The sequence below is a fragment of the Apteryx mantelli genome, chromosome 19 (genome assembly GCF_036417845.1).
Source record: "Apteryx mantelli isolate bAptMan1 chromosome 19, bAptMan1.hap1, whole genome shotgun sequence".
Classification (NCBI taxonomy): domain Eukaryota; kingdom Metazoa; phylum Chordata; class Aves; order Apterygiformes; family Apterygidae; genus Apteryx; species Apteryx mantelli.
Genome location: NC_089996.1, coordinates 9,547,796 through 9,617,160, shown reverse-complemented (window position 1 = coordinate 9,617,160; position 69,365 = coordinate 9,547,796). Strand labels below are relative to the sequence as shown.

Sequence of the window (69,365 nt, the reverse complement as noted above, 5' to 3'; positions counted from 1 at the left end):
GGAGGCAGCAGAAACATGAACCAGAGGGCAGGGGAAGCACAGGACATCCCCTTTTAGCCGATTTTAGTCAGCTTGTGGTCTTGCTAAAACTGTATTTTGAGTCCTACAAGCACTTCTTACAAAGAGAAATGGAGAAGACTCAGCAGGTCACTGGCAATCTCCAGCATCGAGATCCCAGTCACAGCTGAGAGTGTTTTACTCCCCCACTTTGGGTCCAGCTCCTGCTCTTTTAGAAAGAGTGATATATAGAGGCTCCCCACACACGCCTGTCCCCAGACAACACAAGGGAGGTTCTCTACAGCCCTTTCATCCTGTCCCATGACACCATTTCACCTGCAGAGCCAGTCACCGCCTCCTGCTGTCCAGGACCACCACACCTCCTGAGCGCTCACTGCACTGGATCTCCAATGGCCTCTACCATCCCTGCCAGGCCAAGTGTCCCACACAAGGGCTCTGTAGTTTATTCCAAGAGAAGCGTACGAACCCTTCGGAGTGCTCTGCAGCCTAGGGCACAAGCAGTGGCTGTGATTGCCACCATGAGAGTACCCAGCCAAACCAGCTGGGGATGTAAACAGCTCAGTGAGATGCTGCCTCGAGCTGGCACTGGGTGAAAAATGGCAAGTGAGAAAAGAGCTAGAGAAAGGGGAAGACCAAATAAAGCTGAGCAGGGTACATACGATAGCCCTTGCTCCAGCAACGGGCTTTCACAGGCAAGGAGCTTCCCAAGCACGGCATCACCTCCCCCCTTGCTCTCAAAGCTCCTGGAAAGAGTGAGATCATTGCTTTGGCTCCCCAGTGCTTGGAAAAGACGGGACATGAAAGCAGCATTAAAGCCATCGCTGTTTGTTTGGGCTGGGAGGAGGAAGCAACAGCCCTCTCTAGAGTTAGCAGTTACCCACTTCTCACTGCTATAATGCACAGCTTAATTTAAAAGCAAGTTTAATTTGCAGACTAATTATTACAGTATCCGACTGGATGAGCTGGCAGTACATCACCTGGGCGTGAAGTTGCACAGCAATTACAAGGCTGTACATCAAGCATGTTAGCAGAGAGGTGGCGCCTAACGGAGAGCAATGCTGGGGAGTGGTAGGCTAAGGCCAGCAGAAGTTCACAGTGAAAAGTGAGTTGGGGGGAACAGAAATGAGAATATAGAAAGAGATCAAAGTGCTTAGCACGATTCAAATCTGTCTCCAGGAATAACATGCAAAAGCAATGCAGGATTCTCAGAGACCACAAATTATGATGGAACCTCCTGCAATTAATTGCAGCCAGCCCTGGGAGAGCCTTCGAGAGAGCAGATCTGAGAGATTAGCCACCAGCCACGGACAGCCCCAGTCTTGCTAGCTTAGCAAGGAAGCAACGGGGACAGATTTCAAGGGGATTAACCTTCAATCCACAATAAGCCCGCAACAGATGACCACTTTTGGGGTGCCACAAGCCTGGGTTTCTGGAGCGTCAGATTTCAGACTTCAGCCATGGGCAGCCTGGTCCTGTGACAGCTATTCCCTTCTGATGTCCTTCAACATATGACCCTACTGAGCTGCTGATCTCTGGGCCTGCCACCGACCTGCCCACCCTGGGATCTCAGAGTACAAAAGCAAAAGATTCCCCAGTTTTATCATCCCTAGCCAGGATGGGCAGATGACAGCTGATTCTTCTTATGAACAGTAACACCCGATGCATCTTCCACCCTCGCCAGGGAAGTCTGAACGGGCCCCTTCCCTCCACGGCAGCTGCCCCAGGCAGTACCTTTCAGAGGGCAGAGCTAACAAAGTCAGCGATAAGGTAAGTATCTATCCTGAACATGACTCATACCATCCCCACCCCTCGCAGAAACTCATTTTTACTTGCCTGCTTTTAGAGGGTAGCAGCTTTGCTGCTCAGCAGTGCCAGGCACTGGCTCCAGTACTGTTTGGGACTCAGTTTTTGAGGAGCCAGATTTTTGGTTTAGTTTTTAAAGGCAGCGAAGTTGGAGCTTCAGATGCTCAGTGCAGGGCAGTGGGGCAGCCAAGACTAGACACTGCTTTAGAATAGTGGGCCCAGGTGTGTTTTCTTCTCCATCCCAGGATGGACTTCACAAGTTTAAAAGTCATTTTTCATCACAGCAAGGCTGAAGCCTATGTGGTACCTGCAAGTGATGTGCTCCAAGGTACTGGTGGAGCAGCTTCTATGCACAGAGCAGGGGAGTTGCCATCATGACCCACCTGAGATGTCTGATCAGCCAACTCTTGCCAAGTGCACTGCCCCAGCTGCCAGGCAGGAAAAGCAAGTGGCATTGCCAAGGCTGGCTGAGAAATGGTGGCAGCAGAAGCAGCAGGATCCCGCAGACTTGGAGCAAGCAGGGAGATAGCAAAACACCTCCAACACTACCAACACTTGTGGCCTTCCCTAGGCGAAATTCAATTTGCCAGAGGAGCTGGTGTTTATTACTCCAATCAAAGCCCTAGGAGCAGATGCAAAGACTGTTGGACAGAAGCTGTGAACGCCACAGATTATAACTTGAGCCCTGGATAAGTGTTTAAGAGAAGCAGTCAAACCAGGCTACGGTCCGCATCCAAGGGCCAAGACCTCGATTAGAGCAAGGTCCCATTCAGCAGATGTGGATCGTACTCTAATTTACAGCAGACTCCTTCTCCCCAGGCCGCCTACGGGTTGCTCAGCAACACAAGGGTCTGTTAGTGCCAGTTTATCTGGACTGAGCCCTGGGGTTTCCGAGAGATGATGCTTTTACCTTACAGCTTGTGCTAGGTGCATTTGCACCCAGCCGGCTCTCAGCTGAGACGGGCAGGGAGCTGCCCGCGGATAGCTGGGAGCGCTCAGCACCCACGCGCCCCTGGCACGGCAGGTTCGCAGGCACAGAAGCATGGCAGGACCCTTCCCCAGGACAAAACCAGGCCGAAGTCCTGCAGTGCCTGCAGCCCACACCTGCGGGATTTCCCTCTCACTCCTACCCTGTAATTCCCAAACCGAGCTTTTCGGCAGCAGCAGCGGGCCCACAGACACACAGGGCACCCGCCATAACGAGCACTTGCAGTGTGCGCAGCCCCTCTGCCGGAGCATGGGAATTTATTGAAAGCCACATGGCAGTGCCCAAAAGCGCTCAGGCTCCCAATTTCTCCTTAACCACTTCGATCCCTTTCCCAGCAAACCGGCAAGAGCCCCAGCAGCAGCAGAGCCTGGCACAGGTGACCAAGGAGGGATCGATTCCAAGGAAAAAATTAGAGTGCCCTTATCTACAACACTAAAAAAAGAATAGATTTAGAAAGCTGGATTAATATTTATGATCCTAATTATCTGCATTATCAGGAAATTAGAATGGGGCCAAAGTGGGCAGAAGGTAACTGTTTTGTCTTAGTTAATTAGTAAGTTCTTCATCGAAGGCCTCGTGTGAATAGTCACACAATCAAGGGCCAGGATTACTCCTACCAGCAGCAGCGGCTGTGGCCCCACCAGCACACGGCATACACCCTCGCAAGGTTTGGGAAGACTGAAGGCAGCAGGAGAAATGTTCATTCTTTACCACCTCTTCCCCCCCCCCCCCCACAAAACCCTATCAGTTTAATCAGGATGAAACAACAACAAAAGCTGTTCCAGAGGCCCTGGGGAAACAGGGCCAGTTATGAAACCTGCCCAGGATTTAGCAGACAGCTGCTGGGAAACCTGTCAATTTGAATGAAGGAAGAATCGGGTGGGAGAATTATCAGTGACACAAGCAAGAGCAGCTTTCCACACTCCACACCTGAAGTCAATAGCAGCACCTGTGGCACTTATTTCTTAGCAACATCTTGCTGTGTAGCTGGAGGTTTGGGCTGATCACCCGAGGGACCACGAGCGACCACCTGCAGTCAAGCCTTGCTCCCCGTCCCACACAGCCGCAGGGCTCTGCGGGTAGCGTCAGCCTCACCCTGCAACAGCAGGGCCTCTGCCAGCTTCCAGCCCTGACCCTGTCCAAGTTCCCTCGTTCTTTAACACCACGCACGTGGGCTAGGGGCGTTTCAGCTTGCAGCCATACATAGGATTTGATGCATAGGACTGGGATGATCACGCACACGTCACTTATTCTGTACAGCAGCACGAAGATGCAGGAAGGTCTGTCTGGAGTCTGGCAAAGACCCGAAGGTTTCCATGGGCTGCAAAAGGGACAGGTTTCCACTAAGAACAAGGCAAACCATTCCCCGAGCAAGAGAGCAGCTACCAAGGGAAACCTTCCAAATCCACCTCCCGTCACACACAGAGCTCAGTTAAACAAGGATTCTCCCTCAGAGGCACACACACATTTCTGGAGCCACTGGAGAGTCAAGAGGAAAAGAACAGGAGCCACTTGCAACCCCGTGGGGGCTGTGTCAGCAGGCTCACGTTTCCAATACCAGAGAAAGCCACTATTTTCTTGCAAGCGGGACTCATCAAGAGCAAGGCTTTCCTGAACATCTCCCATCCCCGAGTGGTGCCGTACTCCAATAGTACATCATCCCATTGCATCCGTAAGTACACACGCTCTGTGCTCGGACCTGGAATCCCTCCAACACTGCGGCGCAATAGCGGAAGTGGGATTATAAGTGGAAATCACATTGCTGTCCACATGCTCCCCTCCGAGACCCGCTGTGTCCTTGGAGCTCGCAAAGGAGATCTGCTTGATCACATGCCTTTCATCTCCATTTCGTAAAAGGGAATACAAGAACTTTATTTTATCTGGTCTTCTAGGGCTGGTTCTCTTGACTCCACTAGGCAAAGCCACCGGCAGTTTCTCCATCTGCAGATATGTCATTTAAATGGGATTATGGCAGCAGCAGGGGTCATGCTGTTCCCATTCTGTAGCTGTGCATTAGAAGTGGATGCAAACCAATTTAATTTCCAATTCTGACTTTCTTCAGATCTGTCAGTACAGATCCTTCGGCTTCAGTGAAACTGCTGGGTGCAACTGAAGGCAGAATCTAGCACAGAGCACTCTGGAGCTATCGTGAATAATCCGGATATAATGCCCTTTTAATGCCAACAGCAGTGGTAGAAGCATAAGAACAAAGCCAACAGAAGTAATTTTTCTGCTCACGTGTGAAACAGCACACCTTCCATTCGCCGCCTCCGGCTAGCTCGGCTCTAGGGAAGACCACACCTGCTGCTGGCTCAAGCACACTCCGGACACTGGTGTTGGTAGAGGCTGGGGCCAAAGCAGGACCACCAGGCCACCTAATCGCGCGGTTGGCATATCACAGCCCACAGGAACAGGCTGGCCAGATGTCCGAGGCTGACCAGGAGCCCAGAGCTCAGACCCTTTAGCCCAGCAGTTTGGTGTCCTTGTGCTGATACAGGAGCCCCTCTCCTGGGTTCCAGTGCAGGGAAAACCCTCCTCTCCCCATCCGAGTACTCTAATGAATATTGCCTTATATACCTTAGGTAAGGTATAAGGTGAGTTTGGCCATTCATGCCATCTCATCAAGAGACAAAATTTCCCCTTTGGGGTCGAAGTCATTAGCAGGCTGCATGGTATTTCTGTCTTGAATTGGTCTGATTTTATCCTTCAGACAGGCTCTCATTGTGCCTTTTTTTGCAAGATTAAAGAGCTCTCTGCTATCTCAGAAAGTACTTACAGTGTAATTAAGTCATCTAGTCCTTCATTTGATAAGGACTAAACAGATCAAGTTCTCGCATTCCCTCCCTCCGAGGCATTTCCCAAACCCTTCTACATGCCTTCCAAGTTTTCAATATCCTTTTAAAAACCTTGATACTAAAGCTGTATGAGTAATTTTAGTATATCTGGTCTCACCACTGCCCTAAACAGTAGAGATCACCTCCCTGCCCTCACTCCTATTTCCTGCATGTCCAAGGCTCACATTATCCCATGTTAATCTGCTCTCAGACCTGGACATTGCTCAGCTTTTTTGATGGAGCAGCCTCTGGGAGCCACCTTGCCACTCAAAACAACTGCGACAACCTCAAACCCTCCCCAGGAGCAGGAGCTTGTTTTATACCAGCAACACAGCACCGACCGTCACCCGCAGCAAGCTGAACCGGATGGGAGAGCACCAACTCCAGCCCTGCGACGCCGAGGCAGCCCCCGGCTCGCCCCCACCACGGCGCCCATCTCCAGCTGCAGGGTTGCAGCATGGCGATGCGGCCGGGCCAAGGCTCCCTGCGCCAGGTTGTGAGCGCTGGCTTCACCAGGGCCAGCTATTTGCAGGCTCAAGCCCATCACACGCACCCTTTGGTTGAGCCTGCAAGGGGGGTAAGGTCCATCCTACTGTCACCCAAATCCTGCAGATTCCCCCCCACCCTCTGTTACTTTCTCTCCTTCCCACAGAGCAGTCGGAGGCAGCGAGACGACCCTCCCCACTGACCGTACAGACACCTTATTTCATCCATTCGGCAGCAGCGCTGCACACTGCTACTACGAGCCCGCTGCAGGCATCCTGGTATAGCACTTCACGCTGTAACCGAAGGGTTTTATATCCAGGGTTACCTCTGGATGTGTAGGTACAACAAGAGGGCTTCAACCTCGACCGTTCCCCCTCAGAGCCGCTGCATGCGGCTAGGCTGGCTGGATTATCCCTGCCTGACCTTCCAGCTAGTTTCCAACAAAACTTGCTCCTTCCCCATGCTGTCTCCCATACGCAGGGGAGCTTGCTAGCAGGCATTTTGGAGTCAGCTCCGGAAGAGGCATAGACTCCATCTCATTTTAGGAGTGCACTGGGGAAAAAGTAGTCTCTCTAGATGCATTAGGATAAAGTTACACCTGGCTCAAGTAGATGCAGTGCAGCCAATTTTGCTGGAACAGCTTCTTGCTTAAATCTACCCATCCCCATAGCTATTGACAGCTCTCAGCAACAGCTGGAACTCCTGGAAGAAGGAAAATGAGGCTTTGAGTGGGAAGAAACACTTCCATTCCCTTCAGTGGCATTGCCTTCCATTATTTCCAAGACTTGTTCAGAGCACTCCTGCACAAGAATTACATCCCCTCCAAAGTTCACTCCAAGCACACCTCTTAGCTTTTAAAGCCACATAGGTGGACATGAAACGATTTGAGTGTCACTCCTCAGTGCTCCCAGCTAAGATAAATGGAATAAGTGGTGTTAATTCAGCTACACACTGATGTGAGCTACTCCAAAACCATATCCGAGGCAGAGCACAACACAGGTGTCCTGAGGTTCGCATCGAGGGGTGCAGTCCACACACCAAATCGTGCTTCCCGATGCACGTACATGAGGCAGTGGCTGGCATGGGAGCCAAACAAAACACTCAAAGGATCAAACAAGGCTGCAGAGGGTCCATTTCCATCATGTCATCTATTCCGCATTATAGATGATGCGCAGTGAAGTCTCTTCACTCTGATTAAAGACAAAAATATGGAGACCTTTTCCTTCTGCAAGACATCTTATGGCTATACCCTTCACACTGAAGTTTCAGTCCTCGTGCTCAAGGGCAGCTGAAGTACCCCTGCTTCTGCTTGTGTTTGCTGGGCTGCAATACTTGTTTGGGAACAAGTGCTGCTATCGCAGTTCCCCAAGATGGAGGCGTTGGTCAGCTGCTATTGTAAAGCTCAACACCACCACGATGACCAAGAGCAGCAGCAGGACGCAAACTGCCCTGCGCAGTAGCCAGGAACTCCCCTGGCAGCCTCCGCTCCTAGGCAAGCACCTGTGGCAGTTCCCAGTGCAGGAGCTGGCTGTGAATTTCTTCCAGTTTAAGCACAAGTCTATGGAGGGGAAAAAGAAAGAAAAAACTAACTGGTCATTTGTGTGGGATTACAGCCGGCAGCGCAGCCGCCAGCCCCACGAGCTTGGGACAGTCAGTGTGGGTGCAGCGGGACCCAGCACACCCAGTCCTCGCAGGCGGGTGATCTGGATGCCCCAGCATTACCGCACACAGTGCATCTCCAGCGGGTGCCGAGTCTGCTCCCAATATATTTTTAGGGGACTAAAAAAGGGGCAAAAAACCCACCCAAAACAAAAAGCAGCTTTGTTGGGTAGGGTGAAAATTACTCTATCCTCTAGCAGAAAACCTTGTTGAGGAATAAAAAGCAGATGGCTGGATTGACAGTCCAGCCCCAGACTCATAAGTGACTGGTAGAGGAATAACAGCCCTTTGCAGCTGAGCATTTTCTCCACCACTTACATAGCCCTTTTTGTGCAGAAACGTACCACTTCTACAAATCGGACTTTTTAGCCCAAATGGAATTCAATCACATAAAATACTATGGGCACATTAGAGAAAAATTGTCATTTTATAAGTTTGAAACAAAAGGGAGTTAGAGCCATGAAGTGGCCTTGATGTTGGCTCCATTCAACTTCAAATGCAAGAAGTACCACTCGGTCGGAAAGTGGCCTTCAGTCAAGGTCAGCCCCATACAAGGGTGGCAAGAAGTCAGGCAGAGACCTGGAAACCCCATTAAAGGTCCTCATGGGATGGCAGGGCTCGTCCTCTCTTGTGTGGGACCCCAGGAGAAGTGGGGCAGTCGGGGCCTCTAAAGTCAGATCAAGGACCCCTCCGATGCGAGGCTCAGGGTGTCCCAGCAGCCCTGGCACCACCGGGCTCCCAGCTCAGCTCCTGAAGCCCTGCAGCTGGGGATCCCCAAAAGGGATCTAAGGGGCTGCCAATGTCATATAGCCACAGAACCCCCCAGCGCTCACCAGTCGCTTGGGAGCGAGGGCTTGGTACATGACAGCAAGTAGCAGCATGAAAACACGGGGTTGTGTCAAGAGCAGAGGCATCAGACAAAGCTGCCAACAGCCAACGATACAAAGGAAGGGCGAGGAGGACACTGCCCGACCGATGACTTGTGAGAAGCCTCACAGCACCTGCCTCCTCAGGGCAGAGCACGTCAGGCTCTCGGACCCATGCCGCGGGCTCTCCAACAGCAGACGTGGGCCAGCTTGCAAAAGCAGCCCGGGTTTCAAATAGCCCAAGGCACAATCGCAGCCAACACTACGGCCTGCTCTTCTCCCGTGCCGCCTGCTTTGTGCCAGATGCTGGCTGGAGACTTATCCCTTCCCTTCCCCTACCCCATCTAGTAACCTTGTCTGCAGTTTGCTTCCCACAAGCAAAAAGGAAAGGAAGCAACACCTTTTTAGCTACGCTAACGGAGCAAACAAATCCACAGGCTGCCCTGCCATAATTAAGATTGTCTCCACCAGTCACCATCAACGTCCCGTAGACAGGGCCTATGTGTTCACGGGGCTGATTTGTTTGTTGGAGCTGTTACAGCATCTTCATTATTCTAACCCCTTTCCGTAGCACTTTAATAAAACATAAGGGCCCAGAAGAGCACACTTTGTTAGTGCTCCAGCTAATCCACGCACAGACTTGCTTCAAAATGCAGGCAGCAACACAGAGAGGAGAGTTTAGCAGTCTCAAGAGTTGCTGATTCAGACACCGAACAACTGTTTTTCACCCTTCTTTAGTGCCTTAATCAGCCACTGCTTCGACACTCAGAGTGGTTATGGACCCAGCCTCACAAGCAGCACTGCATGAATTGTTAATCCCGTTTGGTTTAACGCCTGGGGTGCCCAGAACAGGTAAGGAACAGCCTAGAGCAGCTTCACGAGCTAATGAGACACTGAAGAATAGACCCTTGATCTCCCAGTTCCTTGTCTTCAAGGATAATACTTCCTCCTTCCCAGGCCCCATTGCGAGCTGCTGAAAGGCACCCTCGAGTCCTGACTCACTTGCAGGTCTCTGACCAAAAGGCACGTCCCCATCAGAGAGCTTCTCTTGTGGAAAGCTCAGCAACAAGCAGCAGGTTTCTCCAGACCAATGCACAGTGAAGACAGTTCAAAGCACCCAATGAAGGCAAACAGACTGTGGAGAAGTTAAAGTTTGAGCAAGGTGCATAATCCACAGTCTTGAAGTCTGGAACCCAAAAACACCAAGGTGTCTTTACTCCAGGGCCAGCATCTCAGGGTAAACTTCAATCTGCTCAAACGAACCGCGAGCAGAATGCCAAGGTGAATGGTAGAAATGAGAAAAGCTCCAGCCGTTCTCTCCAGATGGAAATAATTCAGCATTTCTCCCAGCCCAGTGCAGCGCATCAAGGAGGTAAGAAAGATGCCTGGCTGTTTTAAACCATCTTGCTGGATTTTGTTTGTGGCTACTTGGCTTGTCACAGATAATTAGCAATATGCAGGTTACAGTAACTTATTTCAGATAAATACTTGGAGTTCTAACAGACACTGGCTTTAGAAACAAACTCATATAGTGGTGATTGAAAACCTAGGTTCAGGTCATACCCTTCTGCCAGATCATTACATGGGGCCTCAGCAAGCTCATTTTATGCAAGTCAGTATAGCAATAGTTTATCAGGCTTTCCTGCCACAGAGCCAAGCCCAAGCAACTGGGCTGTAGCCTATAGATGGTCAGGCTGAGAAGATTTCTACAACAAAATCACTAGAAGAGAGAAAGCAGAATTTAGGCTTTTCTGTTTCCCCAACCATCAGAAGATAACAGTAGGCAATAGTGAATCACAGCACACCTTAGTTATTTGGAAGTACTAATCATTTAATGCCCAAAGTCAAGTTCTCAAAAACATTAGCTTTGTCTTAAAAATGTTGTCCTTATCCCTCCCAAGTCCAGCCCCAACGCATGACAACAGAAGTTTAGCCCAGAAAGGTTCCCCAAAATCTCCTTGCTGGCCACAAGGCTCTACCCAACACTCTCTGACAAACAAAAGCTGCATGAAAGGCCAAAACCCACAGCTGTAACACGCTACCAGAGGCATCAAAAGCATCCTACAACTCTAAGGAATTTGGCAAAAAGCCCAGGCGAGCCTAGAGCACAGACTAGTCTCACGCCCCACAGGTAAACTATAATATCTGACATTGTTATCTGCTTTCTATATGAAATCAAGTACTTCAAGGTATATTTAAGGTCTGTCAAGTCCTGTTTAAAATGATTGCCAAGCCTTCCCTTCATATACCCTGCTATAAGCAGTTTAAATTGTCTATATGATGCTCTAAAACCTAGGAGTTAATTATGTTTTTTAGGGGAAGATATCTCAAGTATAGTAATTAGACAGTTGTACGCTGAGCTACTGCTAACCCCTGATAACCGAGTTGTTGCACAGTGATGATATGAACATAGTTCAGCGTTAAGCGATCGTGATAACACAACACGTAATTGCAACGCATGCAAGAAATCAAGCAGTTGTCTGTTTACAGAGTTTATAACATCTGCTTCTGTCCCAGATGACGCAGAGCATCTGAGCCCCAAACCTCGTGGTACCGGGACGCACTCCACGGGCTGTGACGGAGAGGAAGCTGACGGGGCATGCTACCCATCTCAGACACCCTCATTTCCAGTCATCACCGCTTATCAGAGCATAGATAAAGTCTGAACCACAAACAGCTGAGGCACAGCTGGTTTCTGCAGAGTTACTAAGATATTTCCAAACACTGTCCCAGGTGTTGTAGGATTTGTTAAACAGAGGGATTAAAGGAGGCAGCTGTACCTGGCAGCGCGGCTTAGCTCGAGTATACAGCAGGCAGCTTGCGATTCCCACCTGGATCTGCCCTGCACAGTGCACACAAGCAGAAAGCAATGCCAGCTCCACACTTCGCACCATTTTCTCCAAAAAGACTATTTGCCCATTTACACAAAGTTCATCCAGGAGTTAGCTGCAGGGGACCTGTGATTACAGGGACTGCACAAACATGACTTGGATACAGCAGGAGAAAGAAAACAAACAAACAGGCTGCAAAGAGATCATGAGTCAGAGCCCGCGGCCCCGGGGTGCCTCCGCACCAGCTCCCGGGGAGCACCCGGGCCGCTCTAGCCAGATGGCAGCGGGAGAGCTGGCAGCCGGCTGCTGCCTGAGGTGGTGCCCATCCTACACCTTCAGCCCCGGCAGCCCTTTTACAATTTATAATTTCAAAATTAAAAAGAAGGGGAAAAAAAAGCAAAACCACCGCAGCTTACCTTCTCCGCGAGCACGCCGGGGCGACGCACACTCCTGCAGCATCTCATGGCACCGGCGCATTCAGTGTTTCATCTCTCCAGATGCATCGGAGAAGCTTTCCCGCGGGGCGAGGGGTGTCCCTGGGGGAGCAGCCCCAGCGCCGGCTCCCTCGGGCCCTGGCTGGCCACGCGCCGAGGCGATGAGCAGGGGCCCTGGTGCCACAGGCCTTGGCTCTCCCTCCCCAGCCTCACCCAGCTGCATCACAGCCCAAAGTCCTCCCCAGAGCAACTCCTCACTTAAAGTCCTCTTTTTTCACCATGCAGTTGCCTCCTTACAGCAGCCAAACACCTTCACCCACCATTTTTAGCTCAAAGAGGAACATCTTAAACTCTTCCATCTTTTCCCAACGCTGCCGCCAAGAGCTTTGAAACGCTGCAAGAGCCCCGTCCAGTCCAGCCCCTGCAAGCTGGTTTTTCAGTTTTCCACCATGCACAGCTCCTCCACAGGGGGGTTGCTAATGCCCCATGCAAAAAAAAAAAAATCCCAAATTCAAGGAAAAAACCTGCACCACAGTCATGGTTTTGAGGTAGCTGTAGAAATGCTTCCCATCAGAAATCCAAACTTGGAAGCAGAGAAATATCTAAGAGGAAAGAGAAGAAAAAAAAAAAAAAAAAAAGATTCCCCCCAGCTCTAACTGCACCCTCCATTTGTAAGCAACAAGGAGAAAGCACAGCCCCCGCAGGGCCACCTGCACCCAGCTGCCGAGACTTGGTCAATTAGGGGTCGTTAAGAGGCTCCAGCTGGGGAGAGCAGGAGTCCTGTGGGGACAAGGCCACGTTGGTGCCCCTGTGGGGAACAGGACCTCCTGTGACAGCTCCAAATCTTAGTATTGAGTAGAGATGTATGCTGAAATTAATCTTGACGTTTCTAGGTCTTGCAATCACAGCGGGTGACAAAAGCAAATTCTGGATCAGAGTCTTTCCTGCAGCAATTTAAACATATCTATTTTAAGGGAAGACTGAGTTAAACAAAGGGGTGATGGCCCGTAAGTTGAAAGCAGCAGTATGTGGCGTCCTGGGATTATGTTAAAATTGGGCAGGCAGAATGTCCTCCAAAATATGTATTTTTAGTAAATCAGGGAGGGAAAGTGCTGCTGCTTTCCACAGTCTCTGCGTTCAGTCGCTGGCTTTGCTCCTTTAGATTAATGATTTAGATTAATGATGAAACTGAGGCTCCTGGGAGGTCGGTGGGCTGCAGCCAGGATGGGGTTGGCTCCGGGGGGCGGCAGGCACCCGGGGCCCTCGCTTAGTGGGTGCTGCACAGGACCCCCCCTTGCCCATCGTAATGGGGCCAGCAGATGCCCGGGGGCTCTCCGCTGAGCCGGGTGCCCTTGCCGCGAGCCCTCCTCCCCCATGACCTGCCCCGGGTACTACAGACCCGCAACGCTGAGCAAAGTCACTTCACCTTCCTGCAGGAGGTGGAAGGGTCAGTTCATCGAGGGGGAAATAACAAGGTAGGAAGTGAAAATTAAGCCATTCAGTATAAAATATAGAGGAACGGTTTTTGCATTCATTTCCCTCTGTTGGCATTTTGTCAACGTACTATTATCGAGAAACTGCAGGGGGAACCAGAGACTTTTGTGGGAAAAGGCTGTAATTTTCTTACTTGAGGATAACTAACTCTCACGAGCTATCCCACAGTAACTAGACAGGGACTTGAGGTGAAACTTGAACCTGCGGTGCGTCTCCCTGCCAGGTTAGTTCATGCACCCCTCAGGAGCAAATACAGCTTCGTCAGCAGACGCAACTCCTCGGCACAATGAGGTTTCTAGTTTTACAGCCCGGCTGCACGCTCAGCAGACCCATGCTGCAATGGCACCCAGCCGGCCTCCGTTTACAGCCGAATTGGAAGAAATAGTGACATCTGCCGAAGGGAGAAACCACTTTCCCGTGGTACCAGAGCTTGTTCTCAGGGGATTGGAGCACAGAGCACCCAGGTTTGCCCCAGTTCAGGTATGAACCAAGGGCAGCTGCAGCTGGGGGCGCTACCAGCTCAGAAACGGTCAGCGAAAGAGCTCAGCAAATCTTTCAGTTGGCAGCTTTAAAATAAATCTACGGGCAAGGCTTGAGATTTCAGCAGTTTGGCACAGTTTCAGTTTATCTGCCTTTGCCCCCTTTGCTTGAATTTTCATTTAAGATGTTAGCCCAGCTGTGTGCTAGGTGTGCTGAAGTACGGCCGGGTTACGAGTGGGCTAGGTGATTATTTTTGAATTGACACCCTCCCTGTAGGTTGTCAAAAGCCCTTGAAGAATAACTTGTCGTGAGCAGGCTTGGTGCTGTACAGATGCTGGCTTCCTTAAATCACATTTCCAGTCTGCCTGGCACTCCTGACTGCATGCGATTGCTAAACCCCCACAAATTAAAATCACCTCTGGCCACATGAACATCACTGCCAAAATCCTAGGGCTGAATCTGTGCATGACAGATGACATAAACTGAATCTGGGTCATGGGCAAGGCCCTCCGAGTGCCTTCGTTAAAGGCCATCAGCAGCAGTCTCAATGCTCCCTTGCTCTGCATCTTGTGGAGTATTTTTTCCCCACACACAGGGCCCGGTGCCACCGCACCGAGGAACGCTCGATGAGCCGTGAGCAGGCGGCACAGCAGCACCCATGCCGATGGGGAACAGCGGGCAGCAGCGCGCCAGCTCCCCAGCATCCTGGGCGGTCGTCTTAAGGATAACGACGGCGCTCGCGTTTTGCAGGGCACGTTTGGGGAGGGCTGGATGCACGGCCCCGGTGTGTGTCGCAGCACGCGGCCCTGCTGCAGGACCCCAGCGCGAGCTCCGTGCGCGGCTCCGGCGCGCGGCCGCAGGGCACGGCTCAACGCACGGCCTTCGCGTGTGGCTCAGAGCCTGTCACAGCGCCCGGCCTCCGTGTCCACAGCCAGCCCTTGAGCACTGCCCCGCCGCGCCGCTCCCAGCCGCTCCCAGCCGGTCCGGTCCGGTCCGGTCCCAGCCGGTCCCAGCCGGTCCCAGCCTGCCGCGCCGTGCGGTCCCCCAGCCCCGCAGGGGGCGCGCTAGCGCTAGCGCTCGCCGCGTCCGGCCGGCGCTAGGACCCGGCGGAGCCGCGGCGGAAGCGGCTGCCCGCGGCGCGCGCCCATGGAGCCGGGTGGCTCGCGCCGCCTCAGGTACGGGGGTCGCGAGGGCGGGACGGGCCTTAAAGGGGCAGCGCGCGCCGCCGCCCCCGACGGGGCGGGTGGGGGGTCCCGGGTCGGGTGCGGCGCGGCGACCTCGGGGGGGGGGGGGGGCCGCGCCTGGGGCGGGGGGCTCTGCCTCGCCCCGGCCGGCAGGGAAGGCGCCGTCGGGGGGCCGGGGCCGCCGCGGGCCCGGGCCCAGGCCCCGGGGAGGCGGGCGGGCGGGCGGGGTGTCCGGGGGCGGCGGCGGCGGGGGGTCACTGGCCTCACCGTGGCCCCTCTCCCGCCCCGCAGCACGGCGGAGCTGCTGGCGGCCCGCGCCCGCAAGGCGCCGCCGCGCTCGCACGGCCAGAAGGACTTCGCCCCCGACGGCTCCGAGGAGCAGGCGGAGAAGCTGCGGCGGTGCCGGGAGGAGCAATGGCAGCTGCTCTCCGAGGAGCGCGTGGAGCGGCTGTGAGTGGCCCGGCGGCGCCGTCCTCGCCCGCCGTCCAGGCGCGCCGGCGTGGCCCGGCGGCTGGGGACAGCGGGGTCGCGCTCGGCCGCCAAGCGCCCCGTGAGGAGGCGGGGACGTGGAGCCGGTGCCCCTCCGGGCTGCTTTGCTGTTGGAGGTCGAACACCTGCTGTTAAGGGAGCTGGTGTTGTTAAGAGAATCGAGCCGTGATTAATAGCAGATAACAGCTAGCGCAGCGAGTTCCCTCCCTCACGCTCGCTCGCTTGCTCGTAGCTCCCCAGCTGGAGCAACGGCGCAGCGCTGGAGCAGAGGGTTGGGAAGCTGGTGGTCTCTGAGGAGGGGTTCAGGAAGCCCCTCAAAGGGTCCTGGCTGTTCTTGGGTGCGTACGTAGTCCTTTATGTCTGCGCACAGCAGCTACTGCCCTCTTGGATGCGGTTCAAGTCATACAGCCCTTGTTGATGCTCGTGTGTGCGTGTGGCCTTGTACAGGTTTGCTTGACTCCCGCTGCGCCAGGTTTATCAGCTCTGGCGGATCCAACAGCACTGCCAGGCTCTGGAAGTTATCAGGTCCTGGGGGACTTTCACACGCTACCTCAGCACACGCTTTTCCTCTGTTTGGTCTGCTTTTTTTTTTTTTTTTCTGGTGGCTGGTTTCTCCATCCGCACTAGTCAGTAGTGATAAACATTGGCACAAACTCACACTGCAGAGGCCTTTAGGATGTTGCTTTGAGGATGGGGACCTCCAGGAGACAGGCAGGACAGACAGGCTGGACTGCCACCTTCCTCTGGTCACAAGCGGATTTGTTCCAGTGCATCCATAACCGCATGTTTGGGGCAGCAGTGGAAACTGTGGTACTGACCAAGGATTCAGAGCAAATCCATGGCAGACCCCACAGGTCTTATCTCCTCTTTCCTTGACCCAGCCACCAAAAATGCACATCTGCATTCTTGCAAAGTCACCCTACGTTTCCTCTCTGCTGGTAAATTCTCCCTACTTAGCACTTTGCTTTGCGGGTGGGATGCAGCAATTTGAGACTCTGTCCTGGGAGCATCTGAACAATCTTGTATGATATAGCATGGATCAGTCAGGGCCACACACCTCCAGCAGGGCTCTGTGTCTGTGGGCAGGTGTTTGTGGTGCTGGTTTAAGACACTGTTAACTAGTTGGCGATAATAAAATCTTCAGCTAATACTGCTAGATCCGGAGGACGAGGTCTTTCTGAGGCCTTACCCTGTAAAAACGCCAGCTGGAAGTTTGCTGCCTTTTGACACCTTCCTGAGCTTGTTGCATTGCTACCACAGGAGATGGTTGTGTTACATCTGCTGGTAATAACAAGCTAATCTTTAACCTTCTCAGGGGCAACCTGGTGAAAGCTGAGTGGAAGCCAGGACAGGGCATTGTGGAGCTGCAGTCCCCTGCGGTGAGTCTGGTGCAGAATGTCCTCAATACCATCGTCTCCTGCTGGTGATTGCAGACTCCTTAATCTGCCTCTCAAATGAGGGAGAGCCTGGCTGTCAGCAGAGAATGTCCAAAGCCCATCAGGGATTTGTGCTTTTGTTCCAGGGGAAGTTCTGGCACACCATGGGGTTCACAGAGCATGGCAAACAGTGTCTGCTGCCCGAGGAAGCTCTCTATCTGCTGGAGTGTGTAAGTAGGATGCCTGTGCATGGATGGGGGCCTTGGGTCCTTCCTGAATAACTGAAGGAACTGTGGTAGCTGAACACTTTTAGACTGAAGTCTGGAATCGCTTGATGCACGTTGGTCACTCCAGCAGTTTGAGCAGCTGATAAACACCTGGTTCCCAAGGGGTTGTCTCTCTTAGCCTGGTAGCTGATGGAGCTGTTTCTCTGCAGGCCATGGGTTCATATGTAGTACTCCAAAGTGCTCTGTGCCGTTGACACTGGATGTCAGTTGGATCTGTGGCCACTTTATCCAGCTGGTATCAAGTTGAACCCACTCCTATGTCAACATGACAACAGAGTCTAGGAGGGTGTTTGGATGATCTGGATTTTTGTTACAATAACAGTAGAAAGTCAGCACTTCTATCAAACTGAAGGAAGTGTAAGGAACGTACTTACCAAGTTTCCTGCTGAGATTTCTCTCCTTGCCTGCTGAGGGTGATAAAACACAGGTATTTATATATCAGTTACTGCTTTATCCAGATCTGTGTATCAGGGCTTGGACTTCCACAATCCAGGAAAACCCAGTGTTCTGGAAATTTCTGGAAACCAGATCAAACCAGTATCTTCCCCTCCCTTGCAGGGGTTAATTGGAAAAGATTTGACACTGAGAAAGTTTTTTCTTCAGATATGGTATACTGGTAATTAGGATATATGAGACTGGTCAGTGCCTGCTCTGTTATAAGTTGATTTTCCCCCTTATCCAACATATTTTACATATTCTGCAGTAACAAGGTTCACAAGTTCATTAGCACTGTGTTTTTCTGTACTTCTCTAAGAAGCTGACAGGACTTAGTAAAGCTGATGTGGCTGAGAGGGGAATGAGACCAAGTTGCTCTTCAGTGTTCCTCTGCTTGGAGAAATGCTAGTTAGGGCTGGAGTTGGTTTTTTTGGCTGTGGAGTGATTTATGGCTCTTCACGGACAGCTGTCATCAGCTGAATAGGTGCACCAAACTAAAGGGGAGCTTGTTTTCCCTTAGCAAAACTTAATCAGATTACCGGCAGCTGATGCCTTCCCCTGAGTCCTCCTTGCAAAGGCAGGGCTTTTTGCCTCTGGTAATTTGGCAAACAATAGATCATAAACAAATTGACTTGAAAGTAAAATTGTTTAGTCAGTTGCTGAGTACAGAATCACTCCCCAGAAGCAGAAAAGATCAGTTAGATGCCTTTGGCCTATCCCATGGGAGAGGTGTGGTTCCTAGTGCTTTGTTTTTTTGTGTGTGTTTTATGAGTAAACACATACTAAAAAAAGAAAAAGGAAAGAGAGGCGTAGCCTAAAACTGCCTCCTGGAGGTTAGCTGGTATCGCCTGGGGGGAACCGGCCCTGGGATCACTGGTGCTGCAGTAAGGGCTTCTGAGGAGCCAGCCTAAACGCTGTCATCAGTTCTGTTGTTCCAGCTCTCAGGTGTGCTGGTCCTAAATTTTTCTGTAGCTGTGCTGCGTCCTGAATCACAGAAATCATCAAAGTTCAAGAAAGTGATCTCTCAAAGCAATGATTATTTTAACAGTTGAGCATTAAGCTCCTGGCTGCATCATCCAAACAGATCTAGTGGTACAGCTGAGGGGGCAGCGGCGATGCAGGAGCTAAGAGCTGTGGGTGGGAACTTTTTCATGGCTTTGCTGCTAAAGCTAGGGTGTCAGGGTGAACACTTTTTACCTGGCTTTTCTGCTAAAACCACAGTGTCAGGGAACTGTGCACGTGAGGGGGACTGTAGGCTTGTGGTTAGGCATGGATATCACATGCTGATACCAGCTGTCAGGACCAGGGGGAAGGGACTGGGGTGAGCTTGCACAGACTGGTTCCCTGCGATTCCCTAAACACCAAGTTTCTGCCCTTCAGGGCTCTGTTCAGCTCTTTTACAGAGATCTGCCCTTGTCAATCCAGGAAGCCTATGAGATCCTGCTGTCCCAGGAGGCAATGAGCCTGCCACATTACCAGGTGTGTTGGGAGCTCCAGCTGCTGCGGGAGGGTGAAGGCCCAGCCACTGCCTCCTGCCCTGTTCCAGGGGCTGAGGGCAGGGTAGGACAGTTAGGGAGGGAAGGAGAGTCATTCCGAGTCTTTCTTGGTAACCTTCTTTTGTATGATCAGTTCCTGTTTCCTCACCTTTGTTTTTGGGCCCTAACCCTAGGGATTTCTCCTCTGCTGGTGCCACACCGTGTTTACCCAGTTGCAGCAGCAGTGCTAAAGTAAACTGTTTAGTTTAGGGTAGTCATTTAACCTTCTTGCTTTTCTTTGCTCTAAGGTGTTCAGCCACTTGAAGCAACTGGGTTATGTTGTACTGAGATTCAACCCCAGGTAACTGGCTTTTCCTTTCCATGCTGCTTTCTCCTTTCTGAAGATCCTCAGCAGCTCTGTGCCCACTGTATGGTCCCAACTGAAGGGCAGAGAAGGGAACTGAGGAAACCTTGCATTTCACCTTTTGGGAGGATTAAAGGCTAAAAGTGGCCCTCCACCCTTCCTTGTTACTCCATCTTGAGGAGATGATCGTGAACATGAAATGGGGCATAACTTGAGGACCATCCTGGTCCTGCTTGTGGATTTTCTGTGCCTGGAAAAAAGTTTTTTGCTGCTGTACTCTGGGGGCTGAACAGAAGGGTAGCTTTGGCACCCCATCCTGCCCTCAGCCCCTGTGTCGGTGTCTCCCTGCAGCACTGTCCTGTCTCCCTACGAGAGGCAGCTGAACCTGGAGAGTCATTGCCAGAGCTCTGGGAAACACCATCGCAAAAGGAGGAGGAGTTCCAGCCCTCGGTAAGGATGCATCCCCTGATGTGCTCTCATAGACTAACCCTTTGCCTTGCCTGCCTAGAAACTTTGCCCTGTGCCACTTGTGTTTCAAAGCAGGAGACAAATACAACCCCAGTCTCAGCCATTTGCCCCCATTTGCCCCCTGCAAGCGGTCTGGAGTTCTGGAGCTGAAATCTGGCCATCCCACATGATCTCATGTAGCTGAAAGACTCCTGGAGGCATTATCCAGGTGGTCAGAGGGGCAGGATCAATTCATAGCACAGCTCCTGTGATGAAGAACCTCTTTCTGCCCATGCTCCCAAAGCCTTCTTCCTGCCCCTAGCCCAGTGCCCTTCCTGAACTCTTTGCAGGTCAGCCCTTTGGTCACATCTGTACTTCACATGGGGCTAACGGGGGCGAGCTGCCCTTGTGCTTCCCATCTGCAGTGATGAGATGCCAAAATATAAGGGGAGAGAGGTCAGTGCAGAAGAAACACATGGCAGATGTCTTCTCTTGCCCTTTTTTTAGAGGGAGTGCAGACACTGCAGTGCCCATCCTTCTGTTGTCCACCCCGTGCTAGGACTGTACTGCGGAGAGCATAGTGGGGTCCTGGTCCCTGCACACAGCCTCTAGAAGCTGCCAAAATGCAAATAAGTGCTGACATAACTATTAATTTTGCTAATAATTATGACAGTTTCCAGTAGGTGGCATCGCCCTTTAAGAAAGAGGGAGGGAGAGACTGAACTGCAAGTCTCCTTCTGTTACCAAGTAAGTTGGTGCCCAAGAAATTAGGGTGGAGTTTTAGGAGCTGGGAGATAAAACTGCTGGTTTAAGAACTGTCCTGTCTTTTCTGGGAGCCAGGGACTGGAACTCGCACCAGTATGCGATGCTGGCAGGGTAGTTTCTGCCTAGTCTCTGCTGGTACCTGAGGCCTGTCCCGTTTGGCTGGTGTCTATCATGTTCACATGGAGGCACTCAGGGCTGTGTGAAGGCTGCAGGGCCGACTGGGAGCATTATGGCAGGACTGTACAGAAGTTGAGACTGGGAATTTCCTGGGTGTTGAAGCCAAGCCTCGTGCAGGGCTGCTGAGAGGTTTGTACTGCCTTTGGCACGCTCTGCTCGTCTTTGTCTGCTTTGTTCCTTTCTTGTTTTGTCACACAAGCAAACATCCTCCTGGCAGCTGAGATGCTGTTGTTGGGGTTTGCAGAGACACCTGTGTGGGGGCTTCTGCCACCCTTTCCATCCTTCCTTCAGGCTCGGCAGACTCCATCCTTCCTGTTACCAGGGAGGAGGCAGGATTCAAAGGGAGTAAAATCCCACCCTGAACCTCTCCCTCCCTTTTATGCTGCTGCCTCTTTGTTTAGGTCACATGAGAAGAAACATAAAGTATCTGAGGGCCTTCCAGAAGCTGAAGGGACCTCCGAAAAGGCTGATGATGGCTGTGGAGACTCCGGCTGCCTCCTCGTGGATGAGACCCCTTTGTTAGAGCAGCCAAAGGAGTCAGATGGTGGCAGTGGAGGGGGAGAGTCAGCCTCAGTTCCTCCTGATACAGGAGAAGAAAAGGCTTCTCCCAGCCCCTCCAGGAGTCAGGCTGGAGACCACAGGGAGAGCAGCCCTGGCACCCGCACGCCCCGCTGGGATTTTACCACCATTGTCTTGCCGAACCTGGCCCCAGACCAGCCGTGCACACGTCTCCCCTCACCTGACAAGGGGCTCCTGCCGGAGAACGTGCCGGGGAGGGAAGTTGATGCTGCTTGCTGGTGCAGACGCATCAATCAGAAGCGGGAGAAGCTGTCGCGGAAGGAGAGGGAGCAGCTGGAGAGGGAGAGCAGGTACAAGAGCAGTGTCAATGCAGACAGGGAGGTGAGGCGCTGCTCCAACTGGCAGGAGTACAAAGCCCTCCTGAAGCAGAGGAGCCAGCAGAAAGTTTGGAAACGACCGCCACATCTCTGGGACCAAGCTGTCACCCCACTTCTGCAGCCGGATGAAGCCACCTCATCAGGTACTGGCTCTGGGAGGAAGGAATGTGGCAAGGACACGCCACTCCCTGAAATGGCACTACAGACTGGCAGTGGACAGAAAGGTTGCCTTTGACAGCAGCAAAAGGGGTGATGTGGAGATGCTGAACATCAGTTTAGGGGAGAGTTTCTTAAGCAGGAAAAGTCTCATTAGAAGGCCTGGGCAAACCAAGAACAGAGGAGCCCAGGCACGGACGGGGGAGAGGGAAGAAGGCTTGTCCTGTTGCCTTTGCATTTTTTTTCTATAGCCCATTCAAGTGCCAGGATAAACAGGGCTTTGGGAGGTCTTCTAATCTGTTCCCCATGTCATGCTATATTGCAGTCCTTCTTGCTAGGCTGTTAGGCATGTGAAATCAAGGCAGGCAAGATGCAAAGCAACTGCAGGGCTTTCTGGGCTGCGTGTTGGGAGGAGATGAGGAAACTGAGGTCTTTGAAGTAGCCAGTGGTGACTGTGGTGCTGCCAGCCATTGTCGGAGGAGGAAGACTTGTGGGTGGTGGTGGAGTGCTTGGAGCGCCCTGGGAGAGAAATACTTGGTCTCATCCTTTCCTGTTCCTTCTCCCTCCAGCTGCTGTCCTCCAGCAGATCAGTGTGCTGCAGCCCTCCCACATCCTGGATGGAGCCTCCCGGTTAGTATCCTGCCAGCCAGCTCATAGCTGTTACGGAGAGGGGGCGTCTTGTGATGGTCCCTGCTTGTGAGGTCTGCAAGATGCTCTCAGCAGCAGCGTGGGAGCTGCCTTGTGTCCAGGATGCCAAGAGAATCCAGTGCTCTGCTCCATGGCCCTCTCACATCTTTAGCAAAGGGCTGGTATTTCCATGAAGCGCTGGGTCAGGGAGCCAAGGCATTCCAGGCTGACTGTAACTTTGGGGGTTGCTCTCTTCTCCTGATGTCCCCTGTCTGCACACTGGCCAGGGAATCTTGTTTCCAAATCCAGAGGTTTGGTTGTGTTTCACCTCTGCCTCACCCCTGAAATGTGCTGCCATCCCTGCTGCGGCAGTGCTTCGCTCCTGTATCTTTTGTTTGTGGTACGTTTTGCAAGGAGAGGGAGGGCATGGCAGATGTGGGGAAGGAGTTTGGTCTGGTCTGACATGAGGATGTGGGGGAAGGTCTGGGAAGTAATTAGAACAGTTACAGGGTCAGTCATTTGTCTGGGGAGTGAAACTTTTTAGAAGGCCCAGACTAGACAGGCTTCAAGAGCTTTTGCTCCCTCCTGCCTCTGCTGTATCTATACCCCATGACATCAATCCCATAAGCACGCAGATGTGTTCTCTCTCCTGCAGGCTGCAGAAGGACACAGAGGGCATGACGATAGACTTCAATGTGTATCAAGCAGATGCTGTGGCCAAGTTTAAGAAGACGAACCCTGGAAAGCCATATGTCAGGATGTGTGTACGGAGGTATCCGTGGCGTGTTATGATTTCTGTTGAAATAACCCCTTTGCTGTTGTGGAAATGAAGTCCCAATGGTCTGTAAATGACCCAGGATCTTGTAGGCTTTACAGATCATCAGAGTGCCTGCCTTTAGGGTGGTCCTGCCCAGATGTTTCCTTTGCTTTCTGTTCCTCCTTTGTTGGAGTCTGGCTGACGATTCCCCCAGCCCTAGCACTCAGCCCACGCTGTTTGGTCATCTGGTTGCTGCTCATGTGGGTATTACTGGAGTCAGGAGCAAGAAGCAGCCACAGCTGTATTTATGCAATGCCTGTGAAACTCACACAGAGCCTGATTTTGCAGAGAGCTGTATGGTATGTGAATCCTCAGCTGGTGCAGATCCCTGTGGATTTATGCAGAGATGTACCTGCCTAGAGGTGACTACAGGCTCAGGGCCATGGGTTTAGTATTTTGATTTTTGTCAGATGTGATTTTGGCTGAGGCAGAAACAGAGGGCAGGTATCTGCTTTCTTGCCAGATCCAGAATCTGATACTTAAATTCCATAGGCAGGTGCAAAGTTCAGTTTCTGCCTTTTCTAATTTTGATATACTAAAACTGCCTCTTCTCAACTCTTTGCAACTTCAGTAGAGACAGAGGAAGGAAGGTGGTAACGCAGTTTTACAAAGGTCTGTGTTAGGAGTGAGTGGGATGATTCTTACTACACAAGTATTTCCATTTAAGAGTGAGCAGACTCTGTAGAATTAAAAGGAGGTGAGATGTTGATCCCAGCAACCTAAAGATCTTCCTAGCACAAAAGTATTTAGATTGTATTGGATTGGCAACTTGCCAATAGCCCTGTGAGCCGCATCTAATAGGCGCAGCATGGAGCAGCATACGATTGCCCTTGTTTTCGGCAAAGGATTTGACAGCTCCTGGTTCCTGGCATGCAGCGTGCTCTCTCGCTGCTGGCAGCCTTCTGCTTTGATTGAGAAGTGTGGGGAGGGTCACTACCAGCTCATGAGACCAGAAGGTGACCACTGTGATCACTGATTTTCAGGGATGCCCAGCTGGGTGAAGTTTGAGGGCAGCCTGGCTCATTGCTGTGAATTGTCTAGCTTTTGTTCTGTCTCCGATAATCGAAACGTCCCAGGACACCTGGGTTTATGTATTCTTCTGTGCTTTGAGAACTATTTTTCCCTCTACAGCTTTGATGAGCAGATTCCATCCCTCCGAGCTTTGAAGCAGGTCACGTATCAGAGTGGGGATGTCCCGGTGGTCTTTGCACTGGTGGACCATGGAGAAATTGCCTTTTATTCGCTAAAGGAATTCAAGCTGCCAGTTGATGTTAATCACTGAAGTTGCTGTCGTGTGCAGAAGTGATGTGGGATGAAGGGGAGAGCTGTATTCAGGATTTGCTTTCTTGATTAATGGAGTATTATGGAAAATAGAGCCCGTGATAACCAACTTGGTAGTTGACCACTGCAACTGGCCTCACTCAACCAGGAGGTGGCTCGTCCATAAAAGCAAATTTACTGCAACCAAGCAGTGTGTACAGCTTAGCTGGGCGTTTCTGGACTGGAATACACACTGCTTTGTCCTTGAAGCCACTGGTTCTCCAGCTTTCTGATCTCATGGACCACTAGCCTTTCTTTGACTGGATCTGTCATCTCTGGCTGTTCTGTGGACCATTAGAAAACACTTTGCTGGTGACAGTCTTTCTCATATGTTAAGAACCACTGTGCTAGGCCAGTCTGAACGGTTGGAGAATCACTGAGGTCAGCTGGGGCAGAATAAGCTGATCAGATCAGTGGTGGTATCCTGAGCCTCTGTCATTCAGCTGCACCAACAAACATCGGATCAGATTCTGATGTGAAAAACAAAGTCACAGCCATAAAACTCAGCCACAGGAATCAAGTTTCTGGATACTTGAGAGCAGGAAACTCTGGGCTTTGTGCACTGTTTTATCAACCAGAGGTCACAGAAAGCTCCAGAGCATTGCAGATGACACCCCAGCTTTGTACTGTAATGGCTGTCCTGAGATGTTTTGGCCACACAGTGTTATATCATATTAAAATGATGCCATTATATCAGCACACTGTGTCTGATTCTCTCACCAGGGCCGTACTGCATCCCTCTCTGTTTCATCTGTTGACATCCCTTTTCCTGGCTGTAGTTCCTTGTCTTTTCTTTTGCAAGTGAGAGATCCTTCAGCAAAAAAAGAAGCTACGGATTTCTCATGAGCCTTCCAGTCCTGTGGCTGTTGTGCTCCAAACTGAGGATCAGTATCCCATCATTGCTTTCCAGGCCCTACCATGGGAGCCTTCTGCCAGGATTTCCAGGTACCAAATCTGCTTTAGCCTCTATGCAAAATTGCCAGTGAGGGGTGCCAGAAAGCCTGCTCAGTGGATAGAAGGATGCTGAGCAGGGCTGTGTTCAGTATCTAGCTTTCTTCAGAAATGTAATACCAGTTGTTTTAGATGCATTTTATTTGATAATTAATGTTTTGAGTTTCTTTTGGGGGTGGGGAAGATGCAAAGGCTAAAGAATAAAAAGCCTTTTCCAACAATGCAAGCTCCTGAGTGTTAATTTCCCCAGAAACGTTAATAAGTTATACAGAGAGATGCTCTGGGGAGGCTGTCTGGACCCCAGTAGCACTAGCTGCTGAATGCCTGCTCTTGGTCATACGACTAGGTGGCTACATAACCCCTTTCCTACACCAGTTTGTTTGCATCGGGTCTTGCCGTCAGCCATGCCTTAGCTCCCTCGGAGGGCGGTGTGAGTCAGAGCCAGGAGGAGCCTGTACCTCTGCATACAGTTCCTGTCAGCACACGACACCTTGCCGTCTTCCTGGTGCGTGGTCAGAAGTATCGTAGCCCAAGGTGGAAGCGATCTGCTGCAAGCGCTTTGCCGATTCCTGTTTCATGCACACACCTGTATTATCAGATGCTGGAAGTCAGCAGGGCTCCACTGAACTGAGGGTCTAACCCAACAGCTCCTCTGACACGCACCCTCCCTTTCCTCTTCCTCCCCCCAAGGAGGCGGATGCGCCTGGATGCAATCCTGTGCAATGTGCTCTAGGTGACCCTGCTTGAGCAGGGGGGTTGGACTAGATGATCTCCAGAGGTCCCTTCCAACCTCAGTGATTCTGTGATTCTGTGAGGCTGTGTTTTCACTCTGACAGTCCTCTTCAAAAGCCAGGGTTGTCGGCAGTTCTGCTCTCCCAGACTGTTTTGCAGATTAAAGGCAGTGGGAGGTGAGTTTCTAAGAACAGGCATAGCCAGAAGAGCTCCAGTCCGGCCCACGGGGCTCACGTTTGTCCTGGAATTAGGTCAAACGCGCTCCTGTTGATTTCAATCAGAGTCTTGTCTGCTTATGCCAAGGTGGAACTGTATTGATGAACAAGAGCCACCCAGTGAGTTTCGCTAGGGCAGAGACTCCCTGATTCAGCACAAAACAATTACAATTTAATAACCACTGCGGGGAGGATTGGGAAACTGTGGCTGCCTGGCTCAGCACCACACCATGACAGTGCCTTTACCAGGATGGGACTGTGATGCAGGCTGATACCGCTGCTTTGTTTTGGCCTACGATGTAGAACAGCTGGATGTTGCAAGAAGATGAGAGAAAGGAGTCTTTTAATTTAATAATTTCACCTTTGAAGCTTGGCTGAAACACTGACCATTACTGAAAACTTGTCTGAGGTAACATCAAGCTTCGCATTGAGGCGGAGATGCTGTGGTGCCATTGCACTGCCACGTAACTACAGGTTCCTAGCCCGGGTCTTGTTCCCCTGCAGCGGGACCCGGGCTCCTGGCAGCGGAGCTGTGTAACGCGGTACGGCAGTAGTGGGGCTCTCTCCAGCTGAGGATTCAACTTTCTGTGAAGTCTTTCAGCCTCTTTTTCGCAACCGCTGACGGATGGGCCCCTTTTCTCGGCGCTGCGGGGGTCCCTGCCGCTGGCGGCGCTGACGAGCGGCCCGGAGGGGGCCTGGCACGGCCGGGAAGCGGCTCTGCGGGCCGTCCCCGCGCGTCCGCGGCGCCCCGAGGCGGCCGCTCGGCATGAATGGCGTGACGCGCGGCTGCCTATAGGGTGGCGGCCGCAGCGGCCGCGTCCTGATTGGCTCCGAAAGAGCGGAGAGCTGAATTATTCAAGAGCGCGCCGGAGAGGCGGGGCCGGATGAATGCGAGAGGAAGCCCCGCCCCGGGCGGTGGTTTGCATGCGGGGCCCCGCCCCAGGCTTTTATTTGCATGCGGGGCCCCGCCCCGCCGCACCCCTCCCGGAGGTGCCCAGGGAGGGAGGCCGGCGCCGCCGCCGCGCAGGCGAGGGGCAGCGGCAGCGGGCGCGGAGCGGAGCGGAGCGAGGCCGGGGCGGCCCGGCTCCAGGCCCCGCAGGTGAGCGCGGCCTGGCGGGGCCCCGCGGCGGGCGCCGCCCGGGCTCCGGGGCGGGGGGAGGTGCCGGGCCGGGCCGTGCCCGGCGGGGGCCCTCCCAGTGGGTCCGCGTCCGCGGGGGCCGGGGCGAGCAGCCGGCGCCGGTGCCCCCCTCGGCGGCGTTCGCTCCCGGAGCCTCCGGGCAGGTGCTCGCCGCTCCCCCGTCCCCCCTCTGCCGCGGAGCCCGGGCCCTCCTCCGGCGGGGCGGCCGGGGGCCGGCACCGGCCCGGCTGCGTAGGAGCCCTCGGCCGTGGTGCCCGTGTCCCAGCGCAGCCGGCTCTGGCTCGCCCGTAACGCGTGGGGTGTTTTTTTCCCCCCCCTTTTTTTTTTTCCTTTTTTTTGACGGAGTTGGATTTCGGGCGCTCGCCGCGGACGGGGCGCGCGGTGCTGCCGGGCAGCTCCTACATCCTGGGATTTTTCGCCCCGGCGGCGGCCGCTGCGGCTCTGCCGCTTCCCAACTTCCTGCGGCGGCGCTCGGTGCGAGCGGGGCCGCCGGGGGCAGCGCGGCCCGGGCCGGGGGGGCTCGGAGCTCCCCGCTTCCGGGCAGAAGGGCTTGGGAGCTGCTGTGCGCCCTTTTGGGGCACTCCGTCCGCTTTTTGTTTTTTTTTCCTTCTTCCTCTCCTCTCCTCTCCATCCGATGCCGAGCACATGGCGCTCCTTTTCTTTTCCCTTTCCCCAAACCTGCAAGAGCGGGATGGACGGGGGGCGCGGTGCTTCTCGCGGGGCCGGCGAGGAGGTGAAGCGGGAAGGCGAAGCGTCTCGCTGGGGCTTTGTCTCGGGTTACCCGCGGTCGCGGCGGGAGCGAACCGCTTAGCGACCCCTCGCCTCCTGGCGGCGAGGCCTCGGCGGGGCGGCGGAGGGCGTTTTGCGTGTTGGTATTTAATGTTGTTAATGGGGCTGTTGAAGTAACTTAAGGGACTGTTGCTGCAGCGTGGTGGCCCGAAGCTTTGCGCTCATGCGGGGACAGAGATAAGAGGGGAGGAGAGCTTCACCGAGATAATAAAATTAGAAGCCGCCCATTGTAATCTGTTACTTGACTGGCAACGCTACTCTTCGTAGTCATCTGAGAGCACTCCAGTCAACTGGAATATCTTGCTTTACCAAGTCCCAGGTGAAGCTGTATGCCCAAAGCAGGCTGCCTGCTGATTTTACCTTTGATTCGGGAAGCTGGTGCTCCTGGCCAGCAGGATGCAAAGCGGTGGTACGTCGTGGCCAAGGCTTCTCCGGGCATCTTGGCGCGTTGCTCGCAAAGCGGCCCGGCCCATGGAGGGGGCAAAGACGGTCTGCGCGAGTAGTGAGCACTCGCTAACCCTGCTCAGTGCTGCTCGTTGAGCTCCTCTAGATGTAACTACTCAAGGGAATCTGTTTAGTTTCTGGTATTGAAGAGGAGGAAGAGTTCTTGAACATCTTTGTAGGATGGTGTTGAGGAGCATCTTTTCTATTTGGTCTTGTACAAATTGCATCTGCTGTAGCTACTGACTGAAGAAAATTACTGGAGGAGTTAAACCGGTTGAGATAATCCTGTATCTTCCAGGTGCTTTCTGGTATAATAATTTGATTATTATCTGGGAATTGCTTGTGGGACAGATATTTTGTCAGTCAGGAAAAAACGTCTTGAGAAATGTCAAAGGGTAACAGGATTTAAACTTAAATGAGTAATGCAGTTACTACACCCCAGTAAGAGGATGCCGTACTGCTAGTAGTCTGATCTGTCTTTACAATACTTTATCCAGGGAGGGACTGGCGATAGTTGGAAGTTCAGTCTCTGTGCAGAAGTTGTATGCAAACTCCAAATCTCATCTACAAGTTTCTCCTTCTTTCTCTGTGCTGTTTTAGCAAGAAAATGCTTCCATCCCCCACTATCTTTGGTGTAAAATGCTGTTCCAAAGTTATTTTCAGGATGACAAGCCATTCTTTCCCTTGAATCATGCTTCTTATTTAGAAGTCTACAAAGAGTTCTGCATCGTGTGCGATAATATTGTCCAGTGCAAAGACTTTGTTTTGCTGTAGCGTTTTGAAACTTGATGTTGTCATGCTCCCATGACAGGGAGAATACAATAGGAGTCATAATGACATGTGAGGTTTTCACAGTTAGTGAATTCCTCACAAGTGGGCAGTCGCTGGTAACTCTGAACACAAAGCTGTGGAAGTCCATGAACTTTCCTGAGTGGTAGGATTGGTTCTTGATCATTTTCTAAGAATTCTTGGGGAATCTATCTTCAATCCTTAAGGGTGGCCACCTGCTCATAGTGTTGATGCAGCCTGTTCAGTTGCTCATTTACATGTCTTTCTCTCCAGATTCACAAAAATAAATCCTTTTTATGGAAGGATCTTTCAGCTGCCTCTCTGCTAGGGCCTGATTTTTGCATGCAAGATGCATCTGAGCACTGACCTGTTTTTATAAAGCTGTGAGTGATGGGATCCTACCAGTTGATCAGCAGTTATGTCATGTAAGGGAGCTTTCTGTTTGGTGTCAGTAAACTATGAGAATAATGATGTTTTTAGAAGGAACATCTTCCCAAAAGAAGCTTTATCCTGGGGGAAAGAGGAAGATATCTTACACTTCCAAGCTTTCCACATGCTGCAACTTCCTTCATTTGCTCTAGCTCTTCTGCTTGTCTTGTGCTTTCTTATTTAGTACTTGTCTTGTTAGTGTGTTACAGCTGAGCTAGGTTGTAGAAGTGAACTTTACAGTGACAGCACAGCAAGAAAATAGCTAGAGATTGCTTCACTCGTTTCAAGCTAAAAGTTCTAAAACTTGTCATTTCACAGTGAGTCAAGTCAGTTGGATCTTGTGGCTCCTGCCCTTGATAGTATTTAAATGATGCTTTGATTATCTTTTTGTGGAGAGGTCATTGGGGTTAAGGAATATCTTGTCCCTGTGTAATTGATCCAGCCACTGTTTCGTTACTGTTGACTGTGTTGGTAATGGGAACAACAGCAAACTTCCGGGTGGGGGCAGAAAGCCTGGTTCAGACAAGACCATGGTGGTGACTGTTTGTTATAGGAGTGCTAAATGCTTGTAGTTCAAACAGAGCTTGTAGATAAGACTTCTTTTATTTTAGCAGGGTTGATAAAATATGATGCAGAGGTAGAAGTCCTCCCTTGGAAGGTTCTGTAACACAGGAAGGGAAGATGAGGAAGGAAAGAGTGAAAAGCAGGAGCTTAAAGCACAGGAGGCTTTGAGAGTTCTTGAGATGTTTCACAGCATTTTGGAAAGAAAGCTGCTGGAGCTTATGCCATTGAAAACCTGCTCAAATTGAATAAAGGTTACCTAGGAAGAACATAGAAGGTGTCTTGCAACTTTACTATGCAAGCAAAATAAACTCACTTATGGATATGTTTTTGTTGTGGGAGTAATTTGGGCCAATATCCACATTTTGATACTGCCTATGTAGGAAGACTTTCTGACCTGAGCTCCTTAATTGTGTAAAACTGGCTTGTTGTGTAGGACTGTGACTTAAAGCATTGGTTCTGTTGTAATTTTGGCTGCAACTTCCACTGTCAGGGGAGGGCATAAGCAAAAATCACAGCAAATTTCTACAGAAGGCAGTTTCCCCGCAGCCCAAGTCTGGCTGATGGAGAAAATCTAGAGTGTCTCAGCAAGCTGGGCACATGCAGCCAGGCACAAGGCCAAGTGCAAAAGTGACAAAGACAAAGCAAAACCTCTCCTGTGGGAGTGCTAACACAGAGCAGCAAGCGCAACAACTGCTGACCCTAGGAGCATTTTGCCCTCCATTGAGGATGGGTCTGTCGTGAGATGTGGCGTGTGTCCTTGCCATAAATCTCAATATCTAAAATGAACTGAGCTGAGCAAGGAAGCCAGAATGAGATCTGGTTTTGATGTTAACTGCTCCTCTGTCTGTGATTGGAAACAGGAACATCTTGCAACTTATGCTTTCCCTGCCATCCTGTATGAACACTGCAGGATAATTGCTTTCTGGCTGGATCTAATTGAATGAGGCGGAGGAGGCAACTCATAATATTTGTGTAAGCATACGGCTAGCAAAGCTGCAAGAGCTAGATGTAAGAGGCACTCTGAGCCTTGTGTCCATATTCTGGATGTGAGCAAAACTGGGACTGACTCAGCCCTGGGCTACTGTTGCTTATAAACAGACTGACCTCGATACATCTTCTAAGAAGAATGTTGCACATAGTTTCTGCTGAGAGGCTGATCTTTCAAAGCATAAAGAAGTGTTTCCCTGGAAAATAAGAATATTAGCTACATGTAGACCTGGCAGGGCTTCAGAGGCTACTGCTGAATCCCACTCTGGCTACTGGTAGCCACAACTGCTACCATATGGCTGCAAATGCTGACTGGCAGATAACTGTAGAGCACATGGGATTAGAATTTTATGTAAGACACCAAAGGTGTGTGGGAGAGAAACTGGTCTGCTAATATGTAAATGTGCATCTGGAAGATAAGATTATACAGATTGTGGAATCTTCTTGTTTTTTTTTTTACTAAAATTGGAAGAGGCACTTATTGTATTAAAAAGAATTTTCTTTTATTTACAAGAGCCTTGCAAACTTGTAATAATAATTCCCCTTGGACAACTATGCTACAGCAGATGCCTTTTGTTCCTTTTTTTCCTTCTGCCTTTGCTCAGAAATACTCTTTTTCCTTCTTGTTTCCTCCTATACCTTGATGCTTGGAAATTCCTCGGTCTGGTATGAAACCCTGCTGCAAGTCACTATGAGATGACTCTTGTAGCATGCCTTGTCTGATTGCAATGGACACATCAGCTTGCCAGGATGATGCTTCTTCATGTGAGTTACTATTTGATTCTACAAACTGCTATGCTCCTTAGCCAGTTGAGCAAGTTGTTGTGGGCTAGAGTGTGAATGCTAGATCTCTTGCATAAGCAGGTTAAAACAGCATGCTTCTAGATGCCATTAATATTTCAGGATAAAACATTCTAGCAGGGTGTTAAATATAGTGTCTCAAATCAAGCCCACTCTTTTCTTTACTTTGTTTCTAACAGTGAATTTCTCTGCTGTCCCAGGCTGAGGTGGTCTCTCTTCCAATGTCGGGAGCATAATTTTCGATGTTTCTCTGTGGATTTGCCTAGTTTAACAGGTTGGGGATATTGATTGACAGTGGAAAGGGTGCGTCTCTCTGGCACTTGGCTCTCCTTCTCTGGCTAAGGGCAAACTGTGCCTTACGCATGGGTGTGATACGCTCTCCTTGCAGAGCACAGCAGCTTGTGAGTGCTCTGTTGCTTTCACTAACAGTAAAAATAGCCTTGTGTAGAGATGTCCCGCTTCCTGTCGGGAATACCCGGTGAAAGTTTGTGATGGGAGATGATCTCATAGCTGAGCTGAAATTTCAGAATTATGTCTGAATCCTTGTAGAAGGCTGTACTTTTTCGAGTTAACTTGGCACTTTTGTTCTTTCTCTCTTTTGGGGGCCCCCTGCTATGTGTGTTTCTATGCATGTTCTTCATCTCCACTTGTGCTAGCGGTGCTGTTTTGCTGTCGAGTCACTAACCCAGATGCCTCTAAGCTGCTCTGAGCCACTCATTTTCCCAGGGGTGAATTGAGAGGCTAGAGATTCTGGCTGGGGACCGAGTGACTCAGGCTTGTCTCTTGGCACTGATGTGGCCCCCTGGTCCCCCAAACCAGGAGGGCATCCTAGTCCTCTTGACTAGGAATAAAGGGGAGTGATGCAATGGAGGGGTGCAACTTCCAGCTCAGGGAGTTTCTAAAGAGACTTGTCAAAATTCGGGAAGGTGTACTGGCTACAGAGCTCCCTGTCTGTAAATGCTGTGTATTTTCGTTGGTCCTTCACATCTGGGAAGGCCTTACTAGGAGCCACTTGAAAACCAGCTCAAGCTTTTGAGTTGGTTGTTCTAAGTCATTAACTGAAGACCATCGTTATTGGCTAGAATACAGAGAGAGCCGCTGTGTATCATCTCTGCTACCCGATGTCTCTCCGGATGCGCTGTGAAAGCTTTCTTCCCTCAATCACCCTTCCAGCCCCACGGTTTGAGTCGAGGGCCCAAGGTGCTCTGTTTGCTTTGCAGTCGTGGCAGTCACTTGAGCCCTCCTGGTTCCTCTTCTTCCCGTTGCAACACTAGCCACCTTCCCCTGTCGCTGTGTGCATCTTCTGGCGGTGGGTTGCTAGAGGATATCTAAGCTGATTGTTCGTTGCACCGCAGAAGTTCTCGCCCCCCTGTGCACCGGTTTCAGTTGCTCATGGAGTAGTTGCTAAATAGCTATAATTTCCTGCCCAGTGAATTAAGGTCAAGAAACATTGATTGGCGTCATCCAGTAGCTGCTCTGTGAACAGCTCGGCCGTCTGCGCGGTGCAAAGCAGAGCCTCTGAAAGGCGGCCGGGGCAGGCAGGAACACTTATCCCAGGGCGAGTTGTCAGCATGCGAGTCAAACCTTTGCTCTCGTGTTGGCAGAGTTTCGCTTGCCGCTTAGCAGCGCTGCAGAGGAGGGAGGCGACGAAGGCGCTCCTGCGCTGCGCGCGCTCTGAGGCTCTAGCTGGTATCCCGGAGCGATCGCTGGGCTGCGAGTCAGGCTTGCTAGCGTGTCCTGCTCGGCTCCTGCTGGTGCAGGGAGAGATGCAAGGTGCTGTGAGCTCTACCGAGCGGCTTGTGCTTCCAGCTGTACGTTGATCCGCAGGTGCGAGATCCCCTTCCCCCTCGTTGAGCAGTGAGTTAGGCTTAATGTTTTACAAAAGCAGGTTAATAATTAATGCAGCTGCCCTGCAGGCAGCACAGTCCCTTTCTGCCATACCCATGGAGGAAGCTGAAAATGCGATTCTTGCTCTTTTTAGCTCAATAGCCGGAGGGTTACCTGGGGGGAAAACTGATCCTAGTCAATCGTGCCTGCAAGCCTGGGAGCTAACCTTTACAGCGGGCTTCTCTAAACGTTTATGCAATTGCTGTGTTTTTGCTTGCCTCTTCCTTGGATAAGGTCAGCTGAAGAGAAAGCAAAACGGCCAAGGGTTAAAAACTCTTCTAAAATCCCCTTTGCATATCTGGACAAAGGATCTCCTGGGCGGCACAAATACGAGGCTCTTCTCGGATCTGTCCTCTTAGGTCCACTTAGGCAACGTGAAAACAGTATTCTGTAAGTAAATCCTGCCACCAGGGATGGAGATCGGCAGTGGTGTCGGGTTTTAGTTACTCTATAGCTGTATTGTCTCATTCTGCTCTGGCTGATTTCTGTTACCTGCTAAACCGAAATAACCTACTTCTGCTTGCTTCTCTTCTCAGGCTGCTTTTGTTTATATGGCTTTGTCTTTTTTTTTTTTTCTTTTTAGGATTTTTGGTGCCAAGGTAATACAGCAGGGAAGATGAGAAGGTTCTTAAGACCCGGACATGATCCAGTGAGAGAGAGACTCAAACGTGACCTTTTCCAGTTTAATAAGGTATGGTGCTTTCCTCAAACTTTAAAGTATATGTGTGTGAGGCAAATCCGTCCAGAGTCATTGCAGAGTAAAAAGGGAAGGAAAAACTACCTGAGTGTGGGTGGAAAAGTTAAATTTAGGAGAGGTGGTTTGTTCCAGTTTTCAGTACTGCACTTTTTTTATTTCCTCCAATGCGTTCAAGTGCCTGACTTGTTTTCTTAAAGCTCATGAGCATGTTTTCAGTTCTGGCTTTTGTTAAGAAAAAGCATATTGTCATGCTGTTGGTTCAGTGGCGCTGTCAGTGAAAGAAGAGATCTTCACTGCCTTGCCACGTGCTGTGATTGCTTATGGTATAGGTAGTCTTTGCAGTATCACGATGGAAGTAAACATTTTGGGGAGCTGCACCTAAGACGCAGCTGAAGCAGCTGCCAGATTTCTCTGCCCGTGATTATGCTGTGGGTTTATAAGCAGTACTTCTGTTGTTTAAATGCAGAATCGGAGGTCTGAGATGGAAATATGGGAATGCCTAGGCAACACAGTGGCCATTCATAATGAACTTGCTGTTATTTTAGTCTGAATCTGTATCTAGGGTGTTTTGTTTTGTTTTTCTGTCTGTGCCTCCACCCCCTCCTTTTCCCCCTGTGAATTGGGAGCAGCAATGCTTGGCTGCACTACCTACCTATCCAGCACTCTGGGCATTTTCTTTAGAGCTCCAGCTAGTCTGGCCAGGAACAGTGTTTTCATCTTTGTAAATGCCTGATATTAATTCATTGGTAGGCTAATGGCTACTTACAGTACCCTCCACTGGGTATCAGAAGTATATTTGTAGGTTTTTATTTCTGAGGTTAAATGGAATTTGGCTGAAAAGTATAATGGTAAGTGATGTAAGCCGAGGAAATAACCTTCTTGATTCATTAAAACCTTAGTGTAGATATGCCCTTAAAGTGGAACTTGCTTGGAGATTTGAAATGAATCATTTAATGTAATTTGGTACTAATATGCATCATTTCCACACTCCCCATCATCAGAGACAAAAGGAACTTGGACTGTTTCTGGCCTATTTTCTGCTCGTTACCATGAGGAAATGCTAGTGCAGATGCAGTAAAAGTTTCAGTAAATGAAGTCCGGTGTTCAGTTGCTTGTATTTAGCCAAATGCAGCGTCAGCTTCAAGACATCCCAGTGATGGGTTAAAATGAATAGGTTAAAAGCATGTAGCATGCTACATATTTCAGAGCAACCTTTGCTATTTCTTCCTTGAATAAATCTTTCTCTTATGAGAACTTTTGGCTAAACTTTACCTACCAGGACTAATTTGGATGATGCAAAACAGGATTGAAAGAGCTAGCTTTTGCAGCAGAGGGAAACTTCCAACTATATTAGAGCTTGGCATCAGGGTATGTGGCTTCATTTGATTCAGACCTGAAGGTAAAAATGGCATCTTGTTTCTAGGGAGGTGGCTACTTTGGACACTTCCTAATGATTTACCTTCATTAACAACTTGATGATGAAAGGCCTTGCAAAATGCATTTGCACTTTTAAGCCAAACTAACTTGTTTTTTTTCCAACAAGAAGTTGGAAAGGGAATGTACCAGTGCTTTTACATGATACTAGAATCTTTTATATTGTGTTCTTACAAGCTTGTTCAAATCTTGTGTGTTCCATTCCAGTATTTCTAGAGATAATGGGATCCCTTGAAAGCCTACCCTTTGCTACAATAAACATCTACCCACTGCTAGGTAGGCTGAGAAAGGCTGGGAAAGACAGACCTTAATTCTGACCTGTCAAAGGTGGTGGCTACAAGGAGCCAAGAATTTTAGGGTGTTTTCTGGGCCAGGACTGTCCATGTCTAACATGCTAGTAAAAACAGTGTGGTGGTAAGCAAGTTTTTTGATACCTATTATTTGAGGCCTTTGAAACACTTCTGCTTAAAACCCCCCTTGGGAAATATTTTGTGGGACTATAAGCTGCTGGTGAGAGGACTTGCATCTCTACAGCCTGTGTCTACTCGTGATGCTGGTAGTGACTAAATGGAAGGTCTGTACCCTAAAAGTGATGTGGTGCTCCTGCCCTCGTTCTGTTGGTTACGTGCAAGTTGAATATTCATGCGTACTGCCACGCAAATTCAGTGTTAATGGAGTGGAGTGTTTTTGGTCATGTTGACCCAGGAATGGAATTTTTTAATTAAAAAAGGCAGGAGGCAGTTACATACAGGCAGTTATAGATATAAAAAACTAGATATATAGATACACTATATTATATATAGTGTATATATATATTTCTATATAGAATATATATATGTTATATGTGTATATTTGTTGCATTTGGATTTTTTTGTTTTGTTTTACTCCCTCAGGTTTCAATAACCTGTGATTTTTTTTTTTTACGGTTTTCCTCTTGCATCTCTAATTCGTAAAAGAGGTGGTTTGGATGGTTTTAAAGGACTGATAACTGGACTAGACTAGTTCTTCAAGCTCTCCTCAAACTTGTGCTTGTTTCACAGAGAACCTTCCCAAATTCTGCTCGAGTGACTCGAGCTTTGTGTGTCTGTTCCTCGGTGCGGCTAAGAGCTTCCCATACTTGTGTGTACCTGTTGTGAGACTCTGTTTTTAGCTCGCTGGATAGAATGAAGGATAAGGTATGTGGACTTGGCAGTCTACTCCTTTAAGTTTATCCTGCTTCTGGAAGTAGTATCTGGATGCCTTTGGCTCAGCCCAAGCCCTGCAGAATGAACATGTTCAGGCTGGCACTGTCAGCCTAGATGATGGGTAGCACACAGGTGAACCAGCCTGTCTTACAGCTGAGTGTTACCAAACTGGGAGCATTGCCTTTAATTTATGGCTTTGTGTGTTTTTCCCCTCTTTTTAGTCTTCCTAACCCTTCAGTAATGGGTGTGATGGATAGCTTACCTTAAATACTCAATTAGTGTCTACGCAAAGTGGATTTAACACATTCTGACTTCATTATTTCTTCAAAAGGCACATTAACGAAGGTGCGGGGTTCGTATTGCATGCCGTTGGATTTGTCTCCGCTTTGTCATAAAACAACCTGAGAGGAGAAGCGGAGAGAAATGAAAGGAGGAAGACGGCACCAGATTTCATCTGCCCAGCTTTAGTGTGGGCTGAGAAACAACTGTTAATTTGGCCGTTTTTCCTGCAGTAAACGAGACTGACATGAAGTGTTTCTCTTAGTTAATGCTGCTGACATCAGGCTTCCTTTCACCGGTGCTGACAAATCTGTAGTCTAAGGAAAAATGAAAATGAAAGCTCCTCGTTTTCCCCAAAGAAACAAAGGCCCTTTTGAGAAGGAGGCCACACTGTTGCCTCTCTGGTTTCTCCTTCCAGCTCTGCTGAAAGGCTCCATTGTCACCTCTGCTGCCTGCTGCCCCCTGGCTGGGTTTACCTGCTGAGCAGGTGAAAGCACCGGCTGCTGAAACCTGCTTGAGAGAGGAGGAAAGGAGGCCGGTTGAACTTGATGCGACTGGAAAGAAAGAAAGAAAGAAAAAAAGCTCCTGCATATAAATAAGTGCAAGGAAAAGATGTGGGGTAGTGACTACAGTGGGAATGCCTGGCCCTGTTGGGGTCTGCTGTGGCCAGAAAGCCACCACGTGGCCCCTTCTTGCCCTGCTGTGGAAACGAATGAATGACAGCGGAGGGAGTTATCTTCCCTTCTGCCTTATGGGTACCTCGGTTGGATAATACAAGGCGATCAGAAACCATTAATAGATTTATTTTACTCGGTAAACAGGTGTGTAACGGGCTATGGTTGTTACTGACAGTCGCTCTCCTTGTGCTCATGTTGCTGTTTTCCGCAGTGGCACAGTGTTGCTCACAGTTTACTCCTGGTTGTAATAGTTGCTGTAGCTTTTGCACACTTGCCTGTGGTATGTGAGGTTTATTCTGAGTTTTCTATTAAAGGCAAATCTAGGGGGAAACTTACCTTCCTAGCGTTAGGACTGAGTGGTGCGCTCTGTTCTGCAGTTCATTGGGGCTTGTATTTAAAAAAAAATTAAGCTTATATTTACTTGCCTAATGTGTTTACAAATCAGCACATCAAACCCAGGATATAATTAGGCCAATATTAAGGCTAGCACTGACAGCATCCTAAAATGTAGTATGTATCTTATAGGTCATGTTTTTCTATTATGAGAATTATGGCTAAACCCTGGTTTTCTTGTGGACTGGAAGAAGTCTCAGACAAAACTCGGTTTCTAATTGATGTTTCATTAAAAATGACACCTAGCTCCGCCAGCAGCCTGGCGGTTCAGTGGCTGTGAGCAAGCTGAAACTAAAGCTAATGGCGAAATGGCACTAGTTTCTCCCTGACAAGTTCCTTGCTCTGTTTTGGGGGGGAGCGTAATGGTGTCTGTAGCTTATGTTACAGCAGATTCAGTTGAATGCCTGATCTGTTGTTAAGGTAACATGTTATCTTGGGTTTTCTTCCCCAGACTATGTACCGTGGCTTCATACTCCCACTCTTTGGCAACTAGAAATCTTTTCTGTGTCGTCTCAGTAGCTGTTATGGTACACAGAAATTCTTCACCTGTATTAGATTAGAAAACTGCTCTGTTCCAATGCTGAGTCTGTAGGTTTAGTTCCTAATTTCATACAGCCTCTAGGAGGTTTTGTGTGTGCTAACTGACCTTTGCCTAGTTGCAACAACTTCAAGTGTAACGCTAAAAACCCTGGCTTCTCGAAAAAATTTTTGATAATACAAATGTAACTCTTGAATTACCTTCTTATAACATAGACAAGTAAGGCTGGAGACTAAGCTATCATGAAGGGAATAAACTTGCTGCTTTTTGAGCCAGTAGTGATAATCTTAAATTACTAGGTCTAAAAGGTTAAAATTTAGTAACGCCTCCTTTGCCCAGTCTTATGAGTTGGTAAGCAGAAAAATGGGAAATGCTCCAATCTTTCCAATTTTGTGTCTATTCTAAAATGGCCGAGCCTCCCCTGGCGTCACTTCAAACTGGGGTAACTGCTGATTTGGAGGAAGGAGGTCTGTCTTACAGCGTCTGAATTCTGGTCAAATGGCCAAAGCTGAAGGGATCTAGCAGACTGTGGAGTCAGCCGTATCCTCCTGTGCCCGTGAGCAGGAACAGTAAAAGGTCATTAAACTACTTTGTGGCTGCCTTTCAGCGGCGAACACCTCAGGCTAATGGCATGACCACACAAATGAAACAAGCTTTTATTTGGTTCTCCTACAAAGGATTAAGCTAGGAAGTCACTGTGCAGGAAATAAAGTCCAGGTGTTAGTTTTAGGTTGAACAGACTGTAAAGTCAGGTAAGGTGGCAGCTCCGTCTCAGTGAAATGACAGAAACAAGGATGGGAGTGAGGAGCAAGTGCCTACTTTTGTAGACAGAGGGTTCTCTGTTTATTCATTTATTTTTTTGTGTGACCTGTCCTCAGGCTGTTTTGAAACAAATCCCTATTCTCTAGCTATCCAACTCACTTTAGCCATACATCTCTTCCTGTAGCTATATCTGCACTGAAAGTACAACTGAATGTTTTCCAGTGCGGTAGCCCTATTAATCTTGGCACACAGATCACTCTTTATATAGCTATATACTCTTGAACCTTCAAGCATGCTTGTTTTCTCTAAACAATGACGACAGCTATACACTAGCACTTCTAAAAACTTGATTGAGCTATTTCACGAACAGCTTGGTTGCAACCTATAAGGATGGCAGAAGGTTCTGCCATAGCGTGTAAATGCGTCAGCCCTGCTAAGCGTGCAGATGGCTGTATACCGCACGCCCCAAATCTTGTTCTTGATGCGATGTGCGTTTTGCTTTAGGGAAGCTGCTAAGAGCAAGCAACATACAGCTTATCCTCCGTGATAGTTACTGATGTCTTCTCCTTACAGAATGGCTTTGGTTTAGTCTGAGGTAGCCTAGCAGGCTCCTGTTCTCATGAAAGGCTGGTGTTCCTCATGCTACCTCTGGAAATTGGGTATCAGATGCATTCGTTTTCCTGATTGCCCCGTAGGTAATCTGTTTGGTTTTCTTGGTAAGCGCTGGTGTTCACTCAACGCTTCTTCATAACTTTGCACCGCTTCCTGATGGCAATCAAGAAGTGAAGGTTATGGAGGCTGATTTATATGGAATTTAACAGATAAAACTGACCTTACAATAAGCAGTAATTGTGTCAGACTTTGAAATTATGCTGAACAGGTGGTTTACAGGAAGTAAAGTTGATGAGGACTGATCCAGTGTATTGCGGAGACTGAGTAAGCTGTGCTTGTGCAGAGTTATTTATAAATTTAATATAAAGAACTGTGTGGATTACTGGTTTTGGAATATTGCTTTTTCATTTCTGTTGCACTTCTGCATGTCTGGGCTGTGCAGCCAGGGGCTCTTGGATCAGATCTGGCCTGAGATTATTTTCCAGCAAATCTAATTTGCTCTATTTGAAGACTTCAACAGAAAAAGCTATCGTTAAATGCTGTGTTTCACACTGCCACACCATATTTAACTTTTGTCTTTCATCTGTATGTAACAATGTCCATGAAACATGCTGTTAATCGTAATTTTTTTCTCTCTACCAGACTGTGGAACATGGATTTCCCCATCAACCCAGTGCATTGGGCTATAGCCCATTTCTTCGCCTCATGGCCATTGGAACGCGATCGGGAGCCATCAAACTGTATTCCTTCAAACCGCCTGGGATAGATTTCTCTGATAGCATAAGAAGGTGTAATTGTGTTTGGAGACACTGTCCAAATTTAAACTCAGACAAAGTGTAAATTTGCAAGGAAGGGTTACTGAACGCTAGAGCAGTTTGCCTTAAAGTGATTCCAGTCTGATCAGGGTGGGATTATCCTGCCGAGAGCTGAATTATAGCTCAAACAGAAGCAGAACTTGATGCAGATATTAGATGGGGCGCTTTGCTCTTGCTATGCAGGAGGTCAGACAAGATCTGACCTCAGTTTAGTAATCCTTCATGTTGTAAATTCCAGGGTTGTTTAAATATTTGGGCCAGGGGGCAGGGTTCTGGTTTTTAAAGCAATTCTATTTCAAAGGTTAAAAATGAAGTCAAAAATACTTTCAGCTTCCTGAGTTTGTGACCATCCAGGTGTTAGAGACCTAAATACTGAGGGTGGTTCCTTTTTCTCCCAAAAGAGCGATGTCCAGTCCAGTACTGCATGTACAGGGCAGTGAGTGATTCCCGTGGCAGCATGCCAGCTGGGCGTGCTGTAAAGCAGGCATATTGCTCAGCCCAGAAAGGAAAAGTTGGTGCTCTCTGTGCCTGCTTAATCATTCCCAGTGTTGTTTGTGTGCAGAGGCTGAACTCCACATGCAGGCAGGAGCCATCTGTCTCCTGGTTACAAATGAGTTAAGCAGGATTGTAGTGTCGGGGAAACCACTAAACATCTCTGAGAAAAAACAGGGTCCAGGCACCTCTTCTGCATATGCTCAAAAGACGAGGAAACTTCCACGTTCTTCTGTAGCAACCCACCACAAGCACAGAAAATCAAAGTAGGTTTGCACTGGTTCTCCTCAGTCCGGATTGCTAACAGTACGACCTGGTTGCAAACTAATCTCTCTTCATGTTGCTTGCTAGCAAGCTTCTTATCAATTAATTGTAGCTCTGGGTCATCTTAAATACTACTGATCCTCAACAAGCCCTTCAGATATGGCGCTCCTGGGGTGGAGTTCATGGGTTTACATGAAGAAAACAATACTGTAATGCAGATACACTTTATACCTGATCAGGTGAGTGTATTTTCAGTTCTTCTGTGACTTATGTAGACTTCTCTTAAACAGGTGTTGACTTTAAAATTGGTCTGGGTAACTGGACTCCTAATATCAAGTTTATTCAAATGCTGCTTGGTCTGGAACACTTATCCTAGTATATTTTGTGCTCTCGGTAGCGCTCCTTGCCACAGAGATGTTTGATAAAACTTAGAGGAGGTTTATTGTTTGTAACTGGCCATTTATCTCAAGTACAGTGGGAATGGTAATAAGGCCTGAATAGTTCAGGCAGCCTGAAGCAGAAACAAAAACTTCCTTTTCCTTTTGCAACCCCTGTTCTGCAGGACAAAACCCACCCAACCCTACTGCAAGAACAGGTGGAGCCGTAGCTGCTGCTGAACAGATTTCATTATTTGGGGGAATTCAAAACAATACTGCTCTTACGGTTGTTGCCTTTGTGTTTGGGTGCTGAATCTTGCTTTTGGGGACGGCTGAACTGTCATTGCCACAAACTAAAAACAGGAAGACAAAACTTTCCAAGTGGCTAGTGGCTGTCTAACCGCTTTCCCTTCTCTTGTCTGGCAGACCGGTGTCTTAGCCAGGTGCTTCTTTACCTGACACCCCCAGTACATCGCCAGTGGCCTCTTTATGAGACAGATTTAATTCTCAAGCAGTTTTGGGTGGCTGTTTGCTTAACTAATGGTATAAACTGAAACTCCCACGGGGAGTGTTGCACCAGGTGTGGCTTTAGCAGGCAAAATGCTTCAATTTGAACATACAGCCAGAAGGGCTGGGCTCGTAAAAGGACTCTGACACAACCCTCCAGAATGAGGTTGAACGTGAAGAATGCAAGGAGTGCGGTGTAGTAGACTACATTAGCCCCACCCAAGGCTGGGGTGTGTTGCAGCAAACCGTGCCGAGCGAGGAGGTGCTGTGCTAGCAGCTCACACATGCCTCGCTGAGCTCCACAGCGCAGGCTGGTTTTCAAGGGCCGAAATCCTTGTCTCCCAACTGGTGACAGCCTGTGTCTTTGTCCTGTATAAGAGGTTTTTCAGCCTTTAGGCTACTTGTTGTCTCCCCTAGACCCCAAAGTCCCACGTCATTAACTGACAGCACTGCTGCTGTGCAGCTGAATGCAACTGTATGTATGCACCACTATGAAAAGCTGTGGCTGGCTCCTCAATCCTACTTTAGCAGAGAGGGTTATGAACAGCAGCAACTTTATTGCTACATCTACTGTGCTAATTTTAATGTTGTGATTCTCAAACGAAGGATATTGTTTTGTAGTGCCAGCTGGTGACACTACTCGATGATAACAGTTTGCACCTCTGGAGCCTGAGGCAGCACAACGGAGCATCCGAGCTGCAGGAGGAGCGCCGCTTCACCCTGAAAGGGCCACCTGGGTAATCTGCAAGAGTGTTTTCGAGCTAGTTTGGGGATAAGTAAGTAGGAAGCAAGTAGGAAAATTCTGCTATTGTTCTAGCTGGAGCTTGTCCTGATCTCAGAGACACTCTTGCTCCTATGAATCCATTAAAAGGGGCTTCCATGGAAACAGTTTGCTAGGGCCCAGGAGACGACCTCTAAGGACTGTTGTACCAATGTAAAAAGTGATTTTTTATTTTTTTTTAAAGGTTAATGTGCATCCACTTCTGTGTGTACAGGAGCAATAAATCTTAAGGTTAAGCAAATCTAATCATCCCTTAAGTAAGAGTTTAAAATATTGCTATGATTTCAGTTTCACATGATCTTGCCACTTTTGGGTGAGCTATTTTTAGCTGCTTTAGGGACAGCTTAGTAAGAGAGGCTGCTGTAAAAAGGCATCTGCGTCTTTGTTCATGCGCTTGCCAAAAGTCTTTTGATGTAATTTATCTTAAAGGTAGTGTTCTCCTCCTTTGAAATATCATGCTTGGCTCAAAATCTCTGCCCTCAAGACAAACGTCACTTCTGTAAATGTCCCTGGTGAACCGTCAGCTCTCAAGTTCAGTAAGGTTTGCCGCCTTGTGTGCTGCTAACCAGATTTCCTCTGCAACTCCAGGTCTCCTCCAAGCGCTACGCAGATAACGGCTGTCCTTCCCCACTCCTCGCGGGAAGTTCTGTATCTTGGTACGGAGAGCGGCAACGTCTTTGTGGTGGAGCTTCCATCGTTCAGAGTACTAGAGGACAGGACCATAACCTCCGAGGCCGTGCTGCAACGGTGAGTGAGCAAACAGGCGCTGCTGCGTAGAAGTGAAATCCCACTAGCAGATAGATCCTGTGTTCAAATGTTTCCCTCGCTTAGGTATTGGGGTTCGTTGTTATGTATTAAGCACCATCCAAATCTGCATGACTCCTGTGAAAGTAACTTTTGGCCTGGTATGTGTTAAGTGACAGTTTCTGTCCCTGTGAACCCAGTACTGTCACTGCCGGGAAATGGGCAGAACTGTGCAGGAGACACCTGGAGTGAAGCTGCGAGTCTTGTGCCCTGTCCCTTGTGTCTACACCTGTGACAAAAGTTACCCTTAGCTGTAATTACACATTTACTTTTTCGACAATAGGTGGAACTTCTGATGCTGCTTTGTCCAAACGAGGATTTTGTCGCTCTGGAGGTTTAAGTGCTGCTGAAAACTTTGTCCTACATTGTGTCCTTGTCACTTCCTTCTGTCATGGAAATGTCAGTTAAAAAAAAAAAAAAAAATCCAGAGCCAGCTTTATGCACAAATTGTTAGAGAAACCAAATGCCTCTGTTCGGTACATTTGTACACAATTACTCATACTGTAAGGGTCACGAGAGAATAGCGCAGGCAATTCAGACTGTTTTCACATTTCTGGGGGGTCCAGTCCTGGAATTCACTGTAAACCATGGGTTTTCCCTTAAGAAGATGGGACTAGATGCTGGTTCCCTTGGCAGGCCTCCAGGAGCCTGGTGTGATGTCTTATGTAAGATTTTCTGCTGCTTGACAGATTCCTGGAAAGATCGTACTTATTCTTATCTGTTTTAATTTTTTGTTGCTTTGGTCCTCTTTCTTCTACCTTAACTGTTATTACAGTCATATTGGATTGCACCTGGAGTAAACTTTTCTAGGTTTTCTCTTCTGCTTCTGTAGGGTGCCAGAAGATTACTGTAACAGGCGATCATGTGAACTGGTGGAAGCCCTCCGGGAGCATCCTAAGAATCCTGACCAGATCCTGATCGGATACAGTAGGGGCTTGATTGTCCTTTGGGACCTTCAAAATAGTAAAGTCACACACCATTTCCTGGGCAGCCAGGTATTAATCTAGTCTGAAGTCAATTTAGCAGGGGGGGGAAAAAGCTGTCTCCTCTCAGGGCCCTTTGAAGACAAGTGGGTGCAGGGAGAGCCTGACAAAGCTTCTCTCACTAAGAATGAGCTGGTTTTGGAGGGGTTAACAGTCCTCTGGAGAGCAGTCACTGTGTCTCTTCCTCTTCAGCAACTGGAGAACCTCTACTGGCAGAGGGATGGCAGTAAATTCATTAGTTGCCACTATGATGGAAGTTACACCCAGTGGCCAGTATCCAATGACAACAGGCAGCCTGAGCCTCTGGAAAACCTTGTGCCTTATGGTCAGTATGTGGTTATAGAACTCATCCTTTCTCTGAGGTTTAATTGTTGTATATTCATCTGAAACTCCAACTCATTTGAGCTTGTGTGGAATATTTAAGTCAGGTTCTCCCTAATGTTTAATCCTGATGGCAAAATGCAGTGCTGCCTTTTGAATGGCTTGCGAGCCTAAATTAAAGCATTTCCAGTCTCTCTTTTGGATTTTAAACTCCTTTGCATCACTGAGGTCTGTCTTGTGCATGGAGAAAAAAATGTGTTGAAGAAACTTATATGCTTTATGAAGAAGGGTGTTTGTGATTCAGCTCTTTGGTTTAGTTCAAGTATCCTGTTCAGCAGGAGTTGCTTGGATCTTTTGTAATTAATAGTGAGCTAAGTGCAGTTTTTGTCAAACAGCAGTGATGAAATGATGCCTCTGATTTGCTGAAACCCATCAAATGGGAATGACCTCACCTTTCAAGCATATAGAAGCTTCTAAAGCTCTATCACCTTTACATTAATTTCGGGAATGGCTGTGTTTTTGACAATCCTTTCTAGTTAATCAGCTTCTACAGCAGCACTCCCCATCCCTGTTAGCCATCAGCAACATAGTTCAGAACTTCCCCTTGGGTCTGAGCCTTGTTTTGTTGAGGAGTGCTGTGGGAATGAGCATGTCCCGGAAGGATTGTTGCATCTGATGTGGCTTGGCCGGGGGAGGTGGTGGTGGTGTCTCCAAATTCAGGCGGCTCCCTTTGACAGGGAGCCTGCGATGACCTTGGGTTGCGTGCTCCTAACTAGGTGAAGCAGAGTAAGGAACTTCCTGTGTAAAGATACACTTCTCAAATTACGATAACTAACTCTGTTCTCTTAGGTCCTTTTCCTTGCAAGGCCATCTCCAAGATCTACTGGCAGACAACAAAAAATGGGTAAGTTCTTGGTCTATCCCTTCGCTCTGCTCAGTACTTTTAGCAAGAGGCCCTTAAAGGGTGCAAATGCCATAACACCCCTTTAGAGTAACACGGTAAGAATTTTCTTGTCAAAGTTAGATTTGCCTCAAGTCTTTGAAATTGTCCTTACTCCTCATTTCAGCATACGCTACTTATCTACATCTTTCTCTTCAGGCTTCCTTACATTATATTCCAAGGAGGGATGCCCCGGGCTAGCTATGGTGACCGGCACAGTATCTCTGTCATCCATGGCGGCCAACAAACAGCCTTTGACTTCACATCACGGGTGATAGACTTCTTTATCATCTTCAGTTCAGAACCTACGGCAGGTATGTAGTGAAAGGCAATACTGAAGAATTAGAATAGCTGTGTAAGCATGTGGATGTTTTCCTGGTGTAAATAGCAAATGAAATGTGGAGTCTATGCTCAGTTGTTTGGGTTTTCTGAGACTTTGACAGAGAAATTGTGCCAATTAAAAGTGAAGTGTAAAATACTGGCATCAAGAATGTGCCAACTACAAATGCCATACATTCCTAAAAAAAGTAAGCTGCTCTATTAATGAGGAAAGACCTCTTAGTCTCTTGTCTGTGGAGGCTGGACACTGGACATAACCAGGTTGTGAAGTCAGGATCTGGATATTCCTATTTGGAAACAGTACTTCAAAGGAGGCAATAATTAAAAACACAGCTTACTCCCACTAAGACAGTGTTTCTCTTAATTACTACCTGGATTTAGGACTGAGGCTCTGGGTAATAAATCAACAAAGGGTGTCCTAGAACCAAGGGTCAGTATACAGAGTATGTAATTTACTTACTGCTGGCAAACATGAATGTAAACAGTTCTAATACTGAATAGTTCTCATTCCTCAGCATAGCTAGAGCTTGTCAGAGTTTTGCTTCCATTGACGAGCTTTGTTACTCTAGTTTCCACAATACCCGTAATATATATATTTTTCTTTTCATGGAATTGTCAATGATTTCACCCAAAGAACTTCCTTTCCTGCTGGCATAGCTCTTGTTTCTGGTTTACTTGAAGTAACTAAGTAGAAAAGTACTATTTCAAGCTCTGCAAATACACAGTATTGGAAGTTGAGTCAGAACAAGTGGCTAAAGTTTAGATGCTTTTTAAGTGTTTGCAGGCAAATCGTCTACATTACTGAATCTTCCCAGGTTTTCTAGTTTCTGGTTTGCTTGGTACAGAAGTTTCCAAACCTATTTCTCTTGCATGGTGGTGGTGATAGCAGCTCCCAGCTACATGTGTATGTGCAGGTTGGCTCCCTCTGGCCTATTGTGCACAGCAGGCTGCAGATCCAGTGGAGGAATGACTTAGGAAAGGAGGCATAGCGAAACAAGTCTTGGATTTATTTTTTTATTTTTTCCCTTTCCTCCAGTGGATTGTTTCCAGTGACTTGAAAGGGTCTATTAAAACAGGAATGAGATAGGCAGACTGTAAGTGTGATGAAGTGCTGTTGTATGTTTGTTATTATAGACTTCACCTACACAAGGCTGCCTTTTATAAGCTTGGTTTGGTGGTATCTTCCAAATAGAAAAGAATAGAACAGAACCTATACGTCTAAACCTTCAAGCTTAATAATGGCATTAATCTTGAGTTTAGCTTAGCTTTTCATTATAAGAGAAGCTGGGCGCTCTTACATTCTGTGAAGCTGTCAGAGCTGAGATTCTGAATAATGGAATAAAAGCCTTAAAGGTGAAAGAAATCTGTGGGGTTTTTTTGTTTGTTTGTTTTTTTGTAAGAGATTGACTACTTCTAATCGTATCCAGGAATTAGATTTTAAGTCTCTTTAGGATGAAATACCTGAACTTAACAGGTTTTATTTTTATACTGCTCAAGGATTGAATTATCTAGTTAACATGTCTTCTAGTGAGTACAGACAGGAGCTGTTGCAGGCAGCTGAAGCTGTTGTCCTTAGACAAGGAAGTTACTTACAATAAAATGAGGTTTCTGTGGTTGACAAGCTTCCTCATGGCTGATTGCCTGAGCTTAGAGGATCTGCATAGCTTGCCTTGTTCGCCCTTGAGCAGTTTTCCCTGCAATGGCAATAGTACAGTATTAATTGTATACCAAAGCCACGTAATTTAATAAGCACAAAGCTCATGCATTGCAGCGTGGTGATAGGTAGTGACTTTCCACAACACTGAATATGCTGAAATTTTAAAAAGAAAAATGTGTGGACTAACCCTTCCTGTCTTTTGGGGGTTTTGTTTTTCATTAGCAGGTGGATGAGTTTATAGAAGTCATTAAAAAATTTTAGTATGTTTGCTACTTCAGCAATTTAAAACAGATTCTTTCCATAAGCAATGGGCTCAAATATGTGCCTTTGTAGGGGAAAATGCTATTTTCAGTACAGAGTATATATGGTTAATGTTGGCAGTATTAATCAGAGTGCAGGGCTCATCATGCGTAATGCAGTACAGGTATGATATTACCTGTCCAGTTCAGAAGGTCTGTAGACAACTGCAAATGATAGTACACAAGATAGTGAACTAAAACTGGATTTGAAATGTTTTAAAGCATCTCCACAGTCTTCATGAAGAACCTGAACTGATTATTGCTGTGTTATGGCTGTGGTCAGTTAGAGGAGAAACCCAGGATGCTTAACTAGAGTGGTGCCAAGTAGTAATTACTTTAAGTTACTTCTGCTGGAGTGATATATCTTTGCTTATAGACTTGCCTTCTTGCAAGTATATTGCAGATAATCAAACTACTAAAGGGAAGTGAAAGTACAGGTTAGGGAATCTCAGGGAGGAGCTGCCAGTTTGCTCATGGTTTGTACTGTTTATTCACCCCTACCCCCGGTGACACAAATGCAACTATGCTTTCACTTAGATTTGTGTAGCTTCATTGATAGCTACTGGTGTGAAACAATTCATAGCTCTGGTCTTCCTCACCAGTTGCTAATGCGGCTGTCTTGTACGTGTTACTGCAGACTAAGTGTTTTTCATGTGGGTTAAGATTTCTAGTTGTAAGTAGAATTAACTTCTGGATTCAGTGTGTAAATGTCATGTCTAAGGTTACATTAACAGATTTCTTTTGCTTGTAATCATGTCTAATGTGTATAAATATATATTAGATGTATGTTCTCATTAAAGAAAGTCCAGAGGACGTGGCTCAATGTGTTAGAAGCAGGGAAAACTCCAGAGTGAGAGTGTTGAATTGTAAACACTTGTCAGTTCAAACAGAGAAGCCTTCTGCAACACCCATGGCATTATTGTGTTTAAGCAGCTTAGCCTAGCTGGACTGTGGTCCATACAGTACTAAATGGGTCATTGCTGGGGTGTATACATGTCCATCACGCCCTGCTGTTAATTAGCTTTAGGTAGGACTTTTGAGTTGTATTGGTGAGTATAAACTTGTTTTGTTTAGCTGTGGATGCAGTTTACAGATTCCACCTCAAAGAAAAACTGAGTCCCTCTGACAGTCCCAGCAATGATATAGAGGAACATGAACTTGCAGTAAATCTATTAATATCTTGAATTCTATTAATATCAGTGCCTCAATAGGCCCAGTTAACACAGAAGCATTTAGAGGTATTGCCAACAAAAATATGTTTGTATAGAGCTCCATGGCAGTAGTTTCCATATGAGCTTTACAGGAAGCTTGTTTCTATTAACCTTGGATAGTCTTTTTTGTTAGCCTCAATGAATCTTGTTTCCACAGAGTTTGATGATCCTTCTGCTATGGTGGTGCTGGCAGAAGAAGAGCTGGTGGTGATAGACTTAAAGTCTGCAGGCTGGCCAGCAGTCCATCCTCCGTACCTGGCTTCTCTCCACTGCTCAGCCATCACCTGCTCGCACCACGTCTCCAACATCCCCCTGAAACTGTGGGAGAGGATTATCAGTGCTGGGAGCAAGCAGAACATTCACTACTCCAAGATGGTATGGCAGCTTTAAGTGTAGATGTGATCACATGCATTTAAGAACAGCATAGCATGCTCGGAGTGTGGGTGGGCTGTGCTGCTGACCATGGGTGTGCAGGGCTGAGTCCCAACAGGCGCTGTCCTGCCTCTTAGCAGGGTTGAGAAGGACTTTTTCCCAGACCACCACCAATGCAGTTGCTCACACTGTGGGGATTAAAACGTGATTTTTTTTTCAGGCTTTGACAAGCCAGAAGGAAACTGTGAGTGTTCCCAGCTGTCAGGGGTAACAAACTCCTCAATTAGAAGCTGGAAGCTTTCGGCACAGCTTCTTGAGGAAATGTGTAGAATATCTTCTACTAAAAAGCACAGCTGGTGTCAGAACAGGAACATCTAATCCAAACAAAAGCTAACAGCATGGGCTGTTTCACTGCCACTTGCACTAAAGTTCATGCTCTCCTGCTGACTGTGTATTCTCTTCATACTGTCACTGCCCTGGAAGTCACAGTCTTCCCTTCATGTATTTGTAGCCATGGCCAATTGACGGTGGCACCAACTTAGCTCCAGATCCTCCTCAGAGGGACTTGCTTCTAACAGGGTATGTACTTACCTGATAAAATTCAAGGAGCCCTTCCAGCCTATTTGTCCTTCCTTTTGAACTAACCGAGGCTTTCCCTTGAGATTACAGTCTGCTCATCTTGTGGAAAGAAGAAACTTTACAATATAACTCCTCAAACCTGGGCTGCTAGGTTCATAAAGCAAAGCATTTCTGCTGCTTTTGAGAGGACAGGTCCCAATATCCACAGATAACCTATAAAGCTGCCTTATTTTTGATTCTGAAATGTTATCCTTTCCTTTCGTACACTTCACTGTACAAGTGCAGGCAGTAATCCAGACTGATTCAAAGGAAGTGATGTAAATGCAGAGCTTAATCTTGCAAGTTTTAAGCTTTTTTTTCCCTATTTACACTGTTGTGAATCTCAAAGAGGTTAGTTTGGACTCCTGTCTGTTTTGATCAGCATGAACAGATTTAGCAAGTGCTGGAATGAAGTAGCTAGCAAGAAATTGCCTCACCACAAAAAAAGTATCATTTTCTTTTCAAAGCACTTTCAAGCATTTCTGTGGGCTGTTCTTCAGACACTTCATTCTTGGTGCAGCAAGTTGTTTGTTAGAAGTCCTGGGAAGAATGTTGCCAATTCTCACCTGGAGAACTAAGATTAAAGCTCGATTTTTAGCCCATAGCTTTTCTACTAGTAGTATTTTTTTCAGGGTGAGTTGTTCCTTCCATGTGCTTGGGCTTTTTTTCCTTTTTGGTGCTTTTTGGAGTAACCTTAAATTCTATATTGATGTCAGATCAAGAACAAACTGGATTTAAAAAAAATAAAGTCTTGAAGCTATAATTTGCCACAGTTCAGGGCACTGAAAATAGCGTGTTTTAACCTTTGACTGCATTGTTTTTCTCCTCTGTTTTATCATCTTTGTGATTTGCTGTGCCTCTGTATGATCTGTGCTTTCTGTAACCCTCCCCCATACAGGCATGAAGATGGCACTGTGCGGTTTTGGGATGCATCTGGTGTCTGCTTACACCTCCTGTATAAGCTAAGTACAGTGAGAGTATTTCTCACAGATGCTGATCCCAATGACAATATGAACACCCTGGGTGAGGATGAATGGCCTCCACTTCGCAAGGTGAGATAATTATTGCTTGTGGAAGCTTTCTGAAGCTGAGGAGTTTTTATTCGTGTACTACTAATACATCTACAAAGATTAGCCGTTGTGCAAACATACACATACCCCTTCTCCCTCTCTCTCTGTTCTAGGTTGGTACCTTTGACCCTTACAGTGATGATCCCAGACTTGGGATCCAGAAGATCTACCTGTGTAAATACAGTGGATACTTGGCTGTAGCTGGAACAGCAGGGCAGGTATTGATATATAAATAGTCACCATCAACCTTGCTTTTAGTGCAGCCTGTTACAGTGCAAATTGGAGATGTGTCAAAATTGCAAACACTAATTTCTGTAGTGATTAATCAAACTAGTCACTGGAAATGTTGTCTGATGGCTGCCTACTTTCTCTAATCTGTTTTTTAGACTTTATCTAACATTATTTATCAGCTCTGAGAGGAGCTTTAATTTTTCCAGCTGTGGAGAACTTATCTTCTGACTTTTCTTGGCTTGTTGATGTCACTCTGACTTGGCAGCTTGGAAGACTGCCTGGGTAGTAGAAGCTCTAATAGCTTGTTCTCTTCCTTTCAGGTACTGGTGATGGAACTGAATGATGAAGATGCAGAACATGTTGTGGACCATGCTGAAGCAGATCTCCTGCAGGACCAAGAGGGCTATCGATGGAAAGGTCACGAGAAACTAAAGACTCGAGACGGTCCTGTCCGATTTGAAGCTGGTTTTCAGCCATTTGTTCTGGTCCAATGTCAACCACCAGCTGTGGTCACCTCATTGGCCCTTCACTCTGAATGGAAGCTCGTGGCCTTTGGTACCAGTCATGGTTTTGGGCTTTTTGACCACCAGCAGAAAAGACTGGTCTTTGTGAAGTAAGTATCTTCCTTCCAGAAGCTTCAGGGTAATTCCTAGTTACAGATGGCCTGGAATTCCTAACTAAGCAAGTTATGAGAATAGGTTTCTAGACAGCAGCAGTATAGCAGGAAGTCCTACCTCATTAGACTTCTTGAAGATCTTCAAGAAGATAAGCATGTTCTTGTCTCTGCATTTGTACATGTCACGTTGAACTCTTAGTAGCAATTGCCACCCAGTAGAAAGTGACCATGTGCCTACCCTCTCCTTTTTATTTTTTTTTATTATTATTTTTTTTTAAGATGTACACTGCATCCCAGTGACCAATTGGCCTTAGAAGGCCCACTCTCTCGGGTGAAATCCTTGAAGAAGTCTCTCCGGCAATCATTCAGACGGATCAGAAGAAGCCGGGTGTCTAGTCGGAAGCGGCGAGGAGGTAGTGGAAATGCCTCTGAGGTAAGGGGTCCAGTTTTTTGGGGCCCTGTCTATATACAACTTGGAGCATGTAGAGTCCTGATTAGGCTGCGCAGAGAAGGAGGTGGTCTGCAGTCCTCCTGTGGGATCGGTGGCTGATTGATATAATGGCAAAAATAGCAACTTCTGATGCTGCTAGCTGTTAGACAAAAATAGTTACATTTTCAGGGGAAAATGTACAGTCTGGCATTGAACCTGTGATTCAGAATATACCTGCTCACTGGTATGATGGCGCTTTTCCTTTCTATTGCCTGCTGCTCTTACTATCTCCCTCTCTTCCCTGTGTCTTTGCAATGGGGAGAGGAGGACAAAACTTGGAGAAAAAGTAAAATAAATGGCTATAGAGAGATGTGAGTATTAGTTCTGTAAGGCTCCCTGAGTTTTATATACCGTAACTGGCATGTGTAGTTGGTACCAGAGGAACAGTGTTCCTACAGTGTGCAGTGGCCTGGTAGGAAACGGGCAAAACTAGTTCTTTGTAGTACATTCAGGTAAACTGGGCTGCTCTGCTCTTCTGAAGCCACGTGTTTAATCTGCATCCTTGTGTTGTGGACAAGGGAGAGATGTTGTGCCTGACTTGCAGAATGTTTCCTCACATTTGAAGGTTCAAGAGGCAAATGCCAAATTTGACCAGGATACGCTGCAGGAAATGGAACTGGCTCCAGTCCAGCGGAAGATTGAAGCCCGGTCTGCAGAAGACTCTTTCACTGGCTTTGTGCGCACCTTATATTTTGCTGACACCTTCTTGAGAGATAGTGAGTAGAAAAAGCATCTCCTTCCTTCTGAGTGGATTTTTCCCTCTTCTGCCAAGGAACACATTAGGGTCTTACTGCCTGGAAAATTCAGCACCTCCTGTGTTGTACTTTGTGCTATGCTGAAAAACTAATCTAGAGCAAGAACATATGTTGTCATGCAGAACTGTTATTTAGCTGTTCTGGCTGCTGGCTAATCCAAGGCGATAAGTAGTTCATCCTCCTAGATGGTCTGAAAGCATGGGTTTTCAAATGTGCTGAAATGGCTTCTGACATTTGAGCATAAGGTTTTCCCTGTCTAGTTACTCTAAAGTTCATCGCTTGCCCCAGCGTCACCTTTTAATTCTGGTGAAGGTGGTGGCTGGGTGAGCATCAGAGCCCAAACTTTAAGCTTCCTCTGCTCATATGTGATATAAATACATGAAAACTGGATGCAGCAATGGTGGTGACTGAGGGAAATTGCACTCTGTTCCAGTTACTCGCATGCCATGTCTTTTATCAGGGCTGTTGATGGTGAAGTTTTGGAAAGAGAAGTGCTAAGAAACTGTAGTTTCCCTGGTGAGTCTGCCGTGATATAAAGGTGTTTAGGAGGTAAACAGCAAGAGGGTGCATACAGCTAGTGTGTTAAGGAAAGCAGGCATCCGAGGTTGCCAGAGATGGTGTTGTGCTCATGAGCCCTCTCGTTGCTCCAGGCTCCCGCCACTGCCCGTCCTTGTGGGCAGGCACCAATGGAGGTACGGTCTACGCGTTCTGTTTACGTGTTCCTCCGGCAGAGAGGAGGATGGATGAACCTGTCAGGGCAGAGCAGGGTAAGTATGGCTCATGAAAACAAGAGTCCTAATGGATCTAGGTGTCACTCTTATAACAGAGTGGCATGTCTGTAGCTATAGAAATAGAAAAGCAAGATGGCTCAATTACTACTGTTTGCCAGTGAGAGAGTGGTGATAAATATAGCATTGTCTGAGCTCGAGCAATGCTTGCTCTGAAGTTAAGCCTGAGAGTAACTGAGCTCCAGTGCTTCCTGACCTTGCTTAGCCTCAATTCCCACTGACTTCAGAAATCTGAAATTGCATTAGCTGTCACTAAAGCTTACCATCAAGTCAGTGTACATGTACCTTATGGTGACAGATGGGCCCGTTGTCTCTGTGTAATAATAGTTACTGTTTAACATGAACCAATTTAGTCCAAATATCCTTTAACTCTTAAATCTTTTTAGATAATGTTTCTATAGCAGAGGTCTATGGCTCTCCAGCTTTGAGAGGATGTGAGCTGAGTTTCTAGCACAGTGTCTCTGACTAGAATTCTGTTTGTTTGTGGGGGTTTTTTTGTTTGTTTGTTTGTTTTTTCTTCATCTTGTCTAGCCAAAGAAATTCAGCTGATGCACAGGGCTCCTGTTGTGGGTATACTTGTCTTGGATGGGCGCAGCACTCCCCTCCCAGAACCTCTGGAAGTAGCACATGACCTTTCGAAGAGCCCTGATATGCAAGGCAGCCATCAACTGCTGGTGGTATCTGAAGAGCAGTTTAAGGTATCACACAGGAGTGCGTGTGGACTGCATGTAAAATGTGCTAAAGCACTGGGCAGTGCTCTTCGGAATAGTTATTCTTCTGAATTTGAATAATACTTCAGGAATAGTACTTCAGTGTGGTATTGTCCAGAAAAATGATGACAATAGTCCTGAGCCCATGGAAATCAGGTGTGTGCAGACAAATTGAGTATTCGGCATAATGATGTGCACACTGAATATAGAAATTTTATTCCTATATTTAAACTCTCTACAAGGCTGCTTCTGCTTTTGGGAAGGAGCTTTTGATTCTGTGGTTAGTTCCATGTAACACTGTAAAGAAACAGTAATTTGTAGGCATTTCTATAAGCAGCTAAAGTTTCTTGTTTTGCATACTAACTAGCTTAGAAGAGAGTCATACATAGCATGCTGTAGGCTCTCCTTGTTTTTTTTAATGTGGAAGAGCATGCAATGTAAACCCCATTTTTTTTCCTTATTTTTTAGCTGAGTACAGAGGGCTTTTGAAAAAAGTAGGAGAAAAATGCAGTTTGCAGCTTGAAGTGTAAAACTGGTTGATGGCAGAACAGAAGCAGACTCTTAACACTGACTGTGGCTGATTATTATTATTATTATTTTTTTTTTCCCCATGAACAGGAAGCCAGGTTGACTCAGATTACATTAGTGTGTATTCACTGTGAATACAAACACTGTTAAAGGAGAGAGCAGCAGATGTCCTGGGGTGTGGCTGCTGGCTTTCATTGTACAGGAAGGAGTTGTCAGTGTCTTGTTCCTATTGACAGGTCTTCACATTACCCAAGGTTAGCTCCAAACTGAAGCTCAAGCTGACGGCACTGGAAGGTTGTAGGGTACGAAAGGTGACAGTTGCCAACTTTGGCAGCTGCAAGACGAACGATTATAGTGAAAATGACCTGGCTGTCCTGACTAACCTGGGAGACATTCAGATCATCTCATTGCCATTCCTCAAGTTACAGATCCGCTACCCTTGCATCCGCAAAGAGGATGTGAGCGGCATTGCATCCTGCGTCTTCACCAAATATGGCCAAGGTAAGGTGGTGTTCTCCCAAATCCTCTGCCTCTACTGTGTGTTTGTAACAGTGACAGAGCAGTTGTAGGGCTCAGGTTTTAGAACTGTCTGCGTACATAGGTGAGCATTACATAAATGTGTCCAAGTTATATATTTTTGGCCAGTTCCAGTTGCCAGCAGGTATTGATGTATGAATTAGCAGAAACAAATGTGAGCTTATTCTATTATTCCTAACTTTTAGCTAACAAGTTGGATGTGCCCCATAGGTAGCTTCCATCTGGCCACCCCCTTCTTCCTTGGAGATAAGGGAATGGCCCTCTAAGTAGCAAGCACAGTGAAAATGGCTGTATTATACCTCCTGTATGTGGTTTTGGATCAACACTTAAATTGCAAAACTGGGATCCAACATGTAATGGCTACTGAAGGTGGATCTCTGCTTGGCAGTTGAGTCTTTACATCTTTCTGTGCTGCTGGATATCTTTTCATAAAAGTCAGCATAGAACAACACAATTATCCTTCAGCCTAATCTTAAATTGCTCAGGTTAACTGCTCTTAGGGAAACTGGGGTAATATCTTCTTATCTAAATCAGGATAACACTGGCAAAGAAGAAATGCAAACAGGCCCTTTTCTGTTGAACATATATGACACTTGTATCTGTTCTTTTTTGGGTCGCTTTTAGTTCTGGAACCACATTCTTGGACTTGAGAATTGTTTATAATTTCTCTCTGTCCTCTATAGGTTTCTATCTGATCTCACCATCAGAGTTTGAGAGGTTTTCCCTTTCTACCAAGTGGTTAGTGGAGCCCCAGTGCGTTGTTGATGTGCCAGAACTTACAAGCAACAATCACGTGCGCAATGGGTCTGGCACGGAGAATACTACAAGAAAATCCAGGTAAAGTCCATAAAACTCCTATACACTATGTCTGGGTAGTGTGACCTGCTCCTGTGCTGCAGGTGATGCAAGCAAGCCTGTGGTATGAGTTCTAAATGTTTCTGTAGCCCATCTCCCTTTCCAGGCTGTCACCCACAAAGTATTGTATTTCACAGAGAAACTCTCTTTAAAAATATATATAAATAAATGAGGCAGAAGTTTTAGTAGGATTATTGTTTGAAGACTCTTAACATCATTCCTGGATGGATTGGCATGAGGAAATGTGACCTTCTCCCCGATGGTTTTCCTATTTGCAGTACTGCTGCTGGGACAAAGTAATCACATGGGAATTGGTCTCCTGAAGCTAGAGTAACAAGCTGTAAATTCTGGCTTGCTTTACTTAAGGGCTGTGTGTTATTGAAGAGACTGAACTGTTGCTCTGTGAAGGAAAACTTAGTGCTTCTCCTTTTGGAACATCAGCAAATAATAGTTCTGACACTGATGGAGGTCCTATAGGAATTTTATTAAAGAGGTTCTCTAGTGCCCTCAGACCTCTGTATCACCAATACGTGATGAAGTCCTTCCTGCATGCTTGCCCAACATGCCATTTAGGTAGCATGCACTGAAGCTTCTCTTAGCTGCCAAGAGTATAGGTGAATTCTCTGCACTCCTATGCCTCAGAGTCAGTGTTTGTTTTTTGCCCCCCTTCCTCTTCTAGGGGATCAGGAAGGACTTCAGGTGACTATGGAGAAGATGGTAAGCAAAAAAAATTGTGCTAAATACAGCATTTCAAAGTCTTTCCTATTGCTACAGTTGATGTTTTCCACATAGGAAAGGGAAAGTAAGGAGGGGCATGAAGAAAGCACTCTGGCCTGGACACTGCCGTTGCTAGTGCTAAACTGCCGTTGCTAGTGCTAAAGTAGGTTGCATGTAGCAAGATTGTCTTGAAAGAATAGAATGTAGTTCCTGCTGGAAGGAAGAGGTTGTGGGAAGACAAGGTCTGAAATTACAGATATCTTCTGTTAGCCAAACCAGTATTGCTGGAAAATACAATTCAGTACGTGAGAACCTTTAAGGATTAGTTGTGAAGCATTCGGTGAAGTCAAAAGGACTTGAAGAAAAAACAGTTCTATTGTGGGTTTTCAAAAGTGCATGTATTTCATGAAGAGGGGAAAACATTACTAGATAACAACTTTTTTCCTACTCTCTTTTTAGAAAGGAAGTCTGGGAGGCTGATGGAACATGCCTTACTCAATGACGAAAGTGAGTGAGATGAACTTGCTACTGTCAGGGCAAGTGCATTTCTGGATGGGAAAACAGGATAGCCGCTGGGAATTCTGCCGGTTCCAGCCCTTGGTTCCAAGGGATCTGCAGTTACACCAGACTGCTAGAAATACTGGTTTTATTATGAATCAATAGACATGAGGGGTTGGACAGATAGTAATGCCCTAAGGCAGGGGTTGTTCTGCATAGCCACATTCACTGCCCTGATAAGAGAAGGCCCTTTTACTTTCCAGTAGGACTTGTAAAATGACAACTGGAACAGACTGTTCCTTTGGGGCTCTGGTACACTGGGACTGGCAGCATTTCCTCTGGCAAATGACTGCTTCGGTCCTTTGCGCCAGCCTGTTCAGTAAAAATCTAGTACTGTTGAAGAGGCAATGATATTAAAAGGTCTGACCTCTGTGTGGTGGGAGGCAGGTTTTAAAGGCTGTCTTGCCGGGAGGTGGAATGTGGCTAGTCTGCTGCCTTGAAAGCAGATCTCCACTGGCTCGGCTCACTTTTTAACTCTCTGCTTTCCAGAAGTCCTGAAGGAGATCCAGAGTACTCTGGAGGGGGGCAGAGGGTGAGTACTGACCAACTTCTGTTCCTAAGGGATGGGGCTGGCAAGGGAGGGCATTTCTAGGGAAAGCAGGGGAAATGCCCGACGTGATGGTAGGGATCCTTGTGCTGGAATCTGATCATGTGCATGTCCAACAAACTATCAAAGGGAAATAGAGAGAGGCAGGTTCTCTTTCACATGTTGTCCCTTGATTTTTTTTTAATGAATAATACTTTGTCTCTTTCTCTCCGAAAAGCAGGAGAGATCACATTCCCACATCCCAAAGGAACAGGAGTCTGAGTATTCGCATACAGGTTTCTATTCATGTCAACCCATACTGATCTAAGGGCAGGCCACATGGGCTTAGTTGGCTGAGGATGGGACTCTGGAGTTTTAATTCTGGCTTGACACTGTCACTTGGACGTGTTCAGTATCTCTGCTCCCATTCTGTCTGTACGGTAGAGCTAAACTACCACCATGGGTGCGGGGCTTTATCTTGTCTCCCTAGAACACTGATGTTCAGGTGATAGGGGCTACGGAAGTGTAGACAAAGGACTACTACTTGCAACGGATGCAGGAAGCTTGGTGGGACTGGTAACTGCTGGTGTGTAAGGATAAGTGACTGCCTGACATGCTCTGCTCTGCGCACTTCCTCTGGACACTACCTAATCCTGGTCTTCTGTCAGCAGCTGGGAGTGGATGGGATGATACTGCATGGCAATAATGAATCTTCTCTTGTTTCATTACAGGAGCTATGCAGAAAGAAATTTGGCAAGAAGTCCATTAGGACATGGACTAAGTAATGGAGGAGGTAGGTGAGGCTAAAGATATTTCAGGCCCGGTGAAGTAGCCAAAGGAAGCAGAAAGTGCATTGAAGTTTCTGATAAAATTTAGCTTATTTAAATGGTTCATGGTAGAGTGCAGAACTGTGATTGGTATTTTCAGGATAGGAATCTGCTGGTTGTGTGTTGTACTTAACAGTGTAAGCACCTTGTGTGCCACGTGAATAAATGTGCTGCACCAGTTCTAAAGGAAGGGATAAGAAACCCTTTGAAGGATTCTGCCCGACTCTTAACCTTGCCATAAAGGAAGCCTGAGAGCCAGACAGATTTCATCACTCTAATCTCTTGAGACTTACTAGGGAGTCCTGAAAAGAAAGGTGCCTTCACTGAGCGTAACGGGATGCACAGAACTCTGTGCTACTGCTCTTACCTTCTTCCCTTCCTCTGTGCTCAAAAGAAGGCTTGAGCAGTGACCATAGCAAAATTTGAGTCTGTAATTCTGCAAACCTATGGGTAGAAAACAAAGGCATGTGGGGGGAGGCTCTATAGGGCTATTGTCTTTCAAAATAAGCTCTTGTATGGGTGTCTGTGCACCTTCTCAGAGAGCTTCTGGGCCCAGTGTGAATTCTTGTAGCTGATGCAGTGACACATACCTGTGGACCAAATACTGGTTTCTCTCATTTGCTTTCAATTTCTGTTTCCTAAAATGGCTTTTGCATTCTTTTTTCCTCAAAGCGGATTGACCTGAATTCATCAAGGACTTTCTGGCGTTGGACTGAGTGCCATAACACTACTGATTGGGCAAACCGTCCCTGGGGAGAGGGCGTCGCTGCTCCCTGCATTGCAGGCTACTGAGCTGCAACTTGCATGCGTATGCATGCCTGCCTCTGCCTCCCCTTTCAGTGCCTCACTAGAGACATCTCCTCTTGGAGCCCGCCTCGCATTAGGACAGAAGTGGATCGCCTGGTCTGATGCACCACAAGCCTCTGAGTACATATAACTTTTTAAATGTTTGCACATTTCTCTTTTCTACTGGGCTGGGTTTTAAATTATAAATGTTACTGCCTTGGTGCAGGATTTTAATAAACGCACACTGTTACCTCCAACTGGTTTAAAATTATTTTTTGTACAATTTTTTAAAATCATATGGGTATTTCAGTTTTAATGGAAACATTTTAGAAGTTTACTTTTTAAAAAACATAATATATGCTAGATTCCTGTGACTGCTGTATGTGGTATCTGAATGAGTAATTTTGGTTTTTGTTTGTTATGGTACTGTTAACTGGCTTTATGGATTTGGGTAGAATCTATTTTTGTAGCCATTCAAATTGGAGGAAAATTAATTGAACTTGATTTTTTTTTTTTTTGTTTCAACACTACGTTCCTCTTTTTTGGAAATAAAACTCTGAATTCCCTTTTGTGATCCTTGTCTGCTCTCATATCTATTCTTTCTATCAGCAACTTCTTTTACGCTGGCAAGAGGCCCATGCTCGTGCCCACTTACCTGCCGAAGAAGGTGGAGCTGTAGAGTGTTGGTGGAGGCGGAGTGGCCTCTTTCACTGGTTGTTGTTTGGAGGAGACGCACATGGCAAACAAGCTGATTCCATCACTCTGTCCTGTGATCTGTACATTGTGTTGCCAGAAAAGAGCAGTAGTTCAGATAAGTCCCCAGTAAGGCACCTGCCAACATGTCCTGAAATAACTTGGGATGATAACACACTGAAGGGAGAAACAGTTGGTCCAGCAGTGTTTTTATACTAGTTAGCCATGGGATTATGAAATGAAAGTGGTGAAACTGTGTAGAGGAATTTGTTACACCTTTTTTTTTTTGGTTTAGAAACATTAAATTGTCCCTTTTTCTCAGGTCTGACACTATTTTCTTCTTTCCCTGCTAATAAAGCACAAGAGTATTCTCCTGGGTTGTTTTTCCCCCCTGCAACTTGCTTGTAGCACTGTGATAGTGCGAAAGGCTAAATCCTCCCTGACTGGTGCTGAGCTGTTGTCCTGGGCATGCTCTGGAGCCCTCTCCTGGGATTCCCTCTTGTTTCAAGCTCTGTTCTTATAATGTCTTCCCCAGCAAGGCAGAGGGATCCTTTATTTCCTATAGAGTATGAGGGAGGCAATTTCTATTCTGCAGGAGAATATGGTTGTAGAGTTCAGATAAGGTTTCAGACACCCTTCCTTCTAGCAGTTATTAGTATCTCCTTTGAGACTTAATTTATCACTAATGAGGTTGTAGCCTACTATCTTATGCTGTGTGATCTGACAAACTGGTTTCATTATTTCCTTATTTCAACTAGTTTCATTACTTCCTTGTATCTATTGCTGCAGGACAGAAGGGTGGCCTGTTTTCCACCTCTTGGGCCAGTCATTGGTGCTGCAAATTTATAGGAAGTTATGGTTTAATCAGCAGTTTCTGAGCTGGTATCATCATGTGTACATGCATCATCCTGGTGCACCCAGCTGCTCCTTTTGCTACTTAAAGATGGATTGACTCTAATGCCTCCTTTGAGTAAGCGATGTGGATGCCCTGTTCAGAAGGGCAAACGCAGTTCGTGCCTTCTCCCTGTTTCACCGACATAACTGGAGAAACTGGATAGGGTTCCTGAAGGTGTTAGGACAGCGTTTTTGTGGCTCATCTAATTCATCCCCTTGAAAGTGCATTTGGATTAAAAAAAATAGATATCCAAGTTTCTTGTTTTGTTGAAAGTATAGAAGCTGGGCTACCAGTGTGATCACAGCTGAGGTGAAACGGAAGGATAGTTCAGGGTATGTGCTGGAATACGGCAGGTTCTTACTAGCAATGTTTATTTTAAACCTACAACATAGTGACTCCCTGGAATAAGCTGCTTGGATTATTGTTGTGAGTAGAGGCATTAATAATCCTTTCTTAGAGCTGTTGTGCCTCAAATACAGGAAAAGCAGAGAAGGGACGAAGCTATGGGACGAGTGGAACCCTTGTGTTGCGTTTTCCATTGCTTTGTGCCCCAGCACTGTCTAGAGCTGAGCAGGAGAGGACAGAAAGGCTCATGACATCCAAAACTAGGGCATACTTTCTGTGCTGTCAGGAAGCCACTAGCAAGTAAAATCAATGATGGGATGGGATGAGGTGTTCATGAGGGACGCACTCTTTTTAATGAATGTCTGTAAGCAGCTTGAGAATGTAATGAAAAAAATTCCTGTTGCCTCTCTCCCTTTCAGGGATGCCGCAGATCTAATTGTCTTCTCTGAGTCTTGCTGTTACTCTTATTACTGTCAGCTGACAGGCAGACTAATAATAGCCTGCTTCTGATCAGAGGTTTCAGCTGCTGCCAAACTGCTTGAGTTTTGTGCCTACCTCTACTTTTCACTTGAAGTACTTGTCTGGAGTCTCTGTTAGCAGCTTGCCGTCTCCAAGAGCTAATGCTTAATGCTTGAAAGCACTCAGGGCTCATTGGCCCTTATTAATGTTATTGCCGGTCAGGCTTTGGCAGTGTTTTTCCCCTGCTCATGCAGTCATTGGGGTCTGGCATCATTTAGTGCCCCTTCGCTGCAGGAGCTGTTAACGCTGGCTGTTACCACTGGCTGCCAGGCTTGAAAAAATCCATTCTTATAGCTGTGCTGGCAGCACCTTCCCTCACCCTTGCAGACCTGCTTTGCTGAGGAAGAGAAAGTCTTGGATCTTGATTAAAGAACAGCCCAAATTTTCCCCATCTGAATACACATATTGGGTATCTAATATGGGACATTGTTATAGTGGCCTGAGTTTCAGAGGTCAAATGCTTTCTTGTAATGTGAGCTCTTTTATAGGGCTGTGTATTTTGTGCCAAAAATCACTAGTCCTGCTGGAAAAGCCTGGCATGGGGCATCTCTTCTTTTCTTAGTTAACAGTAAAGTGAACTTTGCTCAGATGCTTAGCAACTGAATCTTTGCTGAATTTGTCTAACAATTCTATTAGGATATTGGCAGGAAAAATACATTTCCTCAGCTTAGTCATAAGGCCTGAGGCATGTCTGGTTTGTGAGAGAATGCAGATTTTTGCAGCCTAACTGCTCTGTTTCTTAGAATATATGGTTTGCATCTATTGAGGCTAGAATAAAAGCTAACTTCAGCTTGCGAAGCATGTCACCACCTACACGGCTGCGTGAATTGGGATGCCCCTGAGAGCAGGGCGAGGCTCTGGCGAGTTGGCGCGCCTGGAGAACGAGACCAGGTTAGTGGAAGTTTTCTTCTAACACCCAGTGGTCCTTGCTAAGCCCCGTTATTTGCCTTAGCGATCTCTCTCAGGCATGGGCCAAGGCTGTGCTGCGACGCTAGCTATCTCCCTGAGGTGAACCCGAGGGAGAGGACCGATTCCTTCGCTGTCCCAAGTCCTGTGAAACGTGATGCCTTCACTGGCAGCACCGAGCCCCGGGTGCTTGGGGTGTTTCCACACGGGAACCGGCCTCTTCCTCGGCCACCATGGTGCTGGGGCGTTCGGTGAGATTTCCAGATTAGGCAGAGCTCCCCTTTTGTAAGAAGGAACAGCAAACCCTCTGTGGAAAGGCAGCTGTGGCATTAGGATGACCCTCGATCGCCCTATGAGCGATTAATTCACGCCCCGGCTGCATGGGGTGGAAGCAGTCCCTCTCCAGCGGGGCCCCCGGCCAGCGCGGCCGCTTCCAGCTGAGGAAGGGCCCTGCGGGGTGCTGCGCTGTGGAGAGGGGCTGGCTGGGCCGGCATGGCTTTCTCTGCCGGCGGCTGCCAGCTCCGCGGTGAGACAAGAGCTCGTGTTTAAGGCTGGTGCCTGAAGTAAACGACTGAGGTAAATGCAATGCTCTTCCCCGGCGGGGCGACCTGCAGGGCTGGGCAGGCGGCTGCCTCGGGAAGGGGAGCGGGGTGCTGAGCCCCTGCCCTCCTGGCTCCCCCGCGGCCGCCTGAGGCGGGCGAGCTCTCGGGGTCCCCCCGGGCGGGCCCAGCCTGCCTCCCGCCGCTCCTGGGGGGCCCTGCCCGCTCCCGCTTCCCCCTCCTGGCAGCCGCCGCCGTGAGGGCGCCGCGAGGGCGGGCGGCGGCCGCGGCGCCTCTTCCCGCCCTTGGGCGCCGCCGCCATGGCGGCCGCTGGGGGCGCCGCCGCGCAGGGCCCCGTTCGCGCTGCGTTTCCCCGCCTCGGAGCAGCCTTTGCTGCGGGGTGAGGCCGCGCGAGCCCCTCGAGAACGAGCGGGCGCGGTGGGCCGAGGGGAGCGAGATGGGCGCTGTGAGCGCGGAGCAGGAGGCCGCCCCGAGGGGTCGGTCAGCTCTAGCGGCGCCTCGAGAGGGCCGACGCTTCTTGTGAGGAAACTCCGTCGTGTCAGCGAGCGCCTCCTTCCCCCTTTGCATCCCGGGAAGATGCGTTTTTATAAATGCTGGCCGAGCTGCATTAACGGGCTCCTGCGGCCTGTTTCAGTGGAGAAGGAAGCAGCCAGGAGGGTAAGTTGATGCCTGGCTGTTACCACTGCGCACCTTTTCCCCAGCTACGTAGCCAGAGACCGCTGCCGTCCAGCTCTTCGTGGTGTAGCTTCTGCGTCCAGAGCTAAACTGTCTTTTAAAACGCCCGGTCGGCGGCGGGGGCTCTCCTTAAGGGCAGTGGTCCCGAACACGCACTGACAGCGGCCGGGGAGAGTTGCCCCGGAGGAGGGGGTGCTGCCGGCCGGGTCCGAGGGGCAGCCTGTGCCCTGAATCTTCCTCCTCGAGAGACACGATCTCCTATTGCCTCTGATATGCTCCTGTGACAAATGAACCTGTGTATTGTCCACTTCTTCCTAAAGGGTCTCTGGACGTCGCTTGTTTGTTTAAAGCCAATCGCTTGTTCTCTGCTTGTACTTAGGGCAGCGACTTCAAAAAGGATGCTGGGGTTATGCTCGTGTTCCCTCAAGGGGAACTTAGCTTTAGCAGATTGCTGTGGTGAGTCCTTGGAGAAACAGGCTGAGCTCCTGAAAAACCTCTGCTGCTCCAAGGACGTGTCTGGGCTGCTGAGTGCCACCTTAAAGTCAGATGGTACAGCCAGAGTCTTGACTGGAGGTAAGAGTCCAAATAAGCAGAGAATATATAGGTTCAAGTAAGTGGTCTTGGGGCTTGAGTGGACTAAAACGTATAGCTTCTGGCCTGAATGTGGTTTGTTCGAGCAGATGCTTAGTGTTACTTTGAAGGTACCTGCTAGCTTAGGTAGTATATTGAGCTGAAATGGTTTAAACTATTGTTGATGGGGCTTTATTCCAAGCTCTGCTGTCTGAAGAGTACTGACTTTGGAAACGCGTTTGTCCTTTAGCTGAACCTGAATTTGGTGGAGATATTCTTAAAGGGTGTGATTGTTCTGCAAACAAGCATGTCATGCTGTCCTTGTTCTAACAAACATGGAAAAGAGGCGATGAAATAGGCTTGTGACCAAAGGAGGTTTCATAGCCCCCAGTTGGCTTGATAGCCTGTGATGTTGTCACTGATGGGATAGTTTAATCATAGTTCAGACCTGATCAGGATCTGGAATAGCAATAATCTCTCCATGATCATCCTGCATATCTGGACAAGTCTGCTTATGTTTCATAACCACAGCTTACTTGCTACAGATGACATTTTCATGTACTTTCATTACAGGAAAACGTTCTGAGTGCCAGTATACAATAATGAGGATTAAAAAAGAAATCCGTCTTATGGAAATTCAGTTATGTCAAGTTACTCAGCCCATGAGGTACTATTTCTGGAAATAATAAAATTCAAGAGCCAAATAGTAGATACTTACTATAGAATTTGCCTTGTAGAAAAGGTTAGTGTCATAGTATACTTAGTTGACTTGCTGGGAACTCCACGTGTGCCCCTTCAGATGGCAATGCCTCAGTCCTGAGGGCTCAGGAAACCTTTACTAAAAGCAGTCTGAGAGTCCAGGCCCTATGACTCCTGCCATGCAACATTTGTCTGCCGTCCTTAAAAAAGCTTGTTTTAACTAGCATAAGTGTGATATAAGAATTTCAAAGTGAAATAATATCCTGTCATTTCTCTGAAGTGCATTGCACTTTCAAAGAATCTAACCTTGAATTGGATGGAAACCACTCCTAGTTCGTTTCAACTCTGCTTAATGATGTTGCACAGGCAGATTCCTTTCTACTGTTCTTTGTGCCTGTTCAGCTGTTACTTAGAGGTTTGTTTGTTAAATCGTTAGAAAAGCCAGTTTGAGGGTAAAGTCTTCGTTTATCAGTTTTTTAGTGCACAAGAAAAATGCTTGTCCCAGTAGCTCATGTCACAGTCATGAACGAGTGTATCAGAGCTCCGTGTACCTTATTGGTTAATAATATGGGTGGTAACCACCATTAACCCTGGTAGTTTTTTCTTTGATGAGAGGAGGTAGACGGCAGCTGCGCTCTTTTCTTGTTTCGTAAGGCTAAACAAGCTTGGTTCAGCAGGTTAACTTGTTCACTGATGTGCTTGTCTCAGAAGAGCTAATTCACAGAAAGGAGCCATTCCATTAAATGTATACTCAAGTTTATAAACCATTTCATTTTTAAAGTGGTATCTACTGAGAGGTATTTATTACACATGAGGACATCACCTGTGCATATGGAGAAACTAAGCCTCTCATAAAAGAACAGGAATCTATCTACAGAAGATTAAGGAAATTAAAAATCCACAGTGGAATAAAGCAGAAGATACTGAGAGACTTGTCAATATTAAATGAGGGAAATTTTTCATCATCCTGTAAAATAAATGGCAAGTTTTGGAGGCAACCCCTTTGAGAAGAGCCTTTGAGCATGTCTCCTAAAGGCCTGGCTACGCAAACCACTCCCAATTTGCCCCAAATCTTTGACAGCAAAGCACATGAGTGCCTGTGCCTGCAAAATTGTCAAGATAGCAGCCCAATATCATGCTAAAGCTTCTCTTGTTCCGTTATAGAATACTCTGCCTTTGACAGAGATCTGTCAAAGTTTCAAAACCAAATATTCTTCTAGGTACTGTCCAACCTCCCTGTACCCTCCTCCTCCTTCCCCCAAGAGCTTAGGAGCATTTTTTATTTATCCTACTGTCTGTAATGAACACACGCCAGAGTGTAACTTAAAAACAACATCACCTAATTTTATTTTGAAAACATAATAATCTATCTAAAAACAGAAGGAAAAGGTAGTTGGGTGGAAGTCTCTGAAGCAGGTGCTGCTTGAGGAAATGTCAAGTTGGCGTACAGTTGGCTGGCATGTTGCAGGAGCACAGCAGTTCTGATGTAGCTAACTGCCAGAAACACTTGTTTCCCTACTGCCAGCACCGGCTATAACGCTTCTTTGGTGGGAGGTGTTCAAGCCAATTTTCAGCCCCCAGTTGTTCAGTAAGTGTGGTGGGGGAGGAAATGGAAGCCAGGCTCCTCTTGCGATTAACTTCGGGATTCTGCTTGTAGCTGTTGCCTGCTGCTCCTCTGAGGTCAGGCTGGTGGTGGGCAGTGTCTTTGATTGCCTTGGC

General features: G+C 47.8%; 2 protein-coding genes across 7 annotated transcripts; both read left to right on the top strand.

Moving 5' to 3' along the window:
• Positions 1–15,023: 15,023 nt before the first annotated feature.
• TSEN54 (tRNA splicing endonuclease subunit 54) lies at positions 15,024–25,407 on the top strand. Of its 3 annotated transcripts, none has more exons than XM_067308495.1 (11): positions 15,024–15,068; positions 15,369–15,527; positions 16,882–16,945; positions 17,089–17,172; positions 19,045–19,143; positions 19,448–19,500; positions 19,855–19,953; positions 21,294–21,931; positions 22,514–22,574; positions 23,227–23,331; positions 24,520–25,407. In XM_067308495.1, exons 1-11 carry the CDS (start codon positions 15,040–15,042, stop codon positions 24,668–24,670), a joined length of 1,542 nt encoding a protein of 513 aa, XP_067164596.1. In that variant the 5' UTR covers positions 15,024–15,039; the 3' UTR covers positions 24,671–25,407. The 3 variants fall into 3 exon arrangements, with proteins under 3 accessions (XP_067164596.1, XP_067164595.1, XP_067164597.1); XM_067308494.1 differs by having other exon boundaries at positions 23,227–23,343; XM_067308496.1 differs by lacking the exon at positions 19,045–19,143 and having other exon boundaries at positions 23,227–23,343.
• A 2,209-nt stretch (positions 25,408–27,616) lies between these two features.
• LLGL2 (LLGL scribble cell polarity complex component 2) lies at positions 27,617–62,358 on the top strand. 4 transcript variants are annotated; one of them, XM_067308492.1, is made up of 27 exons: positions 27,617–27,705; positions 35,018–35,125; positions 41,653–41,750; positions 42,739–42,820; positions 44,087–44,202; positions 44,835–44,993; positions 45,883–46,045; positions 46,226–46,358; positions 47,204–47,258; positions 47,454–47,608; positions 50,958–51,175; positions 51,684–51,751; positions 52,689–52,842; positions 52,974–53,078; positions 53,412–53,704; positions 53,987–54,140; positions 54,763–54,913; positions 55,603–55,719; positions 56,272–56,438; positions 57,215–57,479; positions 58,199–58,352; positions 59,050–59,087; positions 59,547–59,594; positions 60,135–60,177; positions 60,413–60,467; positions 60,903–60,964; positions 61,671–62,358. In XM_067308492.1, the coding sequence occupies exons 2-26, from the start codon at positions 35,051–35,053 to the stop codon at positions 60,954–60,956; spliced, it is 3,120 nt and encodes a 1,039-aa protein (XP_067164593.1). In that variant the 5' UTR covers positions 27,617–27,705; positions 35,018–35,050; the 3' UTR covers positions 60,957–60,964; positions 61,671–62,358. The 4 variants fall into 4 exon arrangements, with proteins under 4 accessions (XP_067164593.1, XP_067164591.1, XP_067164592.1 ...); XM_067308490.1 differs by lacking the exon at positions 27,617–27,705 and adding an exon at positions 32,371–32,511; XM_067308493.1 differs by lacking the exon at positions 27,617–27,705 and adding an exon at positions 34,745–34,824.
• Positions 62,359–69,365: the final 7,007 nt, after the last annotated feature.

Coding starts and splice junctions, on each gene's coding strand:
- LLGL2 (XM_067308490.1), top strand. Junction 46,359..47,203: donor GGAAAACCTTGTGCCTTATG/GTCAGTATGTGG, acceptor CTGTTCTCTTAG/GTCCTTTTCCTTGCAAGGCC. Junction 47,609..50,957: donor CAGTTCAGAACCTACGGCAG/GTATGTAGTGAA, acceptor TTGTTTCCACAG/AGTTTGATGATCCTTCTGCT.
- TSEN54 (XM_067308494.1), top strand. CDS start 15,040: ATGGAGCCGGGTGGCTCGCGCCGCCTCAG. Junction 15,069..15,368: donor GGTGGCTCGCGCCGCCTCAG/GTACGGGGGTCG, acceptor CCCGCCCCGCAG/CACGGCGGAGCTGCTGGCGG. Junction 17,173..19,044: donor CTCTCTATCTGCTGGAGTGT/GTAAGTAGGATG, acceptor TCTGCCCTTCAG/GGCTCTGTTCAGCTCTTTTA.